This window comes from Artibeus jamaicensis, unplaced genomic scaffold (assembly GCF_021234435.1).
Source record: "Artibeus jamaicensis isolate MK-2021 breed Jamaican fruit bat unplaced genomic scaffold, CSHL_Jam_final scaffold_1689, whole genome shotgun sequence".
In the NCBI taxonomy this organism is placed as follows: Eukaryota; Metazoa; Chordata; class Mammalia; order Chiroptera; family Phyllostomidae; genus Artibeus; species Artibeus jamaicensis.
The window spans coordinates 16,030,760-16,102,848 of record NW_026522029.1 but is presented as its reverse complement, the minus strand read 5'-3'; the positions used below and the strand labels follow the sequence as shown (position 1 = coordinate 16,102,848).

At 46.3% G+C, this 72,089-nt stretch overlaps 1 protein-coding gene and 1 long non-coding RNA gene across 2 annotated transcripts in view; one reads left to right on the top strand and one right to left on the bottom strand.

Moving 5' to 3' along the window:
• Nucleotides 1–30,575: 30,575 nt before the first annotated feature.
• LOC128625998 (uncharacterized) lies at nt 30,576–47,779 on the top strand. The gene is made up of 3 exons (XR_008389873.1): nt 30,576–31,142; nt 35,913–36,112; nt 47,634–47,779. It is a non-coding gene; the product is annotated as an uncharacterized LOC128625998 (long non-coding RNA).
• A 22,318-nt stretch (nt 47,780–70,097) lies between these two features.
• LOC119039174 (piggyBac transposable element-derived protein 1-like) overlaps nt 70,098–72,089 on the bottom strand; it is an 11,018-nt gene continuing 9,026 nt past the window's right edge. The window contains 1 exon segment of the mRNA XM_053656076.1: nt 70,098–72,089. This exon segment is cut by the window's right edge and continues 17 nt beyond it. Coding sequence (XP_053512051.1) covers nt 71,544–72,089 — 546 coding nt within the window. The 3' untranslated portion in view covers nt 70,098–71,543.

Genomic DNA, 72,089 nt, shown 5'->3' with positions numbered 1-72,089 from the left:
GGTTGCCCTTTGCACATCCCCTGCTGGGAACTGGCCTGCAGGGAACTGGCCTGCAACCCAGGCATGTGCCCTGACTGGGAATCGAACCGCGATTGTCTGGTTCACCCGAGCTCAATCCACTGAGCTACACCAGCCAGGGCAAAGTCCTTCTTTTTATTTTAAACAATATTTTATTTATTTATTTTTATAGAGAGGGAATGGGAAGGAGAAAGAGTGGGAGAGAAACATCAGTGTGTGGTTGCCTCTCATATGTCCCCAACTGGGGACCTGGCCTGCAACCCAGGCATGTGCCCCGACTGGGAATTGAACCAGTGACCCTTTGCTTTACAGGCCCGTGCTTAATCCACTGAGCCACACCAGCCAGGGCGAAAGTTCTTCTTTTTAAAAGTGATGAAATGTACATCTAAATAACATTCGGTTCCACATTCCTAGATGATACACTACACCCACTTTTCCTGCGGACCTGCAATAAGGTGTCATTCCCCAAAATGACCACGAGATGGCAGCAGAGACCGACAGATGCAATGCATATCCTACTAAGGGCCCGGCTGAAAGATTCCTTCACTTTTTACCTTGAGTTACAAAGACAGGCCCCCTTTTCACTGTCCTCCCACAACAGAACTGCACAATGTCACCACCGTTTTCTTCCACTGCTCTCTGCCACCTTCACACGATTTCACCATTCCATTGTCCCACAACATTGTTCTCTTTGGAAGCAGAGTGCTCTTCCAGGTGTCTTATGCAGTCTTCCAGGTAATAGAAATTTCTCTCCATAAAGAAGAATTCAGAGAGACAAACTACATGGCCATGGGAAGGAGCAAGGTCTTCTGAGTACTGTGGAGGAATCAGGACTGTGCAGCCAGGCTGGAATCGTTTTCCCTGGTCACCTAAGACAACTGAGCTCTCTCACCTAATCCTAACCTTCTGCATCTTCTGCTCCCAAATTCCGGACTCTTTCCCTCAAGTGGAGCTTTTAGTTGGTCTGATGGGGAGCAGTACCTGTTGCCAGTAGCCTGCTGGCTTTCTGAAACCAGCTCCTACTGCAGGACTCCCTTTCGAATTCACCACAAGGGCATCATCACCTCCTTTGGGTGCAGACTGTCCTTTGGATGAGCAAGTGGTAGTTCCTTTGTTTGCCAACAACCTCTCCCATTCCACATTACTCTCAAATACCAAAGATTCGTCCTCTCCCCCACACAATCTTCATGAAAATGGAACATTTCCTTTATGTTTCAGTGGAGAACCACTTGTGGAAATCCACTCATGAAGGTCCCCCACCATCCTGCTTAACTCCAAAAGCCCAAACAGCAAAGCAATTCATGTAACCAAGCTGGTGCAAATGATTTTCGAAGCCTGAGTAGGACACTTTCAACATGTTGCCTGTCTCCCACCTGCCATGATGTGATCTGTCCTCAGTGAACATCTCCCATGGAGGGCTCTCCACTGCACCTGGCCTGCCTACCTGTGGGAGAAGTCTCCAGCATGAAACTTTGCAATAAACTTCTGACACATTCGGTCAGTCACAGCATCTTCTCCACACAAACCACAGATCTTTTCTTGCCTTACAGTTGCCCTTGTACCTTTTGTGAAAAGACTAAGCCAAAGGGGCAGAAAATGTTGCTTATGCTCATGCTTCTCTGTGAAAATAGCCGACCATACATTTACCACTTGTAGTGAGATTGTTTTATCACACACTGATAGTACACCTGTCATGATACAGTCTAACATGATGGTTTCAAATAAAGTTAAAGACAAGTCATGGTATCCACTGCAACCCCAACCCCTTATCCTAACCCTGAACCATGCCACGCACCAGACACCAGATCGGGTGTCCAAAGCCTGTCCCTGACTCCAGATGCCTGACTCTGGACATCATATTCCAGAGAATAGTCTTTCCTCCTATTTAAACCTGTAAACCCTTGAAATGTAATCATCTCATGTCTAAAACCATAAAGCAGTTTTCTGTGAAACAAATTATACTCAATCAAGCAAATTATATAATGCAATGATGACATACATAAGACCTGAAAATGGATGAGGCTGCTGCTTCCATATCAAGGCACACCCTTCCAAAGCAAAACTGATGAAACTAAATGAGTAAATGTGGTGTCCTCCTGATAAAAAAAATTCTGGGCAGCAGGAGAAGCTATTCACAGCATAAGACCACCCACAGAATTGAAGAAAATGGTTGCATGTTATACTTTCGATCAGACTCATTCTTCCACAACAAAGAACTTTATGACTCATCAATGAAGAGACACCTATATTATTTTAAATTTTTTATTTATTTATTTTTAGAGAGGGTGAGGGAGGGAAAAAGAGAGGGAGAGAAACATCAATCTGTGATTGCCTCTCACATTCCCCCTATTGGGGACCCGGCCCGCAACCCAGGCATGTGCCCTGACTGGGAATTGAACCAGAGACCCCTTTGGTTTACAAGTAGGTGCTCAACCAGTGAGCCATAACACCCAGGAAGACATCTATATTTTTTAAAAACTTGAATAGTCCCTTCTAATTAGAAGACATTCATAGAAGTGGTAAAAAAAAAATACCAGAGAAGATGTTCAATGGCTACATCACAGCACAATACCCCTTCACAGACACTACAAAGGCTATAATGAGAAAGCAAAACTGAGAAATGTTTATGATCAGAAACTAATATTGGAACAATTGACCATTTCTTTTGAAAATGTAAAATATTGCAGACCTTGTATAAAATGGCTTGACATTTCATCAAAAAAATTATCCTACTCTGTTCAAAAAGTCTACTTTGAAATACAATCTGAGAAATTGAGGACAGATGTTATAACAAACTTGTACATGATTATATATAACAGCACTGTGAATAAGAACTGAAAGGTAGAAAGTATTCAAATGTCCATCCACAGGTAAACAAATACACAAAATTTGGTTATTCTGTCACTGAAAAGGGACTGGACCCAAGGGGTCCAGTTTGCCCTGGAAAGGTCTCACGTGTGTAGGTTCTTGACCTCCTGCAGCAAAATTTCACAACAGAAAGCTAGGGAATTTTGAGAGTTTGTATATTAAATATCAAGGACAGTGAAACAAACAAAGTGCTTCAGAGAGAAGAGGCACAATCACAGCAACAAGAGTGAGCATAGGAGGAGCTGCTTCTTGAGAAACAGAAATTTAGATGCAAAGAAGGTCTTTGGAGACAGGATCAGGGGGTGAGCCTGGGACGAGCTGCGGCTGCCCACAGCTCCCCTGCCTGCAAGTCCCAGGGACCTTGGAGATAAGGAGAAACAGTGAAGATATGCAGCAAAGAAGAGAAGGGAAGGTGCACGTGAACTCAATGAACAGCTCACACTGGGTCCTTTTTTAAAGGTTTTACCTGTTTTCTAATGTTGAGGACTTTAGAGGAGGTCTTAGAAGAGTCATCTCCACAGAATACTCTGCTTCCCAGGACCAGGAGTGTCATTGATGTGCTGATGCAACAACAGGAGCACACACAGTGATCAGGGTCCTGCTCTGGTGACTTTCTCCTTCAGAAAAGTCACCAGAGAAGGGCTGGGACTGAGGTGGGTCTTCCCCTGTGTGGTCTGGAATGTGTGAACCATTTGCTCTCAAATGCCCTTGGTCAGGGAAGATAAGGGCCTCAGATTTATTACCTGGATGTAAATTGCTAGGCCTTATTTAGCTATCAAACTCACTTTTTCCATTTCACTTGCCAAGGAATTTTCCTACTTTTTCTACAAACCTATCTCAACTCCATACACTTGTGGATTCATATTGGCATTGAAATTGTCAAAATGGTCATCTGTTGACAGACACCAGACAACAGAGCCAAACTCAGGATCCTGGACACAGACCTTTGACTCCAAAACATGCACCCTGGAGTGGACCCAAACCAAAACCAGGACTGCAGGCCCAAAGCCCTAAACCCAAAGCCTTGTGCCCTCACCCAAGCCAGACCATGAGGTCCAAAGGCCAAACACCAGTTGCCAGGGACTGACATTGGACCCTTAATCCCAGATGCCATTCATCAAATCCAAAAGCTTCATCTGCACATGGACCTCACATGCAAACCCAGAACATAAATCCACATCCTAAGAGGTGCAAGACTGTAGACCCACAACCGAATACATTTTGACTCTGAAGCACAGACCCTGGACACAGGATGCGGATCTCTAACCAGGACGCCATTGTCATAATTGGGAATTGGAGACAGACACCCGGGGCCCATTGCCAGAGGCCAGAGGCAGGAGGTGAACTAGATCCTCCCATTGTAAACAACCCTGTGATTCAATAAGATAAAACCCTTGTCTCTCCAAATGCAAACTTCAAAATTTTACCAAATCCAGCAGAAATAGGCCGAAACACAGAGTGAACAAAACGATGTTGACCTTGGAGAAAGACATCCATGATCTCCCGGCTGCAACAGCTTCAGGAGTTAGCACTGTCTCACCATTCATTCCACACTTCCCGGCTTTTCTAAACTGTGAGGGATTTAAAACGAATTATTTTCCAAAAACTTTCTCAGCTCTAATACCTGTGGGATAATAAACAAAATAGCATAATCAGATCAATACAAGATACTCAACATTTAATACGTGCATGACTACAAATGAATACAGGACAATGAGGTGATATCAGGTATATAGGGCCCTTGGGAGTCTGGGGAAACAGGATCTTATACCAGTACAATGGGTGATAGGACATTTATGAAAACTGCAGCCTTCATGGAATGTTACTTTTTGTTAGAGAATCCCACAAACTACAGGACACAAGCTAAATTAATAAACTCTTCCAAATTTCATCAACATAATCATTCAGTTGAGAATAGGTTGCTTTGCTGAAATTGTTAAATCTTGTGGCAACAGCAGCAGACATGGCCTGAAGGAGCAAAACCAGCTGCCAGGGGGTTGCTCGCATCACCCACAGGGGGTGAAATGACTGAGTGTTTCTAAGTGCAAACCATCCACCTCTGCCTGCAGCTGGCAGAAGGCAGCAGAGCCCACAAGTGCAAGGCAGGTGACCTTGAAGCCACAACCAGGAGGTGAGCCACGGCCACACAGGTGGGACAATGTCGCAGTCAGGACCTCAATGCTGTACGTACATCATGTGGCTGGGATATGGCTGCATTTGAAACATCGATGCAGTTGGGAGATCAATGAGCTGGGACATCGATGAAGGAGAACAAAGGCACAGCCAAAACACTGACACAGATAGGACATCAACGAGGCCAAGACATCAACACAGAAAGGACAGCAGCCCAACTCACATATTCCCTTGGTCAAGGCATTGACTCAGACGGTACAAAAGTGCAGCTGGGACACTGAGGGAACCGGGACATCGATAAAGATAGGACAGTGGCACAGCCAAGAAATCTATGCAGGTGGAACAGTGGCACAGTGGGAACGTCGATGCAGACGGGATGTTGAAATACAGGCAGCACAGCAGCAGGACCTCGACATCAACACACACAGGACAGTGATGTGGAAGGGACACAAACACAGACAACACGGCAGCACAATTAGGACTTCAAGGCAGAGGGGACCTACACACACAATCGTGATTTTGGGGAAGCTGTGACATTACCGTGGCGAGGATGTGGACATGAGAGGGACATCAATGCTGCCATGATGCCAACACACACAGGACACTGGACCACAAAGACACGGACACAGCTGAAACATGAACACAGGTCCGGCCCACAACAGGTGCCTAGTTACCTGACATAAAGACACTGCTGTTGTACATGGGAGAGAGAAGGAAAAATGAACTACAAAGTTCATTTATATGAAAGTAATAACGTCCATGATAAGTACCATTCCATTCAACATTCGTACATCATTCACTACAGCTGACCACCTTTCCTGCCGGCCTGCACTAAGGGGTTCTTCCCAAGATGCACTTGAGACGAGAAGAGAACCACACTGAGAACATTTTGATGTGACCATAATGAACCATGAAGCAAGATTACACAAATTACAAAGAAATAAAATTATATACAGTATAATTCTGGCTCTCACTGCTCTTAATGTAGAAATCAGGAACACATGGTCGTTAACGGGTCCTTACATTTAAAAGTAATGAAACACACTTCTAAATAACACTGCAATCAACACTGGTTGATATTCCACTGGAATCAACCACTTCTCCTGCAGACCAGCACTGAGGTGTCATTCCCAGGAAAGCCCACGACACGGCAGCAGGATGCAAACTAAAAACACTTTGGAAATGACCCAACTGTACCATCCATCAGTTTTCCACAAACTTCAAAGGACTGACATGATAAAAAAATACATGTGTTGTCCTCATAGCTGCTAACACAGAAGTCAGAAACAGAAGGAGACTAGAAAGTCCTGTCATTTAAATGTAATAAAAAGACACTTCTCAAATAACATTCCATGAACCCTGAGTAGATAATTCACTATAATTATGACCTTTCCTGCTGGTCTGCATGAAGCTGTTATTCCCAAGTGACACGTGACATGGCAGCAGAGGGCCACACTTGGGACATGTTTCAAAGGGACCGCCCTCTGCTAAGGCAAGTTTTAACAAATTTCTAAGGACTGAAATGATATACAGTATGTTTCTTTCTGTCATTGCTGTTAATATAGAAATCAGGAACAAAAGGTAACCAGTAAGTCCTGATATTTAAAACCAAAAGGTTCATTTGGTTTTTAGGTACAGACACAATAAAAGAGATGAGATTCGTTTTCACCATTAATTTCACTGAAGAACGTGTTCACTGTTTTGTCCCACTGCTTTCTTCCATCTCTCAGGCATCTCCATAACTCCATCTTCCCAAAAGTTTTTTCTTTTGACCAAGTTAACATAAAGCCAGTTTCAACAAGCACCGCAGCACTGAAACTATATACTATATGTTTCTCTAAGTGCTCCTATTGCACTGAAGCTAGAATTCACTAAAACTGAGTGACGGGAAAGTCCTTATATTTGGTAGTTATGTAATACACTTCCAAATAACCACAAAAATAAAACAATTTCAATTGTTACAAAATACACTGAATGGGGATAAAGATACTACATGCCAAAACCTGACAAAAACATATTCACCCTTAAATGCACAGTATCAAAAATAAAACCTGAAAATGTACAACCTTTGTGCCCATACTTAGAACCTAAAACAGTAAGTGAAATCCAGACAAAGCAGACAGAAACATGCACATCGACATGTCTGCCAGTGTATGTACATAAACTGATGGGCTGTTCTTTTTAACTCTTAGGGTCCATTTTTGATTAAAAATTTTTCTCATTGTTTAGGTGAGTGGCAACAAAGTAAATTAAACATGCTTTTCAAGCACACTTGGAACTTTTTAAAAAATGACTATTTAGCTATACAGCAGTTTGCAACAAATGTCTCACAAACTATGCTTATTTGCTCTCTTTGTCATTAATTTTGAAACCAGTCACAAGGTAACTGAAAGTCCCTATATTTAGATGTTTTAAAATATACTTCCAAATACCTTCCAGAAATAAATCACAGTCAAAGTGGAAAATAATTAGCAGAGGAAAATAATAAAAATACTGCGTGCCAGATCAACATCTTTCTGGTTTCAAAAATGATAAAAGCTTCAAACTGTTTCTCAATCAAAGGTAATTCTTGCCCTCAATAGTACTTAGGCAACATACTGAGCCATTTTAGATTGTCCTGAGGGGAAAGCAAGTGAGGGTATTGGCAGCGAATAGAGGTACTGGATGCTAACAGGCACCTACAATGCAGAGGACAATTCCCCAGGAGAATGAATTCTCTGGCCCAAAACGTCCACGGTCCTACCTCTGAAATACTGCCATTCTTGGAACGGGAAGCATGGAAGCCAAAACTTAAAGAACAAAAAAATGCCAGCCGTCTTGCCACCATTGGGGAAAAATATCCTGGACAATAGGTCAGGAGGCAAAGGAAGATCTGTCCACTTAGGAGACCAGATCACACTGTGACTACACAGAGTAGTCATCTGAGGATCCCTGATTCTTTCCGCTGCTCATACATCACTTTAATAACTGACTCATAATGTCACTTAGAACAAAGAATCTTACTATTAGATTCCACATCTGACCATCTGAAGTTTTCTTCTTTGAAAATGTGCACATTTGCTACCTTCTGTGTTCCTCAGATCACCTACCTGGGGCACATTGCCTGTCACAAAATACTTCTGATTTCTGGAACACCGTGCTTCCAGGCCCTAAACTCATTTAAAATACTAAGAAGGATGTTACTCTTTTATTTACTCATTAATGTATTTATGACAAAAAAAGACAATTTTTCTAGCTCCTCACATTACCTCACTTCTTCTTGTTTTCTTTCAAGCTGTAACTATTTCTAGGTCACCTACAGCTACGACCATGTAATGATCATGATTGCATGAGAGCATGTTTACCTTCATAACTCATGAGAATCAATGTAAAAGTACCACAAGCAGAACTTAGTACAGTGATAGGGAAATAACATGAAAATAAATATGTAGAAATAGTCAATTAAAGATATAATTTTTTTAAAGAAAAAACTCAGTCAGCAACAACAGGTGGAAAAAAAACCCTTGGGAATAAACCTAACAACAATTTACAGGATGTGTATGAGTGAAATTGGAAATTGCTACGCAATAACAGAAACTTGAACAAACGAAAAATTTCATCTTGTTCTGGGGTTAAAAAATGGCTATCTTTGTATATCCATTTACCAAAGCTATCCACAACAGAAATATCATCTAGATAAACGTGCACAAAGCATCACCTCGTGACCACGTGGATATCGGCAGCTGGCAGTCCCTGACCTCTGGCAGCGCCTGACCTCCAGTTCCCGATAGTTGTTCATCTCTCCACCAGAACTGGCCGCCCCTCACTCCTGCCAGCCTACACTTGCCTCCCGCCCAGCCCCACCCACATCTGGGGCCCCCTCTCACCTCCAGCCCACTCGCGCCTCTGACCTTAGGCCCCACCCCCATCTGTAAGTTTGATTTTTTAATGGTCCATTTAAACAAAACCAGCCAGGACTCAGGTATATTTGTGGACGTGCAGTGTAATGAAGAAATTTACATTACTAGTGTATACTTTATAATATTCAACAGTACTCTGAAAAAGTTCAGAGAATAAAAGGACAAGACACAAACTGGGAGAAAAGAGGAATGACCTAAAACATGGGGTGAAAAAACATTGAAAATGAAAAAATGGGAAAAGACATACAGGATGGTGCAAAAGCAGTTTTACAGTTTTTCACATGGATAATAATCTCATAATTATTAAATAATAGGACAACAATAAACTTTGTTTCTTGTACTCACAACTCTAAACCTACTTTTGCCCCACCCTGTATTATGCAAACATAAACCACATGAAAATTACATACTAACATGCAGTGGACTTCAAGGTAACAAGCATGACTAGAGATGAAGGGCACTTAATATCAATGAGTTTAATTGACCAGGAAGATTCAAATTCATAAACAATGTCATAAACTTAAATTATATTGAACAGAGATATAAACAAAAATGTATACTCATAATAGATTTAACAAACCTCTCTCAGCAGAAATACAGCATTCCACTTTCAGAAACAAGAGACCACCTCTGTTGTAGACCGCTCTGCCTGGTACTAGGAATTGTATCTCAATCCCTTGTGGCTAAGAGTGAGAGAGGACCTTTGGGTATGCGAGCCGCAGGAGACAAAGCTTGTCTCTGGTAGCAAACGCTGCCTCAGTTTCCTCTCCCTGCCCCCAAAGCTTGGGCGGAAGTCAATGACGGGTAAGATCCTTTACAGTGGGGGACAACCTAAGCCAGACTCGATCTCTTGGGAGGCCTTCATGGAAGGACTCGGGGGGGGGGGGACTGCAACAAAGAGCAATGGACTCCCGCGCACCCCACCCCCACTTTGACATAACCCAAGTCCCCATGTTCTCTGGGAGAAGTGTTTCCTGGCTCTCATCCCCTTAAGCCTGAATACCTGTTGGGGAGAGGTGCAGCTCCTTGCCTTGCTAGAGTGTGTCCTGGGGAAAAATTGGCATCACAAAGATTTCCTGATAAACCTGTGAAATCTGCTCTGCTAAGAGTGCTTTCATTCATATGTTAAGGGCTTGAGCAAGAAACCCTAAACTCTGTTCCTCACAGACTCTGACTCATAGTAAGCCCTCAGATTTTTTTTGAAATGTTATCTACTGTTTGATCCTTGCTGCCCTGTATTCCTGTGTATTACAACCCAATAAAAGGCCGTGGAGGAGGGGCCTCCAGACCTTTTTCTCCTTGGAGAAACTGGCCCCTGCTGGCCATTTTCCCCTGAGAAACTGGACACTGCTCACTTCTCCTCCCCAAGCAGATCACATCATGTCTCAGTCATATTCATTCTCATCCGTGACTACTAGGGGGACTTGCGAGCAAAGTCACCCCCACAAACCACCATGTGAGTTACAAAATAATTTGAACTGAGTGATGCTAAACATACTACACACTGAAACTTAAGAACAAAATCTGCACCTTTGAACACACGGGTTAGTCACAAAACGTCCAATTGTACAAGACTTGCACCCATTTTAGGAACTAAAAACAGTAAATGAAGCCAAGACACACTGGTGGGAACATGTGTCTAGACATGTCCAGAAGGGCACACACATGAAATGATAATGATGTTATTTTATTTTATTGTATTCTATTTCTGGATGGAGGATTTGAATAAATTGTATTTTCCCCTTATTTAAGGAAGCTGCAACACACAAAGCAAATTAACCTACACACCACTCACAAGGTAACTGGACAGTGCTGACATTTAGACGCTTTGGAATGCACTTGGAAACACCACTACCCTCAAAAGCCATTGATACTGCACTACAATTAACCACCTATCCTGCTGAACTGCACTGAGGTGTCATTCCCAAAATAGCCACAAGACGGCAGCAGAGACCACCACTTGGAACTTAGGTCCCACAAATGGCTCAGCTGAAAGGTTCCTTCACTTTTTACTGTGAGATGCGATGAAAGGCACACTTTTCATTTTCCTCAAACACGGTGACTGCACAAGGTCGTCACTATTCTGTTCCACTGTCTTCTGCCACCTTTCAGGTAATTTCACCATTCCATGGTCCCTCGAAAAGACAACTTTGTTATCTTTTGGAGCAGAGAGCTCTTCCAGGTGGCTTCTGCAGTCTTCCAGGGATGGAAATTTCTCTCTAATAAGAGAAATTTAGAAAGACCTAAGTAATTGGCCACGTGAAGGTGCAAGGTCTGGTGAGCACTGTGCATGAATCAGGACTGCGCAGCCAGGCTGGAACTTTTTTTTCACTGGTCACCAAAGACAAACATGCATTCTCACTTTATCATGAAGCTTCTACTGACAAATTCCAGACTCATTCCCTCAGGCAGTGCTTTCAGTTGGTCTGACCTGGAGCAGTGCTTGTTGCAAGTCACCTGCTGGCTTTCTACAAGGAACTCCTTCTGCAGGACCCCCTCCAGAAACCACCACAAGGGTAGTAACATCACCTCTCTCGGATGAAGACCACACTTTGGAGGGGCCTGGTGTTGGTTCCTTAGCTGACCCTCAATCTCTCCCATCCCACGTTATTCTAGCACATAAATCATTCCTCACCCCTCACAATTTATTCTGGAAACACAATGTTTTCCTTACATTTCAGTAGAGAACCACATGTGGATATGTGTTCAAGATGGGTCCCCTCCTTGTACCACCTAATTTCTATGGAACCCAGACATCAGTGTGACTAACCTAACTGTGCTGGTGCAAATACTTTTCAGTGCTCGATCAGGATACTTTGAGTATGTTGCCTGTCTCCAGCGAGCCACACCACGGTCTGTCTTCAGTAAACATGTGCCCTGGACGGCTTTGCACTACAAGTGGTCTGCCAGACCCGTGGGACAACTGCACGCCAGAAATCTCTGGAGTGAAACTTGAAAATACACTTGTGACACGTTCCATCACTCAGAGCGATGCCTCCAAACACACCCCAAAAAATCTTTCTTTGCCTTACACTTCCACTTGGAACATTCTCTGGGAAGGACCAGGGATGAGAAGCTGCTACTGTCTCCGACTCTCACCGTCCCTCCTCCGAGGGGCGACTGCCTCCGGGCATTTTGCTCACCATCACGCCTCCCAGAGTCCCACGAGGGAGACGTGGGCAGGACAGGGGACAGCCCAGAGGCAGAGGGTCCGAGTCCCCCCTTGTGAGGGGTCTCGGAGCGCAGAGCAGAGCACTCATATGGCTTCGAAATGGAGTCTCCAGGCACAGTGGGTCCCGACCCCACACAGGGCCGCCTGCCAGCCCAGACCACCTTCCGTGGCAGGTTTCTTCGCCCAGGCCCTGGTCTCGTGTTCTGGATATGAGCGATCTCTCCACACGTGACCGTAACTCGGTCTCTGAAATCACGTTTCCTGACCCCTGGCACCTTCCAGGGCACCTCCAGGCACAGGCTGCAGGGGGAAGCAGCTCGCTTGGCGGAGGCCTGGCAGAAAGACGCGGCGGGGAGCAGACGCACTCCGTCTGAAGCTCCCGGCCTGGATGGAGTTTTGAAGGGAGCTCAGATGGAACAGGGTTGGCCAGTGCCCAGAAGTGTCCACAGCAGCAATTCGCTAATAAGTATCCGTTGCTTAAAATGGGCGCAGCAGGGAAAAGTGGGGGAAAAATTAGGACAAAGTGAAGTGAAGAGAGGTGAGGCGGAAATGAGAGGAACACTGTACTTTCAACACCCCAGGGAGCCCCTCTGGTGCGCACAGCTCACTGGGTGTAAGGGCTCGGTGACACCAGAGGGACTGGGGCTGGGCGCCCCCCCACCGCATGGTCCGGGACCTCCGCCCGCCGCCCCTCTGAGCCCTCGTCCCGTCCCCCTTCCAGGTGGGAAGCACGGTTTTCTTCAGGTGCAGGAAAGGCTACCACGTCCAGGGCTCCACCACGCGCACCTGCCTGGCCAACCTGACGTGGAGCGGGACCCAGACCGAGTGCATCCGTGAGTGAGCCCTTCCGCGGCCCCACCCCCGGTGCCCCCCAGGGTCTGGGGAGGGCTTCCCTTCAAGGGAGGTGATGGGAGGCTGGCCTGTTTTTTTTTTTTTGATTGATGGTTTTTTAGTTCCCTAAACTAGTGTCTCTCAAAGTTGGACTCCCTAGAACGAGCAGCATCAGCGTCCCCTGGGGGTTTAGTGGACCCGGGGGTGGGGGAGGTGGTTCTTCGCCCCCGGCCCACACTCGCCAATCAGAAACCCCGGGACAGGGCAGGCCGGGTGAGGAGGGACAGTGTCTGGCCTACCCGGCGCTCCAGGTGATTCGGGGGTCCCCGCGAGCCTGAAAAGGCCCCCTAACCCTTCACCACAGTGCAGGGCAGTGTAGTGGCATCACAGGGAGGAAGCCTCCATCCTTCTAACGCATCCCCATCTGACTGCCGGGGAGGGCCAAGTGGCTGAGGCGAGGGGTCCGGGGGTCAGCAGGAATGTTGGAAATGACCGACTGTCCCCACGGCTCCTCAGGGTCCGAGTTTATGTCCTGACTAAGCTGTGAGCATTCGGAGACGCATCCACCCTGCTGGGTGGACGGTTAGCGAGTCAGCGTCCACCCCCACCTCCTTGGCATCTCTCTCTCAGTGGTGAACATCGTAAGAGCAGAATGTTGTAAAAATTACCCCCATAGTAGATAAGATACGATATTTGTGTGTATTTATCAGTATTGGGAGATATGCATTTATTTCAAAGCTATCAACTCGACCCTCAATCACTACTCAAATTATGTATGTGGGTGTTAACACACACACACAGACACACGCTTGTGCTCACACCTGTGCGTGGGCAGCCTCCTGATACCGGGTCTGCATGGCACTGGCGTTTGCCGAAGTCCAGACTATGACGATGCTTCCAACAGCTGCGTTCACAATTGTAACGTCATAAACTTGTTCCGTAACAGTCTGCCCAGCCCTGACTTGGGGCGTGTGTGTCAGTGGATAAACTTCAGGAAGGACGTGAAGTTACTCGACATCTGAACGTTGAAATCTGGCTGATTCCTAAATTATATCTGGAAAGGGAACGAGACTCTCTAGTAACTCAATCACTAGACACGCACCACGTGTTCGCCAAAATTAATTATTCATTTAACTGAGTAGTCGATGCACTTATTGGCCTTGAGACCAAAATCAAGGCACATTTCTACCCATGTGCCAGTCTGTGTTCGTTCAGTTTGTAGGACTGGCCGTCTGAGGAAATCCGACGTGTTACTGATCTCACTGGAATGTCCCAAACAGTCTGTTATTTCAAAGCTGTGATTTCTATTCTAAATATGCATACACACGGGTGGGCCAACGTCGGCTGGGAGAAATTCATATGGGAAGTAATACAATAACTATGAAATAATAGTTCAGGAATAAGTTCTGTGTTTTGCATACTCATAACTGTAAGCTACTTTTGCGTGTGTGCGTATATACGGGGATAGAGGGAGAGAGAGCAGCAGAGAGGAGGGAGGGAGGGGACAGACACCAGCTCTCCCTGGTGCTGAAAGGTGCAGAGGGAGGGGGGATGGGTACTGGTGATAATTCAGTTGATACTGTGTTCACACTTCCGAAATACAGACTAACTGTAAAGCCTTTCCAGAGTGTCGCCCTCTTTCTTCATGTCTTCATGGGTTAAGTGCACAGTAAACCGGGTTTCTGCGTCCCCTAACGGGATGAATGCTGTTGCAGCTCACGCCTGCCGACAGCCGGAGACGCCGGCCCACGCGGACGTCCGGGCCATCGACCTGCCCACCTTCGGATACACCTTGGTGTACACCTGCCACCCCGGGTTCTTCCTGGCCGGGGGGTCCGAGCACCGCACCTGCAAAGCGGACATGAAGTGGACGGGGAAGTCGCCTGTCTGTAAAAGTAAGTCGCCCACGGGCCTGCCTCGCAGAGCCGAGAGGAGGCCCGCCACCCACCAGGCTGGGGTGCCGGCGGGAGACCCCCACACGAACAGCTTTGTGGGCGCCCGACTTTGTCCGTGCTTCCTGTGTGTGTGCACGTGTGTGCACGTGTGTGCGGTACGTGTCTGGCACTGTGGAGGCGTGGGCGAAGGAGAGATGCAGGCGCTACCGTGTGCTAGTCATGTTTTAACCCAGAGAGAAAAGCTGTCTGGTTGAAGAAAACCAGTATGCGTTCAAAGAAAACAGCATACATTTTGGAAAAACTTATCTTTTAATGAAAACGGACAAGTATCGCCACGTATGGGTGCACAGTGAATTAAACTGTCGTTTTTAAGACCACAAACTGTGAGGTGGTGGAATCAAAGCTTACGTGTCCTTGACACTGGTTCTGGTTTTTAAAATTGCAAAAACAATGAACAGGAACATGATGCGTCCATGACTCCCAAATTTGTGCACTTACGAACGAGAGGAGTAATTCCGGCCCAGACTTGGTGGTGGCCACTCTCCCAGGCCCCTTCCCCAAACTTAGATTCTGCACACACACTGGGCACGGAACCCCATCAGTAAAGGTCGTGTGTGTGTACGATCGACCCCACGACTTTAGCTTTGGTTCCTGGAGCTCATTCATAGTTCCATTCTTCACCCTTATGTTCATTGCCCTCGCCCTTCTCCAACCAGAAATCAAAGTAAATAGACTGAAAAAAATTATAATCTGTACTTTGATACAGAACTAGAAAAGCTAAGAAATCATGAGTTAAGTTTAACTCGATAGACCAAATTAAATGTTCTGCAAGAGACACGATTTGGCATTATTCAGTATTAACTTATAAGAGCATTGACCTGGGCAGGGACTTGTCGAGTTATGGGAAGTTCTGGAATCTGAGTTAGTTCATCACCTTTCGGTCGGGGGCAGTATGTCCCTTGTAGGAGTCAGAAACGGACCTCAGAAACCCTGCTTTGCAAGGCTCTCTGTTGTAGACACTGAGTGGAAGGAGACGCGTAGGGTGGACTCACTGATGCTTCCCCTGGAAGCTTTTCCCACCATCGCAAGGGATGTCTTCCGGGCATTCAGGGGTTAGAATGGATGGGGATGAGATGTGCCTCTCCTGGACACTTGAGGAATCTGGAGAAGGGAAAACTGCTTCAATCTGACATTTTTTTCAAACTGATTCCAAAATACCTGTTTTTGAAAATGACAATTTTTCTTTTTACTTGTAGGTAAAGGAGTGAGAGAAGTTAATGAGACAGTTACTAAAACGCCAGGTTTGTATACCAGACCAGCTACAGATTTCAATTAAGGGCCGTGATTGGTCCTCTACTCTGGGCAGCGAGACAAATTTGGGTGTGCAAGTCTCCGACCCCACTAGTCCCCAACCGAGTGGGCATGTCGGTGACCGAGATCGCCAAGGCCACGCAGCAAATTCCTAGCGCTTTCTCGACCGCGGTTGGTTAACGCAATAGCGGTACTTAGGAGGGGGAGCTCCCGGCGTGATCTCACACTGTGCCACCGAAGGTGCCGCGGGCACTGGGTGGCAGCTGGGGGCCAGAGTTGCCGACAGAAAGTGATATAATGGAGAGCCTTATAAAGAGGGTTAAGGTCCTCTCCTCCCCCCGAGGAAGCAGACCTGGGTGAGGCCTTTGACCCCAAGTCGAGCAGCTCAAACACGAGCCCGCTCTCACCACAGGTCCCCAAGCTGCAGGCAGCCTCTGCCCCCGAGACATGAACTAGCACGGCTTGCTGCGTGTGGCGCCTGGCTAAACGCACGATGGAGCAAATCAAAAAGACACAGCCCTGCCTCTCAAGGAAGCTATTTGTTATCACTCCCAATCAGCCACCCTGACTTACACATGGCATTAACTCCAGACAGCGTTTAAATGATACAGTGCTCCCCAGGTCATCACTTAAGTCAAGCTTTTTTCAAACAGCAATAGAAAATCTTGGTAAATGTACAAGGCCACTTCCCTGGATTTCCCACACTTGGGTTTTAACACTGGTTTCTTGGGCTTAAGGATCTATTATCACGTCAACTGTGCAGGGTGTGAAAAATGCTCTTGCTGGGTCACACTTGAAAATCCTCAGAGGAGGCCAAAGGTCACTGTGTGGTTACAGGAATTGCTACAAGTGCATCACGGAAACCCAAATTCCCAGGCTCTTCCGTGTAGCTGTTATTTACAAGTTGAACGCTGAGTGAAATCAGCACTCGCTCCCCAGGCTGCACTGTCCCCCTCGGAAGGAAGGAAGGAAGTGTCGGTGGTGGTGGTGGTGGTGGCTGAGGCGTGTGTCCCCCTCCTGTTTGCTTACGTTCTGTTTGAGAGACCGAAACAGTGTATCCACTCTGTGTGCTTTCTGAGGCGCACGCGTGGCCACTGGTAGACCCCATCTCCTCTTGGGAGGGGCGTGCGTGCGTGTTAAATACGGCTCTGATCAGTGTGGCACGCTCTGACACGCCCGCTCTCTGGTGGCCGCACCACTGCACACTACCAGCTGACAGTCCGATGACAAGGACCCAGAATGACCCATCAGCTCCTCACGGTCACGTGCGAACAAGAACGGGCCACTTCCTAGGCCCCCACCAAGAGTCCCTTCAGTGAAGCCCCCGCAAGCACATTAGAAGCCCCACCCAGTGGGTAAATTCTGAGTAGGGGAAATCAAGCCGCCTCGACAGTATTTTAGAGGCTGCTCATCTTGGTAAGGGAAGCCGCGAGGGGCTTGCCGGTGAAGACCCGGCGGCCATGAGGCTGGCAGACGGCGGCCGCGTTTAACGTCAGTTCTCAACCAGCAAACGCATGGGACCCCGGCGTTGATATCTCCGTGTTACTCTTATTTCATTTCTTGAATTGTTGTGATTCGGGAGTCGGGTCCACTCAGAACAGCAGGGAGTGACGACGTTCCCTCCGTCTTCGACTCCCCCGCTGCCAGGCTGTGTCCTGCGGGTCAGCCTGTCGGGGAAGGCAGGGAATCGGCCAAGCGGACCGTTTGGACGAGGGGCCGTGGCTGCAGGTGTGTCCCGGCATCAGCTGCTCTAAGTGGGTCTGCAAAAAAGTGCTTTTTGGGAGAAACAAATCTTTCATTCCACCCCGCCAGTCGAGCAGCCTGTTTCCTCCGATGCCACTTGTGGGGGCTCCTGTCCCTCTGTCCCACGTGGGCCCTGCCCGGGGCCCATCCGAGGGACAAGCAGTGAGGCCCCTTCCCCGGTGCACCCCCGGCCAAGGCCGTGAGACGGGCGGCGGTTCAGGCGCGTGGGCCGGCAGAGGTGTGGGAAATGGGTTTAATTTTCAGTCAGTGAACAACCAGAGAGAACGTCTCGGCAGTCTCTGTGAGTCGTCCTGTCCCAGGTGGACTTTAATGTCTTACACAGACTGCCTGCCGTTTCTTTCTGAATTCACCCACACCCGCGACGTGGGCCACCCTTCCATCCGTCTGTCTTCCCTGTGGTGGGGCGTCTCCATGGGGACAGGGCAGGGGGAGACGGTTTGGCCCGCGGAACGCAGCAGGCTGTCTCTGTGAGCGGCGTGGCCAGCCCACACGGGGCCGGGCCGAGCGGGTTGCGTGGGGGCGGGACGTTCCTGACACAGGACCCACGTCTGTCCCCCGAGCCTCTGTCTTTCAAAGCGAGTGTCACTGACGCGTCAGCAGCGATTTTCTGGGGCCGTTTGCCACGCGTCTTATTAAGCACAACCCAGCCTAACCTGGTGTCGGTGGTCCCGGCCCCACATATGCTCCAGCCACACAGGTCTGCTTTGCATCTGCACTCTGTCTCCCCCAAACTGACAAACGTGTGTCTGCCCCTCGAGGGAGCCCCCGGGGGTGCACTTGAGCTCCACACGCCGTGAGGGGCCTGCGTGCGGTCCGTCACCGTCGTCCTCGTCACTGTGCTCGTGTCTGGCGTCTCCCCGAGCGAGTCCGTCTTCTCTGTTGTGAAAGACCCACGTAGCTCGGTGCCACGTGGGCTGATCTGTGCCTGTGTCTCCTCCCTCGCAGTTCCTTCCGACGTGGTTTTCGTCAGCTCCGTGTGGCAGGGCCATTACGAGTATTTGGGGAAGACACAGCTGGCGACGCTGACGGTGGACGGCTTCAACGCCACCAGCAGCAAGGTGAACGCCACCTTCCGTGCCGCCGGCCAGGTGGAGCTGAAGCTGACAGGTAGGCCCGGGTTGTCCTAAGCGGGGGACCTGGGCGGGCAGCCGCTCTGACGGTCCCCTGTGCCCCGGCGTGGGGTTCACCCTGCCCCAGAGCCTGTCCCGCCACGCCACGTCACCTCGGGCCCGGGCCGGGCGCTTTCCTCCTTTTGCGGCTCACAGACCAGCACAGAAAAGTGCACCAACTTGCTCAAGGTTATGTGCATAGCATATTGAGTCAAAGATGGGGGATTTAGTCCAGAGAGGCAGGTCTCTCAGAGGTATTCTTTGATAAGTGAGTTTTTTTCTTTTTAACCCAAATCTTTAAAAAAATTTTTTTATTGATTATGCTGTTACAGTTGTTCTATTCCCCCCCTTCATTCCCCTCCACTCTACCCCCCTGTCCCCACCATTACCCCCCCTTTAGTTTATGACCATGTGTCTCAAGTTCTTTAGATTCTATATTTCCCATGCTATTCTTGCCCCCCCATCTATTTTCTATCTACCGTCTATGCTACTTATTTTCTGTACCTTCTCCCCCCTTCTCCTCCTCCCATTCCCCTGTTGCTAACCCTCCTTGAGATCTTCATTTCTATGTTTCCACTCCTGATTTAGCTGTCCTTTTAGTTTGCTTTTATTTTAGGTGTGGTTGTTCATAACTGTGAGTTTGTTGTCCTTTCACTGTTCATGTTTCTTTAACTTCTTTTTCTTAGATGAGTCCCTTTAACATTTCATATAATAAGGGCTTGGTGATGATGAACTCCTTGAATTTGATCTTATCTGAGAAGCACCTTATCTGTCCTTCCATTCTAAATGAAAGTTTTGCTGGATAGAGCAATCTTGGTTGTAGGTCTTTGGATTTCATGACTTGGAATACCTCTTTCTAGCCCCTTCTTGCCTGTAAGGTCTCTTTTGAGAAATCCGCTGACAGTCTGATGGGGACTCCTTTGTAGGTGACTGTCCCCTTAGCTCTTGCTGCTTCTAGGATTCTCTCCTTCATTTTAATTTTGGCTAATGTAATTATGAAGTGCCTTGGTGTGTTCCTTCTTGGGTCCAACTTCTTTGGGACTCTCTGAGCTTCCTGGATTTCCTGGAAGTCTATTTCCTTTGCCAGATTGGGGAAATTCTCCTTTATTATTTGTTCAAATAAGTTTTCCACTGGTGGCTGTGCCTTTCCCCCTTCTGGTACTCCTATAATTTGGATGTTGGAGCGTTTAAAGATGTCCTGGAGGTTCCTAAGACTCTCCTCATTTCTTTGAATTCTTGCTTCTTGACTCTTTTCTGTTTGGCCATTATTTGCTTTCTTCTGGTCCACTCCATTGATTTGACTCCCAGTTTCCTTTTCATTGCTATTGGTTTCCTGTGCAATTCCATTCATTTCAATTAGTTTCGCCTTCATATATTTGTCTAATTTGTGGCTATAATCAACTAGATCTGTGAGGATCCTGATCACCAGTGTTTTAAACTGTGTGTCTGAGAGTTTTGCTATTTCTTCATCGCTTAGATTTATAGGCTCTGGGGCTTTGAGATCTTCTTGCGCCATTTTTGGTCTGTTCTGGCCCTTTAAGTGTGAGGAGTGGAGTCTTGGACTCCCAGGTCGCTGGGTTGTGACGCTGTATGTGGGGGCGGGGTCAGAGCGGGGAAATGGCGGCCCCCTCTGCTGTTTCCCTGCCTCTGGGTGAGGAGCAACGCCTCAGGTGGTTCACCAGGGCGGGGCCACTCAGAGTCGCTGGGTTATGACGCTGTATGTGGAGGTGGGGTCAGAGCGGGGAAATGGCGGCGCCCTCCCTGCCGCTAGCCGCGGGGACAGGCTGGGTCCCGGTCCAATCGCCCACTCCCTCGCTCGTCTATCTGCGCACCAATGCGCGACCACAGTCAACGTGCAGCCCTGCTCCCTCGCTGTTTCCCCGCCTTGCTCGCTTGGTGGTTCGCTCGGTCGCTCACTAGGTCCAACCCTGCACCTGGATTCTGCGCGCCTGAGTCCGTCTGACCAAGTTTTCCTGCGCTACCCGCTCCACCAGCTGCTGGTTTCGCCCCTTACTGGTCAGACTGAAGAATTTGTTGTTAACAGACTTCTGAAAAGTTCAGTTTTCTGTGTTCTGGCTGTGTTTTCTGTTGCTAATATTTAGTTGTCTCTAAACTTGGTTGTGTGAGAAGGCACGGCACATCCACCTATGCCTCCATCTTGGCGGAAGTCTCTTAACCTAAATCTTAACTCTAACCCTAGATATTCTCTCTTTTTTAAATGTGTTTGCTCCTGGTTTTGTGGTGTTTTAGTTTTTGAGGGTTTTCTGGGGGATTGTCCCCCTGTCAATAAAATGACAGCTTAGACTTGCCGGCCAGAGGTCGTCCCCTCCACCTGCAGTGCACAGAGTGGGTCGGAGTTTGAGAGGTTCCAGGGGACGTAGCCCCCGAGGGTGGTAGGGGACCCTTGGCCACAGGCAGGCCCTCGGGCGTCCTTGTCATCTGGGACTTCGGTGGTGGCTCCCCACGGTCCCTGTGCCCAGGGCAGCTGGGAGGTGAGAGCGCTGCTTCTCTCATTTCCGTGGGAGATTGCGCTGCTGTGCACTCCAAGACAGCGGCGCTGCCCCTCGTCCTGCCTTCTCCACATAGAGGAGACGGGCTCACCAGTGTGTGTTTCGGTGCCTTCGTCCCCTCCTGCGGGCAGGGTACTCGAGGCATTGCCGACAGGTCCCGTGCGTGCCGACCACCGCACCTCTGAGTGAGGAGAGTGGGGGACAGTCCCTCCGCCTCCCGAGGAGCTGGGCAGTGTGACTGTGGAGTCACCTCACACCTGAGAGCATCCGGGCCACCGGGGCGTGTCCGTCACCCCCTGGCCCCCACACTGCTCTCTCCACCCTAATGGGTGAATCGCCCCTTTGTGCACAGCTGTCTGTGGGGCTACGGCTGTGGGGTGGGGGCCAGACTCCCGGCCCCTTGTCAGCACATTGTAAACAAAAAAATGTTGGATTTCAAACATGAATATAATTGAAAGCATCTTAGTTTAGTTTTGTTTTGTTTTCCATGGGATAAATAGGTGGAAACGTTTCACCAGAGTGAAGCGGACGATGCCCAGTCGAGAGAGACAAGGACTTTTGTTAGAGGTGATTTTGAGGAAAGAGGTACCAGAGCTCAAATTTGAAAACATAATAACAATCTTTCTTCTCTGTGGTATTACCACCTCCAGGCCGTATTCCCAGCCAATGGCTGCACGCCCGTGCCGGTGGGCCCATGAGTCCCAGTCATGCAGGGGCACCGCTCTGGTCTCTTCGCAGGCATGTACAGGAAGAAGGAGGCCCACCTGCTTCTGAGAGCCGTTTGCACGCACGGCCCGGCAGACGTCTTTGTGGGCAAGCTGGATGACGGCACCTGGGGCCTGGACGGCTACGTAAGTGCCTGGGCGACGGCTGAGCTCCGCCGGATGGGCCCCGGGGTGCGGGCAGCAGGGGGCGTCCATGAGTCGAGGGGGAATGGCCGGTGCTTGGAGGGATGCTGTGGTCCCCCTGCAAAGTGACCTGGCTCTGGTACCCCTCATCTGAGCACAGAAGAAACCGAGACCCCAAATGAGATGCCTACGGGCCGAGGCAAATGGGCTGTCCCTGCCGGGTCACAGCCAGGTGTGGACTCAGGTCCCAAGGCTGCTGACAGCCACTCTGAATGTCCCAGACTGCCACTCCCGGATGAGCAGGGACAGTTAGGACGCCCCCTTGAATGGGCTTCTCTGCACCCTGAGCATGTGTTTGCTCTGTGATTCGTCCCCCGACCCAGGGGCACAGCCTTACATGACGCATGTCAGCCACGGCGGTGACACAGGGTGTTTTGCATAACTCAGGTTGTATGTGGTTTCCTATCTTCATCCCTTTCATAGAAGGCAGCTCATCCACACGCATGTTGTAAATTTACAAGCCACTTTTGAGGCCAAAATGAGTCAGAATTTACGTTAGTTATATGTTCCATCTGTATATTTCGCCCTTTAACTACATAGTTTCACCCTAAGGAATGGCGAACAGAAAACATTAGCCTGTGCTCTCTGAGCAGGGAAGGTCCAGTGATCTTAGGGAAGGAGGGGCGAGCACTCGGCCCTCATTCCGCACCCTCTCCACCCCCCTCCCACGGCAGGTCTCCTCGGGACTCGAATGGGGAGGGTTCACTTTTCAAGGTGACATCCACGGCAAGGACTTCAGAAAGTTCAAGCTGGAGAGGCAAGGTGAGCGGCTACTTCCGAAGGGAGGGAGGGGCGGGCAGGCCGGCCTTTGAGCAACAGTGCAGGGAAGTGACCAGGAGGCCAGGGCGCCAGAAGGGACGCAGTCGAAAACAGCGGGGGAGGCAAACAGGTTTCGAAACTCGATGGGGAAAAAAAGAGACAAAGTGGCCAGACAGAGCTGGAAAGACACAGGCGGTGCGCCCGGTGTGGCATTGCTGCCTCACTGTGGGGGGGGGGGGTGTGGAAGTGAGGGGGAGGAAGAAAAGCCAGAGAACTCAGCGAACTCTCTCACCCGAAAATTACACGTAAGCACGACTAGAAGTCACCAAAGAGCAACGAAAAGAGCGTCAACTTCAAAAATGTATATGATGGACTCAGAGATAGGTCATCGTTAGTTATCAGAATTCCCCAGTGTTTCAAAAATGATTTTGGGGGGAGAGCAGACTCCCCGTGGGAGTCCGTCCCGGTGGGAGTCCCGGAGGGTGTCACGAGTAGGTACGCACAGCCCGGCAGCACCCTCTCACCCCACAGTTCCACCCCAGTGTGTTGCAGACGGTGTCACAACTTTCGTTTTCCTAGCCGGGTGTGTCTCAGGCAGGACCGGTTTTAATAGCTGACATCCGAAATAATCTCTCCATTCCACAGAGCGATCATAGAGGAACTGCTGAAAGAAACAACTTGATGCTGTGTTGTAGATCACACAGAAATAATGATTTCACTGAGCGCATTTTGTGACAGTGACGAGGCTACGTATTGGTGTGGGCAGACGTCCCTGCATCTGTGAGAAAGAGCCCACTGGAGACAGACAGACAGGCAGGTGGACACACCCTCCTCCTTTCTTGGTCTCTCTGTCACTGCTTGGGCTTTACCTGGATCGTGTAGAAGGAACGCACTCAGTAGCCTTGGACTCGGGGTGAGGGACGGCATCCGTGTCTTCCTCGGGCGTCCCGCCATTCTGAGGGAACGAAGCCACTCACCGAAATCCACGTGTCACGTTCGTTTCTAGGAAACGCCCACAACAGGCCAGTCTATAGGCAGAAGGTAGATCCGTGTCTGCCTGGACGTGGGGCAGGAAGGGTGAGGGATGCCTGCGCGGGGACCCCGGGTTTATTCCAGGGGAGGGCACAGTGTCCCGAAAGTGGATCATGGGCGTGGCCGCAGCCCTGGAAACACGAGGACAAACAGCGAGCTCGCAGACCTGGGCTGGCCTGTGTGCTGTGAACGGGGAGCTCGCTGGCCTGTGCGCGCCTTTCGATGGCGCTGCCTGCAAGTGGAGGGGCCCAGGCCGTGGCAGGCGAACCGCCGTAGGCCCTAAGTGAGAAGGTGCAGGTGAGACAGTGAGAGCAGCCAGAGCAGCGGCAGAGGGTCACACTGATATGGAGACCTGGGGGGTGGCAGAGGGAGGGGGAGGCGAGGGGAGCAGGTGGCAGTTCCTCATCGCATGGGGGCCAGGATGGTTTTGTCACGGCCCCTATGAAACAACACTGAGAGGAAGCCGGACCACCGCCTCGGAGGGCAGTTGGGTGAGGAACAGGGACGCAGAGGGTATGTACTCAGCTAGACTCCGTCCCGAGTGGTCAGACCCTGCTGACGGGCAGCCGTGGCCAAGGGACTGCTGCACCATTAGCGAAGGACGCTGGGAACACCCCGATGGCCATCGGCAGTGGGTTGGCTGGACAAACTCCGGCTCGTTTCATGAACACCACAGAGCACTGCGTTGAACCTGACCTCCGGTGGAAGAACCTAAAGTGCCCAGTTCAGGTGAAAAGGCCGAATCTAAAACCCATGAGTCATCCTCCTGGTTGTTAGAAAGGTAATAAAAGAGACACAATCATGTGTGTGAAGAGTTCTTTCCACAAGGTCACTACCAACACCCCAAAGCTATGGCACGCGAGGGCCCAGGGGACCTTCGTTTCCATCGACCTTTTGACTATTTATTTCCGTACCTTTTTATGCCATTTTAATTAATACCGTGTGCATGTATCGCCCTTTAAATTGCTAAAACAAGGTAAATAACTGAAAGTAACTAGGAGCTTCAGACGGCCTCGTAATTTCTGGGAAAGGTTAGCTGCGTGATTCACGCACCCTCCTTCCTTGTTAGGGGGTGAAGTCCCTGGTGATGCATAGATTCTCCAGGACTTTGCTGATCGGGAGGCTGACACCTATTATGTCCAGCAGTATGCAGTCTTGCTGCAGAAAACACCTCGGTGAATTTAAGCAGAACACAAATTTGGGAAGCGAGGGAGGAGACGCCCAGGATTGCAGAACCTGGAGCAGGCGTCGGGCAGCTTCCTGGGAGCCAGGGGGCGCTCACGTGCCAGGCGCACGGCACTATTTTTTTACATCACAAACGTGCACGTGGTGTACGTGCTGGTCTAGGTGCAGCGCAGGCCCCGGGTTGGGGAGGAAAGCCGCCCAGGCTGGCCTCCCACGTGGCGGCACTCCCGTCCCCGTGCGCGCCCTGGTTTGAGGCAGTGGAGACGTCCAGCACGTGGGCCTTCCAACAAAGCTGTGAGGTGGGTGCCCTTGGCGCCGTGTGTCCAGGACCCTTCCCAACCCTGCCGACGCCAGTGGTGGCCGGGACTCCCCACAGCTGCTTGTCCCGTCCTCAGCTGGCACCGCCACCAGGGGCATCCGTGTTGTCCCAGCAGCCACAGGGATCAGGGCTACGCCTGCGTCAGTCCCTGCAAGTTCGGGGTGGGAGCGTCCGCGTGGCCACTCACGTGCCAGCGCCGGTCTCAGAGATTTAGAGAACAGGCGCCCGGCCCGCAGGCGTGAGCGCGTCTGGAAATCCGCGGCCACGTCCGAGGCCCGCGCGGCTCCGAGGCATCAGGGTAAAGCAGGCGCGCAGTAGAGCCTCAGGTGGCAGGAGTCGCACCCTGCTGCCTCCGGTAAAGCCGGGGACCAGTATTATTTGCACCTTTTTTATGTGGAAATTCAAGAATTTTTTATTTAAGAAGCTATTTTCGTAGCTGAAACACTTCGTAGAAAGAGAAAACAAGGCTCCCCTGGCAGTTCAGCGGTCCCTGCGTCCTGGCGCTGCGCCTCCGAAAGCAGCCGGCGCTCGCGCCCAGGGTATCGGGAAACGTACGCGGAGTCCGACCCCGCGAGGCCCATTGCCCTCGGCACCCGGGAGCCAGCGCTACACTTAGGTCGCGCTGACCGTTCCCTGACGGGTCAGGTTCTGCGCCTCCGTCAGGGAGACGCACGTTGCTGTTTCTCCGGAGGAGTATCGGCGGGTCCTGCTGGGACTAACTGCTGCTTCCTGGAGGATTTACACTCACGCATAAAACATGTCTGCGTGTTCGCTGGCGCAGGCCTGATCGACCCTTTTGTCTTCCAGACCTGCTGAGCGCCGACCAGGACTCTGGGCACCGCCCCGGGGCACCAGCAGCGGCTCCGTGGTGGCGGCCACCCTCGTCCCCTTCTTCGCTCTGATCCTGTCAGGGTTCGCCTTCTACCTCTACAAACACAGGTACGAGCGCGCAGAGCGCGTGGGTCGGAGGGCTGCGCGCCCTCCCTCTCACACGCACGTGAACGTGGCGTAGCTGCACGGTGTGCGGCCTGGCCCGCAGGCCTCACCCGTGGGGCTGTGGTTGTCCGTTGCCCTCTGACCTTCCCCGTGAGCCCCTCCGAAAACCAGCCGCGGGGGAACCCGAAGCGGGGTTGCAGGTAGCCAGCTCTGTCTCCGGCTCCAGCGAGGGAGCTGGATTTCCGTTCCGGGCGCCCGGGTCAGCTACTGGGGCGTTTCCAGGGCTCCGCGAAATGCGACTTAAAAAGTGTCCATTCACTTCTCCCCTTAACAGATACAAAGAAAGTCCTTACTAGGTGCGCAGCAGTGCCACACGCTCCTCCGGTGAGAAAGTGGTGCAAGTATCGGCCCACTGGCATGGGTCTCCCAACAGGAAGATGGCAAAAGTTCAAAAAAAAAAAAAAAACTTAAATGGAATTGATTCTTTCCTTGCCATTGGCATGGAGGCCAAAAAAAAAAAAAAGCAAAACTAAATTTTGAAGAAATAACAGATTCACTTACATTTCCTCTCTGTGGAAAAATGCGTCACCTGGAGGCATTTGGCCCACACCAAGGTTCTTAAATTCCTTGGACTCTAACTAGCATTCCTACAGGTAATGAAAATAATTACGATCCTATACATAAGGTTTAGGTATGTTAAATGTGCCTTCTGTTTATATATGTGTTGCAGATATTTCTACATATCCGGGCAAGCAAAAAACAAAAATACAGAAAATACTAGTGTGTGGAGGTTTGGAGGCTATTTTTAATGACTAATGGAAAAGGTTTCACTGTGTGTCTTCAGGCTTTTCTTGAAACATAAAATGGGAAGGATGTCACTTCACAACCATGTTCTGGTAGCTGCTTGCAAGCGAGCCCTCGATTTTCTGTGGTTGGTGCGCTCTTGCTATAAAGATGGGGGCCGGGGGGTCTGAGATGGTCTCCCCACAATCGAAGACTGACGCTTCTGTGTCAAGGAGTGTTTTAGAGAGAAGAAACCCTACGCACATGAGTCTGACGAGCCTTATTCTCACATTTCCGTTTGGAACTAGATGAAAATTTAATAAATGTAGAACTAGGTCCCACCACCGTCTGCAGAAAAATCCGTCACTTCTTCCAATCCCTCATTGGAAGAAAAATCCATCATTGGCTTCTCATTACGTCAGTCACAAATGTCTCTTCCTTCACAAGATTCTCTAAGAAATGTAATACCCTCATGGAGACACAGGCCTGCAGGGGGGATTTATAATCCTGCAAGTGTGTTTCTGCTTCGGTGGCGTCCACATTAACCCCAAGGACTTGATGTAGCTCAGGAAATTCTTTTTCTCTCCTTTTGGCTTTTTGCCTGTGGATGGGGGGCTTCCCTCCAGGGTCTCCTGGATGGGCGGCAGCACAGACATTTACATGAGTCATAAAATGTTTTCAGCCTGTCCTTTATCCTTTATTTTCTTCTCTTATCCTTTAAAAGCATACATACGCTCAGGGAACTGTATCTACTCACACGTCAGTTAAACATTCCATTGTTTAATGGGCAGGGCAAGTCACGGATTTTACCGTGTTTGGGGGGGGGTCCCTGTGTCCCGAGGCATGAACAGCTGTGATTGTCACGATTCGTGAACAGCTGACCCAGGAGGAGTGGTCACATGCAGAGCAGCGACGTCAAACCTGGCGGATTTCTTAGTGGCTTGCCTTAAAGTCAGTGGGAGTTTTGTTCCACCTTCAAACCAAAATCTGGCCTTTATTTTTATGATAAAAAATGTTAAGTTCTTTCTGCAAAGGTTTTTAAAGATTTTATTTATTTTTTATACTTATTTATTTTTAGAGATAGGGGAAGGGAGGGAGAAAGAGAGGGAGAGAAACATTGATGTGTGGTTGCCTCTTGTGCGCCCCCTACTGGGGACCTGGCCCAAAACCCAGGCACCTGCCCTGACTGGGAATGGAACTGGTGACCCTTGGGTTTGCAGACCTGTGCTCAATCCTACTGAGCCACACCAGCCCAGGCAGATTTTATTTATTTTTTCAGAGAGAGGGGAAGGGGAGGGAGAAAACTTCGATTGGTTGCCTCTCCCACACCCATGACCCAGCCTCCAACCCAGGCAGGTGCCCTGCCTCGGAACTGAACCAGTAGCCTTTCGGTTCACAGGCTGGTGCTCGATCCACTGAGCCACCCCAGCCAGGGCACTTGCTGTAAACTTTCTCAACACTGGAAAATGACCCCCAAAAGTCCCCTCTAAAGGAGCATTTCAAACACCAGCCTTGAAGAAGGCCCAGAAGCAGCTCTGGCTCCTCCGGCCCTCGCAGCCGGGAGCGGCTGCCTTTCTTCCGCCCGAGTCTGGGCGCTGAAAACCAAGCGCTTCACGTGTGCCAGGCGGGGGCCCAGCAAGCGAACGTCCTGCGGTTAAATGGAGTGAAGCCCTAATTCTTCAGAGAGTCAGCTTATTGTGAAATGTAAAGCAACCAATAAAAATAAGCCCCACGGTTGCTTCAAAGTAACAACATGTTAGGAGGCGGGGTCTCTGGGCATCAGCAAATGTGTCCGGCTGCTGTGGGTCAAAGACCCACTAGGCAGCACCCACGGTTCCAGAAAGGCACAGCGTTCAGATGGCCTCTCCACAGGTTTGCCCGTTTTCACCTCATGGATGACGCAGCAGAAGTTCAGAGAAGTTAGTTCATCTGCCCAAGAATGCACAGCCAGGCAGTGCTTGTATTAGAAGTCAGTTTGCTCTTTTCTCAACATTCTTTTTTTACCAAAAAAAAGCATATATTTTTTACGTGATGAAATTCATCAATGTTTTTCTTCTGCAGTTAAAATTTTTCTCTCCTTCTGTCAACATTTCTTGCCGCGGTCCAGCCGCAGCGGGTCAGGGGGTCCCACAGGTGAGGGTAGGCGTCGGCGCTGGGTAACAGACGACAACACGCCTCAAAGGACAGTGAAGCTCTGTTCCGTTTATTGAAAGTACAAGCAGGTTTTTATAGTTTTCATTTCAGGTAGTGATTAATATTTGCAGTATAACATGATTATTTGAGCAGAAAAAATCAATACAAAGGCAATCAGTAAAAGTACAAAAGTTCCCAGAGATTCAGTTAAAAATTATTTTAACTAGGAGAGCCATTAATCAGACAGTTAAAAATATCTTATTGTATATTAAAGTTTCTCAGAATTTGGTATAGGGCATAAGGATACACTAGACTGAGTAGAGAAAATAGGAGATTTATTATAAAGCCCTCGTGATGTCTAACTTAGCTATCTACCTTCTTTTTGCTTAAAATGTTTTTTCAGTGTACCATAAATTCTGACTCCCTAGTGACTATTCAGTTTGTAATAACTAACTAGCTTTTCTTATTACTTTGCCTGTTTAGTTGATATATATTCCTATTCAAGGTAAAGGAGGGGCTGTTCCTATGTAGCAGGGGGCTTTCAAGGGTACTTCTTTTAAGTTTCTCTAGGGTTCTTTTATAGACATGTTTTGTACTTTAATTCCTTCTAAGAAAGTAGTGAGATTATCTCATGATTTCCTAGAGTATTCTATCTTATCTTGGGTGTTTTTCTAATGATTGTTATTAAGCTTGAATTCTCAGATTGTTCTGATTGTTTCCTTGTGCCTATATTCCCTGACGTTCTAGTATGATATTATTATTCTGTTCATTGAGCTGGGAAAGGTCCAGGCACACTATCTGAATCACTGCCAGGGTATTCATAATGATTAAAGCAAAAAGGTCATGATCTCCAAAGCAAGCACAATCACAATAGGTATTGCAGTGCCTTCCATGCCACGTCCACCAGGTTGGAAACTGCTTCCTTGAAGTCTTACACCCCCTCTCAGGACCTTGTCACGGAGAGAGGGATCCAACAGTGGACCCGGCAGTGGACGTGGCAATTTCTGTGTTTCATGTGGTTAGCAGTTAGCGCAGTTAAGAATCGTAGGGGAAAAAAAACCCTCCGTACCCGCAGGTGGGACAGTTCGGGAATTGCGCCTGCGTTGCGCCTGCGCGGTCAGCAGTGAAGCTGGGATGGGGAGCGCCGCTAGAGTCCCTGGCCTTTGTCCCGCACGCTGACCTGCTCGCAGCTGAGCCTCCCCCTCGCGTGACTGTCGGTCCACCTGCACGACGGGTTGGGGCCTGAGTCCAGGAGTCTGTCTCCCGCCTCGGCCCCTCAAACCCTGGAGTTTTGCTCCCCTCCCCGCCCCGTCCCCCGGCCCCTGGCAAGGGCCTGCTCTGCGTCTCTGAGGGTGAGAGCGATTCCGCACGTCGGGTGGCCAAGGAAGAGCAGAGACGGAGTCGGACACCTGGCCCCTGAGAAGGGAGCTCGGACGCCCCCTATTCCCTGCAGGGGGTCTGCAGATTCCAGTGTTTCTGCACACACTCCAGGTGCTAGTGCAGCGCGGACGGTTTTCTCTTGAGAGGCCCCGGGCCTCCAGCTGCTTCGCCAGAGACACCAGGGGCCGGGACTCCAGGTGAGTGCGCTGCAGGCCTGGGGAGGGACTCGGGCCTCCCTTTCTCGGCTCCACGGGCACCTGCCCACGGAGAGGCGAGGGTCTGAAGCATTAACAGAGGTTGTTTTCCCAAGACTGCAAAGGGTTACCGTTTTTGAAAATGTCGAAGAAATGGAAACAAGCCATTTTATCTTGTTTGTTACTCAGTGGCAAAGGTGTGCGCAGAACAGGCGCCCCCTGGTGCCCATTCGGGGGAATTTCAGCGGGCCCCTCTCGGGATCAGCTGGGAGAGCAGGTCTCAGTGTTCTCCCCAGGGACCCACGGACGGGAAGCCGCGGAGGAGCTAGGTCCTCACGGTGGCAATGTTTCGCAATCCATGTGTATCGAACCAGCCGGTTGTCTCCTCAAGCCCGCGCAAGGTTACAGGCCAGTTGTATCTCCACGGAGCTAACTGTTCCCTCGAGTGAGCAACTCCCGGGAGAGCGCAGCCCGGGAGCAGGTGAAGGCGGTGGTGGGGAGAAATGCAACACACGGTGGTGCGTGGGCGGCACCGAGTTGCAGGATTGGGAGAAGACCTGGGAAGTTCAGCGTGAACCCGGAGCTCAGGGTTAGGTCTGGGGAAGAAGCATCCCCCAGACCTCAGCGAAAGGCTCCCGGGGGGGTGACTGGGCATAAGGGGAGGAAAGGGAAGGGCTGGTGCCAGAGCCTGGTTCTGCCACGGGGGCCTGAGAGGACGAGGAGGGACGCGAGAGGAAGGGGCTTGCGCTACGCCTCGCACGATTCTCCATCCTGGCCTTTGCCGGCCCTGTGAATCCGCCCTGTGCCGATTCACACAGTGGGATCCGCGCCCCCAGACTGGATAGACAGCCCGCGCAGGGGCCTGCTGTCTGGTCGCGGTACCGACCTCAAACCTGACTGGGTCATCCCCACAGGAAAATTGGGAACGCTGGTTTCGGGCCGGGTCTCTCTGTTGTCTTAGTTCTCAGAAACCAGCAGAAGAATACCAGGGAGGGACGCTTCATAAATAGTCTCTCACCCTTAGGTGAGGAAGGGCCTGGGTCCGTTTAAAGACCTTATTATTTCTCCCGGATCGGCATGACTTTCTCCTCCATTGTTCCTGGAAGTTCAAGTGCATCGGAAAAGCCTCGCTAAACTTGGATCATTTTTTCTGCTTGATAAGCTATATGCTGAAAGATTAAAGAGAGTATCAGGAACAGAAAATAGGGTTCAAAAAGATATTCAAATATAGCTCTTAGAAGCAGAAATTGGACCAGCCAGTGATATAAAAAAATAATCCGGATTAAGGTTTGTTCTCCACCAGGTGTTGGTGTTTCTTATCCTAGAAAAAACGCCCAGACTGGCCCCAACTAACCCTGCGCAGCTTCAGCACCAGCTCGGCGTATCGAACGCATTCACCCTCCAGGTATTAGCAGAGCACCTGCTGGCAGTCAAAGGTCAGAGTAGAGCCAGAGCGCTCAAAACAAACAGAGTGGGGTGCAGGCTCCCAAGAAAGCCATAGATCAAGCAGAGAGGCAGGTGCGTAAAGAAAGACACAGCTGCAGCTGAGAACAACAGAAATGCCTTTCTGTGTCCGCACACAGGGTCCTCAGGGGGGGACTGTCCCAGGGGCTGCCAGCTATGGCAGGGGCACTTCTTTCATCGTGGCCCTCGTGCCTTTGATTCCTCCGTAGATGAGTCACACTCACATCAATATGCAAATTCTACTCCCTCGGTGGCTCCCTCCAGCAACTTTTTGGCTTCTGAACCCTGAAAAATATAGACCCTGGGTATTTGGGGCATCCCTAGAGCTCACATGACACATGCTTCCAAGGTTGTCCATTTCATGTATTCTGGGATGTTTCTCAGCTTCTCTGGAAACTTGTTTTTTATTTTTTTAATTTATTTTTTTAAGATTTTATTTATTTATCTTTAGAGGGGAAGGGAAGGAGAGAGGGAGAGAAACATCAATGTGTGGTTGCTTTTCATGCGTCCCCTGCTGGGAACTGGCCTGCAGGGAACCGGCCTGCAACCCCGGTATGTGCCCTGACTGGGAATTGAACCGCAATTGTCTGGTTCACAGGCCCACGCTCAATCCACTGAGCTACACCAGCCAGGGCTTTAATTTATTTTTTAATTGATTATGCCATTACAGTTGTTCTGTTCCCCCCTTCATTCCCCTCCACCCTACCGCCCATCCCCACCATTACCCCCTCTTTAGTTTATGACCATGTGTCTCAAGTTCTTTAGATTCTATATTTCCCATGCTATTCTTGCCCCCCATCTATTTTCTATCTACTGTCTATGCTACTTATTTTCTGTACCTTCTCCCCCCTTCTCCTCCTCCCACTCCCCTGTTGCTAACCCTCCTTGAGATCTTCATTTCTATGTTTCCACTCCTGATCTAGCTGTCCTTTTAGTTTGCTTTTGTTTTAGGTGTGGTTGTTCATAACTGTGAGTTTGTTGTCCTTTCACTGTTCATGTTTCTTTAACTTCTTTTTCTTCGATGAGTCCCTTTAACATTTCATATAATAAGGGCTTGGTGATGATGAACTCCTTGAATTTGATCTTATCTGAGAAGCACCTTATCTGTCCTTCCATTCTAAATGAAAGTTTTGCTGGATAGAGCAATCTTGGTTGTAGGTCTTTGGATTTCATGACTTGGAATACCTCTTTCCAGCCCCTTCTTGCCTGTAAGGTCTCTTTTGAGAAACCTGCTGACAGTCTGATGGGGACTCCTTTGTAGGTGACTGTCCCCTTAGCTCTTGCTGCTTCTAGGATTCTCTCCTTCATTTGAATCTTGGCTAATGTAATTATGATGTGCCTTGGTGTGTTTCTTCTTGGGTCCAACTTCTCTGGGACTCTCTGAGCTTCCTGGATTTCCTGGAAGTCTATTTCCTTTGCCAGATTGGGGAAATTCTCCTTTATTATTTGTTCAAATAAGTTTTCCACTGGTGGCTGTTCCTTTCCCCCTTCTGGTACTCCTATAATTTGGATGTTGGAGCATTTAAAGATGTCCTGGAGGTTCCTAAGACTCTCCTCATTTTTTGAATTCTTGCTTCTTGACTCTTTTCTGTTTGGCCATTATTTGCTTTCTTCTGGTCCACTCCATTGATTTGAGTCCCAGTTTCCTTTTCATTGCTATTGGTTTCCTGTGCAATTCCATTCATTTCAATTAGTTTCGCCTTCATATGTTTGTCTAATTTGTGGCTATAATCAACTAGTTCTGTGAGGATCCTGATCACCAGTGTTTTAAACTGTGTGTCTGAGAGTTTTGCTATTTCTTCATCACTTAGATTTATAGGCTCTGGAGCTTTGAGGTCTTGTGCCATTTTTGGTCTGTTTGCGCCCATTAAGTATGAGGAGTGGAGCCTTGGACTCCCAGGTCGCTGGGTTGTGACGCTGTATGTGGGGGCGGGGTCAGAGCAGGGAAATGGCGGCCCCCTCTGCTGTTTCTCACAGCTGGGTGAAGAGCAGAGCCTTAGGTGTTCACCGGGGCAGGGCCACTTAGGTCGCTGGATTATGATGCAGTAAGGCTGAAGGATTTGTTGTTATCAGACTTCCAAAAAGTTCAATTTTCTGTGTTCTGGCTGTGTTTTCTGTTGCTATTATTTAGTTGTCTCTAAACTTGGTTGTGTGAGGAAGCACGGCATCTCCACCTATGCCTCCATCTTGGTGGAAGTCGAAACTTGTTTTTTATTTATGGCTCATCTAGAGAGAAATGCTCTCCCTGGGCTTGCCTTTTCCCTCATGACTGCAGACTGGCTGCCTTTGCTCCAGCCATCACAGCCACGTCAAAGGCCGACAAGCCCAATGTGTCGAGTAGGAGAGGACTGGCAATGGCCACACTTTTGTATTAAGAAAGCCCCAAATTTCATAGCAGCTGCACGTGAACTCAATGAACAGCTCACACTGGGTCCTTTTTTAAAGGTTTTACCTGTTTTCTAATGTTGAGGACTTTAGAGGAGGTCTTAGAAGAGTCATCGCCACAGAATACTCTGCTTCCCAGGACCAGGAGTGTCATTGATGTGCTGATGCAACAAAATGAGCACACAGAGTGATCAGGGTCCTGCTCTGGTGACTTTCTCCTTCAGAAAAGTCACCAGAGAAGGGCTGGGATTGAGGTGGGTCTTCCCCTGTGTGGTCTGGAATGTGTGAACCATTTGCTCTCAAATGTCCTTGATCAGGGAAGATAAAGTCCTCAGATTTATTACCTGGCTGTAAATTGCTAGGCCTTATTTAGCTATCAAACTCACTTTTTCCATTCCACTTGCCAAGGAATTTTCCTATTTTTTTTTACAAACCTACCTCAACTCCATACATTTGTAGATTCATATTGGTATTGAATTTGTCAAAATGGTCTTCATTCCACACTGCCAGCTTTTCAAAACTGTGGGGAATTAAAAAGAGATTATTTTCCACAAACCTTGTTGACTCTAACACCTGTGTGATAATTAAAATAACATAAGATATAATCTTGTATCATAAGATCGATACAAGATACTCAAAATTTAATACCTGCATGAGTACAAATGAATACCAGACAATGAGGTCATATCAGCTGTACAGGACCTTTGGGAGTCTGGGGAAACAGGGTCTTATAGAGGTAAGATGGGTGATAGAGACAGAAAATTTATGAAAAGTGCAACCTTCATGGGATGTTACTTTTTGATAGGCAATCCTACAAACTATAGGATGCAAGCTAAACTAATAAACTTTTCTGAATTTCATTAACATAATCATTCAGTTGAAAATAGGTTGCTCTGCTAAAATTGTTAAATCTTGTGGCAACAGCAGTGGACACAGCCTGGGAGAGAGACCAGCTGCCAGGAGGACCTTGCATCGCCCACAGGGGGTCAAAGGTCTGAGCATCTCTGTCCAGTGTAGTGTGGACTGTCTTCCTCTGCCTGCAGCCAGTGGAGTGCAGCAGAGCCCACGAGTACAAGGCAGGTGACCGTGAAGCCACAACCAGGAGGCGAGCCACAGCTGCACAGGTGGGACAATAAGATTTGTCATCTCAAGTGACACATGACATGGCAGCACAGAGCCACACTTGGGACATTTTCAAAGGAACCATCCTGTGCTAGGGCAAGTTTTAACAAACTTCAAAGGACTGAAATTATATACAGTATGTTTCTTTCTGTCATTACTGTTAACATAGAAATTAGGAACAAAAGTTAACTAGTTAATCCTTATATATAAAACTTACTAAATACATGTCTAAATTACATTGCAATCAACATTCATTGATATTCTGCTACAGTCACCACTTTTCCCACTCACCTGCCACTAACATGTTATTCCCAAAAGGCCCACGAGATGGCAGCAGAGATGCACACTTGGAATGCTACCACTTCCTTAGCCAAAAGTTTCATTAGATTTTTAGGTAAAGACACGATGAAACAGACGTGTTTCGTTTTCACCAATAATTTTACTGAACAACGTATTCATCATTTTGGCCCACTGCTTTCTGTAGTCTTTCAGGCACTTTCATAATTCCATCTTCCCAAAAGTTTTTATCTTTTGGGAAAACCAATAAAAAGCCAGTTTCAACAAGCAACGCAGCATTGAAATTATATACGTTTCTCTAAGTGCTATTATTGCACTTAAGCTACAATTAATTATAAATGGGTGACTGGAAAGGCCTTATATTTGGTAATTATGTAATACATTTCCAAATAACAACAAAAATACAACAACTTGAATTATAAAATAAACAAAATGGGGATAAAGATACCACATACTAAAACTTATGAAAAACACCTTCACCCTTAAATGCATAGTCTCAAAAATGAAAGCTGAAAATTTACAACCTTTGTGCCCATACTTATAACCTAAAATAGTAAGTGAAATGCAGACAAAGTAGACAGAAACATTCACGTCAACATATCTACAAGTGTATATACATAAAATAATGGCTATTCTTTTTAACTCTTAGGTAGAAGTTTGAATAAGTGTTTTCTCATTGTTTAAGTAAGCAGCCACAAAGTAAGTTAAAATGCTTTTCACCCACACTTGGAACTTTTTAAAAAAAGGACTACATTTAGCTATAAAGCAGGCTTCAACAAATGTCTCACAAGCTCTCTTTTGCTTGTGAGAGCAATGTTTATTGCTCTCTTTGCCATTAATCTGAAAACCAGTCACAAGGTAACTAGAAAGTCCCTATATTTAGATGTTTTAAAATACACTTCCAAATGCCTTCCAGAAATAAATCACAAAGTGGAAAATAATTAGCAGAGAAAAATAATAAAAATACTGTATGCCAGACCAACATCTTTCTGGTTTCAAAAATGATAAAAGCTTCAAACTGTTTCTCAACCAAAGGTGATTTTTGCCCCCAATAGTACTTAGGCAATGTACTGAGCCATTTTAGATTGTCCTGAGGGAAAAGGAAGTGAGGCTGTTGGCAGGGAATAGAGGTACTGGATGCTAATAAGCACCTACAATGCAGAGGACAATCACCCAGGAGAATGAATTCTCTGGCCCAAAACGTCCCGAGGCTGAGAATAAAAACCCCTACTCTGTATCATGAAGACTGCATTAGAATACAAACAGCATGTCCCTTTGCATCCTACATCTGAAATACTGCCAACTTGGAACAGGAAGCATGGAAGCTAAAACTTAAAGAACAAAAAAAATGCCAGCCATCTTGCCACCATTGGGGAAAAGTATTCCGGGATAGGTCAGGAGGCAAAGGAAGATCTGTCCACTTAGGAGACCAGATCACACTGTGACTACACAGAGTAGTCATCTGAGGATCCTGCTTCTTTCCATTGCTCACACATCACTTTAAGAACTGATTCATGGTGTCACTTAGAACACAGCCTTACTGTGTTAGATTCCAGATTTCACCATCTAAAGTTTCCTCTTTGAAAGTTTGGACATTTCTTACATTCTCTGTTCCTCAGATGACCTACCTGGGGCACAATGCCCATCACAAAATACTTCTAATTTCTAGAACACCGTGCTTCCAGGCCCTAAACTCATTTAAAATGCTAAGAAGGATGTTACTATTTTATTTACTCATTAATATATTCATGACTAACAAAGACAATTTTTCTAGCTCCTCACATTACCTCACTTCTTCCTGTTTTCATTCAAGTTTTAACTATTTCTAGGTCACCTACAGCTACAACCATGTAATGATCATGATTGCATGACAGCATGTTTACCTTCATAACTCATGAGAATCAACAGAAAAGTACCACAACAGAATTTAGTGCAGTGATGGGAAAATAACACGCAACAATAAATATGTAGAAATGCCAAGTTAAATATATAATTTTTTTAAAAAGACTCAGTAAAAACAAAGCAGGTAAGAAAAAAACAACCTGGGAATAAACTTAACAACAATGTACAGGATCTATATGAACAAAATTGAAAATTGCTATGCAATAACAAAAACTTTAACAAATGAAAAATGTCATCTTCTTGTGGGGCTAAAAAGTAGCTCTTTGTATATCTATTTACCAAAGTTATCTATAACTGAAATATAATCTACATATATAAGGAAAAGTGGTCTCACAGGAGGTAGTCAGCTAAATTGGACCTGACATACATACCCCAGAAAGTCTGGCCCCCCTTTGATGCTTCCCACAGGGTGGCTGTATCTGCCCCCCACAGCCCCATCACCTCAGATCCCCCACACAGCTCACCTCCTGCCCTTGGACTGCATTGCTTGCAACACGTTAGGCTGTGAGCATCACCTCATGAGCTCGGAGACCAGGAGCCGGCGGCGCCTAACCCCCAGCCCGCATACTGGTTCATCTCTCCACCAGAACTGGCCGCCCCTCACTCCTGCCAGCCTAACTATGCCTCCCGCCCAGCCCCACCCACATCTGCGGCCTGGCGACCTCTCACCTCCAGCCCACTGCAGCCTCTGACCTAAGACCCCGCCCCCATCTGTAAGTTTGATTTTTAGTGGCCCATTTAAACAAAACCAGCCAGGACTCAGGTATACTTATGGACACGCAATGTAATGAAGAAATACATTAATAGTGTATACTTTATAAAATGAAACAATACTCTGAAAAAGTTCAGAGAATAAAAGGACAAGACACAAACTGGGAGAAAATAGGAATGACCTAAAACATGGGGTGAAAAAACATCGAAAGTTAAAAAGTGGGAAAAGACACACAGTATGCTACAAAAGCAGCTTTCTGGTTGTTCACATGAATAATAATCTCATAATTATTAAATAATAACACAACATTGAGCACGGGCCTGTGAACCAAAAGACTGAGGTTCGATTCCCCGTCAGGGCACATGCCTGGGCTGCTGGCCAGTTCCCAGCAGGGGCCAGTTCCCAGTAGGGGATGCACCAGAAGCAACCATACACTGATATTTCTCTCTTTCTCTCCTTCCCTTCCCTTCTAGATAAATAAATTAAAATAACAATAATTATTAAATAATAACACAACAATCAATTTTGTTTCTTGTACTCACCCTGTCTAATGCAAACATAAACCACATGAAAATTACATACTAACATGCAATGGACTTCAAGGTAACAAGCATGGCTAGAGATGAAGGGCACTTAATATCAATGAGTTTAATTTACCAGGAAGATCCAAATTCATAATGCCATGAACTTAAATTCTATAGAACAGAGACAAATAAAAATGTATAGTCATAATAGATTTAACAAACCTCTCTCAGAAGAAATACAGCATTCCACTTTCAGAAACAAGACACCACCTCAAAAAATTAAGGATATGAGAAACACCATGAGCAGCAAATTGGATTCAACATTCACAGATAACCGACTTATACACAGCTTTTCCTGCTGGCCTGCCCTAAGGTGTTATTCCCAAAAATGACCACGAGATGGCAGAAGAGATTCACATTGAAACATTTTTTAAACTGATCATATTGTAAGGAACTTGAAAAAAATTCAAAGGATTAAAATTACACGAAATTTCTGGCTCTTGTTGTAGATAATATAGAAATCAGTTCTAAAGGTCACCAGAAAATTCTTACATTTGGAAGTTATGAAATGCACTTCTAATTAATCTTCCAAATCACAATTGGAGTTTTAAAATACTTTGAATCAAATATTATTAAAATACTTTAAAACCCTATGGGAAAATGTAGGCATTAATCTGCACATTAGGGGGAAACAGCTGAAAATTCACATGTTTTGCATCCAAACTACAAACCCAGAAAAATAAATTAAATCCTGGAAAGTAGAAGAATGGAAATAGGCAAGGAGAGATGTCTGGAAGGGGATATATTTAAAAGAATAGCAGCTATTACCTGTTTGGGTGAGATTTTGAATTCATTTTTATTTTTCTGTATGATTCTAGTAAGCTGCCACCATCAAAATCCATTCTCAGTTTGGGTAATAAAACAGTACAAGAGGAAAACATGGCATAATTTAAGAACAGTGATAACCTAGACCGCTGCGGAATCAACACCAGAGGCCTTTTCTCTGCTCTCCCAGCCCGATCTCACTCAGAGGGGCGCCTTTTCCAAAGTGGCTTCTTTGTGTGCAAATGCAGCTGAGCAGAGAGGAAATGACAGGACCAGACCTGAATCAGCAGAGCAATGCTGGGCAGCACAGCCTGAGGAGGAACTGGCCCTGGGGCTGCCTCACTTCAGGGCCCCCTCACAGCCAAGACACTTCACAACTAAGCAGCAGCACCACTGGGCTGACCCACACAGGGGCTGCTTCATGATTCACCTGGAACAACACTGAGCTTCCTAACAGCCATGCTGCACTCACACCCATTAGTACCAAAACGGAGCTATTTGCACTAAATACAGTTTCCTTCTCCCCCACACCCCAACTCTGGAACTCCTGCTGGCTTTGACTTGGAGCCAATGACCATCAGTTCACAGACACCAGATGCCACAGACAGACTCAGAACCAGACACAGGCCCTAGAGTCCAGAACCTGGGCCCCAGAGCAGACCCAGAACCAAAAGCTGAACCCCAGACCCCAGCCGCAATTCCAAAACTGTCCCCATGACCCAGGCCAGACCATCGCCCCTGAATGCCAGACCCCAGACGCCAGGGACTGATGGCAAATGCTGAACGCCAGATTCCACACATCAGAGCTAAGAGCCAGAGCTGCACATGGACCCCACACACCCACCCAGGATATGAAGCTGCACCCAAACAGACTCCAGATCCCAGACACACAGACACAGATTCAACCTCAGATCACAGACCCAGGAGACAGAACCCAGATCTGGAACCAGGACCCCACAGCCAGACCCCAGAGCTGAAGCTGGACAATGGAGCCCATTTGCCAAATGCAGGAGTGGAACCAAGTCCTCACAATGTAAACAGATCCAGGAGCCGATAAAGAACATTCCTGACTCTCTAAGCCCGAGCAGCTGGCCTCAGAAATAGCTTTTCATATCAATGTAAATGTACAAGGGAAAAAAAGAACTCCCGGCACTACTAAATTATACCAAGCCCTGCAGAAATAGACCAAAAAGGCTGACAGAGCAAAAAAAAAATAATAATGCTTACTCTTGCCAGGAAAAGTCCATGATCTCTCAGAGGCTGCACTTTCCAGAAGTTAGTGTCCCAGCCTCCCAGCCACAAATGTCAGAAGGCCAGCTCACAAAACTTGTGGGGGAACAAAAAAGTATTCTTGTTGTACCTTCTAAGTTCTAACAGCTGGAATAACAATCAAATTCACAAAATCTGATTAATGGGAGGAATTCAAAGTCTACTACATGGGCAAGGGGAATTCATATTAAAGTGATTACCAAACATAATGAGGTAATATGGAGTATATGGAGTATTTTGGAAAATGGAAGAACAGAGTCTGAGATTTCAAAGGTGAAGTGGGGAACAAGCAGGTATTTAGGAAAAAAGCAGCATATCTGCCAGGCTAATTTCTGTTGGGCAACTCCCACAACTTTAAGACACAAGGAGTACAGTAAGAGGGCCAACAAGCTCTTGCTAGGAGTCTCACTGTCTGAAGCTGAGGTGACTGGGCTGAAGCTCTCTTCCGAAACCAAACTGCGGCAGCTAAATCTCTTAGGAAGAAATGAGATGACAATTTTAAGTAATTTCTCAGTCTTCCCTTTCTGAACACCCAGTTTAACATCAATGTGCCAAGTGCAAAATGCTGGCCCTGTCATGACTGCCCCTGATACTTCACATAGAAGTTGTATATCTACCACCTACATTAGTACATTGTTCCATATTTCACTGACATAATCATTCAGTTTTGAGAATGGGTTACTTTAAATTGTTAAATCTTACTTAAGTAAATGGTGACATGCATGTACTCCCCAAATTCACCCCATATTAAATACCCGACTGCTTGCTTATGTGGTGGGGAAACAACCTTTTCTGGAACCTCAAGAATCTTTGGGCTGCTCTAATAATTCAACAGGTATAACACAGATTAGTAAGTGAAATGACCAAATGTCAGACAGACACAGCCAGGACAACCTCACTCACAGGAGAGAGTCAGAAACCCCACACAGACAAGAGCACAAATGAGGCAGCGATGATGTGAGGGGGCGTGGCCATTTTCTATGACAAAGATCTCTCCTTAGATCTGTGGGAACATATTTGAGGTGTAATAAAAGATGTTGGAACAGCTGAATGAGAAAAATGTTGGGCCCCCTACATTACATCCTCCACCAAAATCAATTCTTGAATTGATTTCAGTAGCCACTCAGAACTAACATAAAACACTGAGAGCATCTAAAACATACTGAGAGATCTAAAGTGAAAGGATGGGAAAAATATACTATATGAACATGAACCAAATGAAAACTATATAACATACAGTAGACTTGAAGGCAAAAAATGAACCACTACTACAAATAAAGATGAGTACTTCTCATCAGTAAGTTCAATGTACCAGTCAGTTCCAAATTTTTATTCAGTTAATAACATAAACTCGAAACTATATGGAATAAAGCTGCCAATTAAAAATCATAATAGGAGATTTAACCAACCTCTATCATTCAGGTTATATTTCAGAACCAATAAGCCCACAAAAATAGTAAAAATATTTTTTAAATAACATGAGAGGCAAATGGCATTCATTGTGCATAAGTACTTCACTGCACCCCAAAACTGCAAACTACAGATGCTTTCCAAGCTGCCTGAGAATTTTTTTTAAAACTGACCATATTGTGATATAAAGCAAGTTCCAGCAAACTTTAAAGAACTGAAATTTATACACACACACACATGTGTATCTATAAACATGTATATATTTATTGCGCTCACTGACATTAATCAAGAAATCAGTAACAACACGTACCTAGTAGTACTTATATTTACAAATTATGAAATACACTTCTAAATAACCACCAAAAAATAAATCACAATTGGAGTTAGGAAACAATTTGCATGGAATGATAGAAAAAACACTTCTTACCAAGGACAGATCACTCAGGTTCCAAAGATGATCACAGCTTCAAGCTCAGTGGTTTTCTACCTCAGGTGGACTTTTCCCCCAAGGGGACATTTGGCACATTGTATGGAGACCTTTCAGATTGTCCTTGGGGTGGGGTTAAGTTGGGAGTTGCTGGCATGCACTGAACAGAGGGGAGGATTACTAATAAGCACCTACAACGTGGAGAAAAATCCCTCAGGAGAAAATATTATCCATAGCAATGAGAAACCCTACTCTCTATGGAGCAGGATGGAGAGTCCGTTAGAATACAAACAGCATGTGACTTTGCACCCTAGATCTGAAATCACACCTCTCTCTGGACAGGCAACCTGGAGGCTGAGAGGTAAACAACAACAACAAGACATAAATGAAATTGTCAGTCATCTTGCAAAGTATAGGGAGGAATGTCCCTGGCTAAGAAGACACCCAGGGAAACTCAGAACCCAAGGAAGATCTGACACCTTAAGAGACTGCACCACACTGTGACAAACCACAGCACGGAGGGTCACTGTCTCCTTGCATTGACCATAAATCACTCTTCAATACTTGTTTCTTAAAATTACTTAGAATCTACAATCTTACCCTTTTACATTCCAGAATTCTCCCTTGTGAAAATGTGGACATTTGCCACATTGTAAGTTCCTCGGGTAACCTACAAGGGGCACAGTTTTACTTACAAAGTACTTCTGATTTCTAGAACACCACTGCTCCAGGCCCTGAACTCATTTACAATGCTAAGAAGCATGTTACTATTTTATCTAATTATTAATGAACTTATAACTAGCACATTTTTAACTCTTCATATATTCATGTTTTATTCCAAGCTCTATTTTTCATGCCTTATACAGCTAAACTAATGTAATTTTATTATTGCATGACATCTTATTTATCTTGACAACTCATGAATATCAAATTAAAGGTATTATAAATAATACAATTTAGTAAATTGTCTGGTAAATAACATGCATAAGTAAGTATCTTTTATATATTCCAAGAATAATTAAAGATATAATTAAAAAACCAATGGTGAACCCCAAATCCGGTGTCTGGTCCAGGTGATGTGCTCATAAAAAGTGGTTCCAGGGAACTGGTCACTGACATTGGAACCTGAGATTTGTACCTCGAAACAGTCTTTTAAAAAAAAAATCAAAAGTCACTGATATTCCACTGTAATCAACGACTTTTCCTGCTGACCTGCACTAAGATGATATTCCCCAAACATCCCACGAGATGGCAGCAGAGATGCACACTTGGGACATGTATTAGTGGCTTGGCCAAAAGGTTCCTTTGATTTTTATGTATAAAATGATAGTGTTTTATTTTTTTAACCTCTTGGGTTAAAATTCATTTTATTTATTTTATTTTTTTAAAGATTTTAAATTTATTTATTTATCTTTAGAGGGGAAGGGAAGGAGAGAGAGAGAGAGAAATATCAATATATGGTTGCCTCCTGTCTGCCCCCTGACGGGAACTGGCCTGCATCCCAGGCATATGCCCTGACTGGGAATCGAACCACAATACTCTGGTTCCCAGGTCCACACTCAATCCACTGAGCTATGCCAGCCAGGGCAAAAATCATTTTAAACAGATCTTACTTTCCTCATTGTTTAAGGAAGATGCAACAAACAAAGCACATTACAAATGTGCTTTTCACACTTAGATCTTCTACAATTTTCAAGCACACTTGGATCTTCTAAAAACCTGACTCTGTTACATTATACAGCTAGTTCCAACAAATGGCACATAACACACATTTATTGCTTCCTTTGCCCTAATCTGGAAACCAGGTAACTGGGCAGTGCTTAAACTTGGACATTTTTAAACACACTTCTAAATACCATTGCCATCAACAGTCATTGACATTCCACCAGAACCGACCACTTTTCTTGTTGACCAGCACTAAACCATTATTTCCAAAATGAACAAGAGATGGCAGAAGACAACCAAGCTTGGAACTGGTTTTTTGTTTCGTTTTGTTTTGTTTTCATTGACTATATTGTACTATGGAGCAAGTTTTTTTTTAAAGTCAGATTCTTTGAGGTTCTGGCCAAGGTGGAGGCATAGCTAGAAAATCTTCACTTCCTCGCACAACCAAAAGGAGGATAACAACCAATCTAAAATCAATAAACAACCAGAACTGCCCGAAAAGCAAACTGCATTCTGACAACCAAAGAACTAACGAAACAGTCAACCAGACCAACTGGACCGGTGCGCCCAAACAAAAAAAAATATGGCCCAAATGAAAGAACAGAGCAAAACTCCAGAAAAGGAGCTAAGTGATGAGATAGCCAACTCATCTGTGGCAGAGTTCAAAGCCTTGGTAATCAAAATGCTCACAGAACTGATGGAGTTTGGTCACAAAATGAAAGAACGAATGAAGACTACCAAAAGTGAAATAAAGGGAAATATTCAGGGAACCAACAGTGAAATGAAGGAAATCAGGAATCAAAATAACTATTTGGAACTTCCAAAATGAACCACCATGTGAGTTACAAAATAATTTGAACTGAAAGATGCTAAACATACTACACACTGAAACTTAAGAATAAAATCTGTATCTTTGAACACATGGGTTAGTCACAAAACCTCCAATTTGTACAAGAGTTGCACCCATTTTAGGAACTGAAAAGAGTAAATGAAGCCAAGACACACTGGAGGGAATATGAGCATAGACATGTCCAGAAGGGCACGCACATGAAATGACAGTAATGTTATTTTATTCTGTTCTATTTTATTTTATTGTATTCTATTTCTGGATGGAGGATTTTGAATAAATTGTATTTTCCCCTTATTTAAGGAAGCTGCAACAGACAAAGCAATTAGCCTGCACACCACTCACAAGGTAACTGGACAGTGCTGACATTTAGACGCTTTGGAATGCACTTGGAAACACCACTACCCTCAAAAGCCATTGATATTGCACTACAATTTACCTTTCCTGCTGAACTGCACTGAGGTGTCATTCCCCAAAATAGCCACAAGATGGCAGCAGAGACAGACACTTGGAACTTAGGACCCACAAATGGCTCAGCTGAAAGGTTCCTTCACTTTTAACTGTGAGATGCGATGACAGGCACACTTTCCATTTTCCCTCAAACACGGTGGGTGACTGCACAAGGTCGTCACCGTTCTGTTTCACTGCCTTCTGCCACCTTTCAGGTAATTTCACCATTCCACGGTCCCACGACTCTGTTATCTTTTGGAGCAGAGAGCACTTCCAGGTGGCTTCTGCAGTTTTCCAGAGAATGGAAATTTCTCTCCAATAAGAGAAGTACAGACAGACCGAAGTAATTGGCCATGTGAAGGTGCAAGGTCTGGTGAGCACTGCGGATGAATCGGGACTGCTCAGCCAGGCTGGAACCTTTTTTCACTGGTCACCAAAGAGAAACATGCATTCTCACCTTATCATGAAGCTTCTGCTGACAAATTCCAGACTCATTCCCTCAGGCGGTGCTTTCAGTTGGTCTGACCTGGAGCAGTGCTTGTTGCAAGTCACCTGCCGGCTTTCTACAAGGAACTCCTTCTCCAGGACCCCCTCCAGAAACCACCAGAAGGGTAACATCACCTCTTTCAGATGAAGACCAACTTATGGAGGGGCCTGGTGTTGGTTCTTTGCTGACCCTGAATCTCTCCAATTCCACATTATTCTAACACATCAACCATTCATCACCCCTCACAATTTGTTTTGGAAATGGAATGTTTTTCTTACATTTCAGTAGAGAACCACACGTGGATATGTGGTCAAGATGGCTCCCTCCTTCTACCCACTTAACTTCTGTGGAAACCAAACATCAGGGAGACTAACCTAACTGTGCTGGTGCAAATGATTTTCAATGCTTGGTTAGGATACTTTGAGTTTGTTGCCTGTCTCCCACCTGCCATTTGGTGTGTCTTCAGTAAACATCTGCCATGGATGACTCTCCACTTCCACTGGTCTGCCGGACCCATGGGGCAACTGCACACCAGAAATCTCCGGAATGAAACTTGAAAATACACTTGTGACACGTTCCATCACTCACAGCAATGTCTCCGAACACACTCCAAAAAATCTTTCTTTGCCTTACACTTCCACTTGGACCTTTCTTGAAATGATAAAGTCTAAGGGGCTGAAAACGTTGCTTATGTTCTTCCATCTTCAGGGTGAAAATGGCCACACAGACACATTCTCCAGTTGTGACGAGATTTCTTTAATGCAAGCTGGTATGACAGCTGTCACGATGCATTCTAACAAAACGGTTCCAAATGACGTAAAGGCAAGTATGTGAGACCAGAGCCAGGTGATGGGGTGGGGTGTGGCGGTGGGAGAGGGTGGGGGGCTGAACTGACATTTTTACCAGCCCCATTTAAAGCAAGTTTCAACCAGCATCGCAGCCTCGAAATACTATACAAAATGTTTTTGCCCTCATAGCACTGAAGCAGTATTCACTGAGAATAGATGACTAGAAAGTTCTGTTCTTTGGGACTTCTGAAATAAACTCCTAAAGAACCTCTGAAATAAACTGCCATTGGAATTACAAAGTAACTGGACCTGAGTGCTGGTAAAGATGCTCCATACCAAAACTTGAGAAAAAAATCTTCACCTTTGAATGCACAGCTTAGAAACAGACCCTGGAAATGCATATGTTTTGCACCCGTGTGAGGAACCTAAAATAGTAGACGAAGTCCAGGGAAAGGGAAGAAACGAGACTGTAGACATGTCCCAAAGGGCAGGTACAGACAATGATGGCGCTGGTATTTTACTTTGCTTTTTTGTGTCTCTTGTAGCAGCATTATATATAAATTTTACCTCCACATTGTTTTAGGAAGCTGCAACAGACAAAGCAAATTACAAACGACTTTCAGGCACACTTGGCACTTGTAAACACCTCCCTGTATTATGCTACAAAGCCACTTCCAAGAAACGTCCCATAAACACGCTTATTCCTCCCTTGGCCATTACTCTGGAGACTAGTAACAAGGTAACTGTATAGTCCTGACATTTAAATGTTTTCCAATGCACTTGTAAATACCACTGCCATCAAAAGTCATTGATATTTCACTGGAATCAACCACTTTTCCTGCTGACCTAAACTAACATGTCATTCCCCAAAACGACCACAAGATGGCAGCAAAGACCGACGCTTAGAACATATTGTACTGTGGGCTTGGCCACAAGGTTCCTTCACTTTTTCCAGTAAGATGCAATGACAGGCACATTTTTTCATTGTCCTCAATAATGTGAGTAGTCTGTGGTTTCATCATTTACTTCCATTGTCCTCTGCTATCACTCGGCCCACTTCACCATTCCATCTGCCCACAACATTGTTATCTTTTGGAGCACAGAACTCTTCCAGGTGCCTTTTGCAGTCTTCCAGGGACCGGAAATTTTCTCCACTAAGAGAATTTAAGAAAGGCTGCTGAAATACCTGGCAGTCTGAGGATACAACGTCTTGTGTGTACTGTGGATGAATCAGGACTGCCGTGGCAGGCTGGAACCGTTTTCCCCTGGTCACCAAAGAGAAACCTGTTCTCTCCCTTTTCCTGATGGATGATTGACGACACATCTTCTGCTGACAAATTCAGGACTCTTTCCCTGGGGCAGTGAGTTCCACTGGTCCAATGGGGAGCAGTACTTTGGAAGTAAACACTTGGTATACGGCAAGGAGCTCCTAGTACAGGACTCCCTAGTGATCCCACCATGTCCACAGCATCACCTTCTTTGGGTGCAGACCACACTTCGGAGTGGCTGCTGGCCCTGATGAAGGGCACTCCCTTCATGTTCCCACGATCTCTCCCGTTCCACATTAGTGTCAAATATCAACGATTCATCCCCCTGTCCACAATGTCTTGGAAACATAACATTTTTCTCACATATGAGCAGACAATTTGATGTCGAAATGTGGTCAGGCAGGGATCCTTCCTCCTCCCCCCTTAACTTCTGTGAACCCAAACATCAAAGCAATTAATGTAACCACACTGGTGGAAATAATTTTTGATGCTTGCTAAAGGGGTTTTGAGTATGTCGCCTGTCTCCTGCATGGCATAATGTGGTCTCTCCTTGATGAACGTCTGGACTGGATGGCTATCGACTGTGACTGGTCCATCTGACGTGTGGGGAACCCTCACACAAGAAATCTCCAACGAGAAATTTTACAAACCACTTCTGACACGTTCAAGCTGCCATAATACCTTCTTCTACGTGGCACAAATCTGGTATTCCATTCAACTGACATTTAACTCTCTTGATATGCCACAGTGTGATATACTGAAAATATGACTTCTATTCATCCATCTTCAATATAAAAATGGCACACACTCAACACTTCTGAGGAGTTTTTTTTTAATGCACACTGATAGGACATCTGTCATGATACAATGTAACCAAAGGGTTTCAAATAAAGTTAAAGACAAATATGTGAACCAGAGTCCACATGATGGGAGAGTGAAGGTGGAGGTGGTGAGGGAATGAACTGACTTTTTAGCCAACCTGGTGTGAAAGGAGGCTTCAACAAGCATTGCAGTGTGGAAATCATACACACTGTGTTTTTTGCTCTCATACCACTGAAGCTAGAATTCACTGAAGGTGGGTGACCAGAAAGTTCTGTTGTTTGGTATTCATGAAACAGACACCTAAATAATCTCCAAAGTGCACCACTCTTTGAGATACAAAATAACTGTAACTGAAATATGCTCAACATACTATGTGACACAACTTAAGAAAGAAATTTTCACCCAGAAATACACATGTTAGAAACAGAAACTGGAAATGTACCAGTTTCTGTACCCATGAAGAAACTAAAATACTGAAAGATCCAGGCAGAAAAAGAAAGAAAAAGAGCCCCAAGACATGTCCCTAAACCCACATGCACAAAACGGCGACACTTTCATTTTCTTTATGTATTTTATTTTTATTTTAAACCATGGTAGAGAATACTGAATAAACTTTACTTTTATCACTGTTTAGGAGGCTGGAAGAGACAAACTACAAAATATTTCCAAGCATGCCTGCAACTCGTCACAGACTGACTGTATTATGCCACAAAGGCAGTTCCAAGAAACATCACTTAAAATGCATTCTTTGCTCCCTTTACCCTTAACCCGCAAACCAGTCACAAGGTAATTGGACAGTGCTGATATTTAGACATTTTCTAATGGTTTTGTAAATACCACTGCCATCAAAAGAGCCATTGATATTCCACTGGAATCAACTACTTTTCCTGCTGACCTAAACGGGGGTGTCATTCTCCGAAATGACCACGAGGTGGCAGAAGACACCGACAGTTGGAAACTCACTGTTACTATTGGCTTCACAAAAAGGTTCCTTTGCTTTTTACTGGTACAATGAACTTCAAACAGTCAAGTCAGTCTAGGCAAAGCTGAGGAAACAAGCCCATCAACATGACTGTAGGGGCACACACATGAAATGACGGTGCTTCTGTTTTACTTTACTTTCTTTTAACTCTTGGTGGAGAATTTCAAATAAATTTTACCTCTGCGTGGTTTAAGAAAGCTGCAACAAAGCAAATTACAATTTTCAAGCACGCCTGGAAATTGTAGAACCTGACTCTATCACACTACACAACCAGATCCAAGAAATGTCACATAAAACATGCTAATTGCTCTCCTGGCTGTTAATCTGGAAACCAGTGACAAGGTAGATGGACAGCCCTGACATTTAGACATTTTCAAATGCACTTGTAAAAACCCCTGCCATCAAGCCCTGGCTGTTGTGGCTCAGTGGATTGAGCGCTGGCCTGAAAACCAGAAGGTCACTGGTTCGATTCCCAGTCAGGACACATGCCTGGGTTTGGGCCAGGTCCCCAGTTGGGGGCATGTGAGAGGCAACCGATCAATGTTTCTCTCCCATACACTGATGTGTCTGTCCCTCTGTTTCCCCCTCCCGTCTTCTCTCTCTTAAAAAAAAGTAAACAATAAATAAAATCTATAAAAATACACTTTTAGAAATTTAAATTTAAATAACCCTGCCATCAAAAGTCATTGATATTCCACTGGAATCAACCACTTTTACTACTGACCTGTACTGAGGCGTCATTCCCCAAAATGACCAGGAGATGGCAGCAGAAACTGACACTTGGAACACATCGAACTTGGCAGAAAGGTTACTTCACTTTTTACCATCAGGTGCCATGACAGGCACGCTTTTCATTCTCCCCCAGCGATGTGACTGGACAACATAGTCACCACTTTGTTCCACTGCCCTCTGCAACTTTTCAGGCAACTTCACCATTCCATCAATCCCACAACATTGTTCTCTTTCAGGGCAAAGAACTCTTCCAAGTGCCTTCTGCAGTCTTCCAGGGAATGGAAATTTCTCTCCATTAAGACAAGTTTGGAAAGACTGAACTAAATGGCCTTGCACCTTCTGCGTCTTCTGCTGACAAATTCTGAACGCTTTCCCACGGGCGGCTTTCAGTGGCTCTGATGGGAGGAACCCGCTGGGTTTCTGCAAGGAGTTCCCACTGCACAACACCCTCGGGAATCCACCACATCCTCAAGATCACCTCCTTTGGATAAAGACAAGCCTTTGGAGGAGCTGCTGGTGGTGGTCCCTTTCCTTCCCTCAACTCTCCCATTCCACATTATTCTACCATATCAACAGTTCATCCCCCCTCGGAATTTGTCTTTGAAGCACAATGTTTTCCTTAGGTTTCAGTAAAGAACTGCCTCAAGAAATGCAGTCAAAAGGGGTCTCCCAGAACCCCATTTCACTGCTTGGAACCCTACAGCAATGCAATTAACATCACTGTGGTGGTACAAATAATTCTTGATACTTGATTTCCATCTTCTGAGTAAGCCGCCTGTCTCCTGTGTGCCATAATGTGGTCTGTCCTCAGTGAACATCTCCCCTCCATGGCTCTCCACTGTACCTGGTCTGCTGACTCATGTGCCAACTGTGCGCAAGAAATCTCCAGCATGAAACTTCACAAACACTTCTGACACATTCCATCACTCACAGCAATGTCTCCACATACACCATGAACATTTTGTTGCCTTGCAGTTGTGCTTGTACCTTTCTTGAAGTGACAAAGCCAAAGGGGCCGAAGATGTTGCTTATGTTCCTGCATCTTCAATAGGAAAAGGGACACACACACATGTGCCACTTGTGATGAGGTTTTTTATCTTCCAAAAACTTTAAGACACAAGTAGTAAGGTAAGAGGGTCAACAAGCTCTTGCTAGGAGTAGTACTGTCTAGAGCTGTGATGAAGCTCTCTTCCTAAACCCAGTTTTGGCAACTACATCTCTCAGGAATAAATGAGATGACAATCCTCAGTAAGTCCCTCAGTCTTCCTTTTCCTAACAGCCAGTTTAAAGTCAACGTGCCAAAGGCAAAATGCTGGTCCTCTTCATTACCGCCTCTGAAACTTTACATAGAACTTCTGTATCAACAAGCTAAATGAGTACATTGCTCCATGTCTTATTCAGATAATCATTCACTTTTGAAAATAAGTTACTTCAGTTAAATTATTAAATCTTACTTAAGTAAATGGTGACAAACATGTACTCCCCACATCCACCTCCTATAAATATTTGACTGTTTGCTTATGTGGTGGAGAAACAAACCTTCCTCTAACCTCAAGAATCTTTGGGCTGCTCTAATAATGCAACAGGTATAAAACAGATTACCAAATGAAAACAACTAAGTTTGAGAAGTCCATAGGCATGAGAACCTCACTCACATGAAAGACTCAGGAACCTCACGTGCAGAAGAGCGTCAGGGATAGAATGGAAACGTTCACACACAAAATGTACTGAGGCTGTGATGGTGTGAGGTGCCATGGGGCTTCAAAGTGACCTTGCAAAAAAGGATAGGAGCAGATGCTGTTTCCAAGGTGTCCACAAGGTGGCGACAAAAGAGCATTTTCTGCAGGCCTCAACTCAGATGCTATTCCAAAGACTGCAGAGTGTGAAAAAGGGTCCCACTCCCAGAGACCAGGGGTCCTGCCAAGTCAGCCCTGGGTCTTCTGACTGCTGGGAGAAGTAATATTACCTAAGAGAGGATAGATCCTCGTGGGATGAGCTCTGGGTCCTCACCAGAGACCATAAGAGGTCGTGTCAAGACACCTCTGGGTCTTATAAACAAAGGGAGGGGCCTCACCTGAGACCCCTAGGGGCCCTGGCCCTGGCCCTAGCCCTGACCCTAACCCTAACCCTAGCCCTAGCCCTAACCCTAACCCTAGTCCTGGCCCTGTCCCTAACCCTAGCCATAGCCCTAACCCTAGCGCTAGCCCTAACACTAACCCTAGCCCTAGCCCTGGCCCTGGCCCTAGCCCTTGCCCTAGCCCTGACCCTGACCCTGACCCTGACCCTAGGGGACACATGAGAAGCAACCATACATGGATATTTCTCTCTTTCTCTCCTTCCCTTCTTTTCTAAAGATAAGTAAATAAAATTAAAAAATATATAAATAAAATTATTTTAAAGTACAATAAAATAAAAAATTAAAAAACCTAACCTATTTCTTAGCCCTAACCCTACCACTAACCCTAAAATCTAACACTAATTCTATAGCTAAACCCTATACCTACCGCTAACCTTAGCTGTAACCCTAAACTTAACCCTAAACTGAACCCTGGCCCTACATGTAGCCCTAGTGCTATTCATAACCCTACCTTAACCCTAAGCTGAACCACAGCCTTAAATCTATCCCTAGACCTAAACCTAGCCATAGCCCTAGCCCTAGCCCTAACCGTAATCCTAACTGTAACTCAAATCCTAGCCTTAACTGTAACCCTAACGGGAGCTCTAACCCTAACACTATCTCAAACCCTAACAGTAGCCCTAAACCTAAACCTAAACCTCACCTAACCATAGATCTACACCTAGCGCTAGATTTGGCCCTACAACTAGCCTAAAACCTAGCCTTAACCCTAGACCGAGCCCTAAATATAACCCAAATTCTACCCAAAATCTAACCGTTACTCTATCCCTAAATCTAACCATAACCTTAAACTGAACCCCAGCCTGCCCCTAATTGTAACCCTACCCATAGCCGTAACCCATACCCCAGCACTAAGCCTAGCCCTACCCCTAACTCTACACTTAAACATGGTCCTCGATCGAATCCTAACACTAACCCTAATCCTTAATACTAACCCTAAACCCAATCCCTCACCCTCACAGGAAACCTAGACCTAGCTCTAAACTGAACGCTAACCCTAACCCTCATCTTAACATTAGGCCAATCCCTAGCCCTAGACCTAGTCATCATCCTAACCCTGACCCTAGCCAAAGTGCTGTCTTTACCCATAAACCTAACCTAACTCTAAACCTTGCCATAACTCTAGCTCTACCACCAGCCCTAGTCCTAACCCTAACTTTAACACCAACCCTAACCCAAGTCTTAGCACATACCCTAAACTTAAACCCAGCATTGGTCCAAATGGTAACCCTAACATTAAAAACTAATACAAAAACTAACACTAAAACTAACCACAACGATAACCATAAACCTAGACCGTTGGTAGTCCTGGCCATAACCCTACAACTAACCCTAAATCTAAACCTAGGCCTAGTCCTAACCCTAACCCAAAACCTATACTACTGATTGCCCTAGCTGTAACCCTAACCAAAACCATAACTCCCTCACTAGACCTAGCTCTAATGTTACCACTCACCCTAGCCATCCCTAGCCCTAACCCAAACATTAACCCTAAATGTGGGGGTGACTTCTCTGCGAGTCCCTCTGAGTGCCACGGACGAAAGTGAATGTGGCCGAGACATGATGTGATCTGCTTAACAGGGGGAGAAGTGAGCTGTGGCCAGTTTCTCAGGGGAGACAAAGGCCAGCAGCGGCCAGTTTCTCCGAGGACAAAAAGGCCCCAAGTGCCTTCCTCCATAACCTTTTATTGGGTTGTACTACACAGGAATTCAGGGCGGCAAGGATCAACATAACATTTCAAACATATCTGAGGGCTTCAGAGTCTGAGTCAGTGTCTATCAGGAAGAGAGTTGCAGAAACTTTGGGAGACATACTCATTTCCTCTCGCACCCTTATCATATGAATCAAAGCACTCTTAGCAGAGCAGATTTCACAGATTTATCAGCAAGTGTTTGTGATGCCAGATTTCCCCCCAGAACACGCTCTAGCAAGGCAAAGAGCTGCACCTCTCCCCATCAGGTATTCATGCTGAAGGGGATTAGAGACAAACAGCGCTTCTCCCAGAGAACATGGGGACTCGGCTATGTAAAAGCCAGAGGGTGAGAGTCCATTGCTCTTTGTTGCAGCCCCCGAGTCCTTCCATGAAGGCCTCCCAAGTGATGGAGTCTGGCTTAGGTTGCCCCACCACTGACAGTGGTCTTAGCCGTCACTGACTTCCGACCAAGCTTTGGGGACATGGAGAGTAAACTGAGGCAACATTTGCTACCAGAGACAAGCTTGCCTGCTGCGGCTCCCATTCCAGAGGTTGTCTCTCACCCTCAGCCACAAGGGATCGAGATACAATTCCTCAAACTAGGCAGAGCGGTCTACAACACCTAAGTTTCACCAAAACCCTAACCCTAACTCTAACTGTAACCCTAACTCTATCTGTAGCCCTAATTGGAACCCTAAACCTAACCCTAGCCCTATCGCTAACTCTAACCCTAACCTGAACCCTAGCCTTAGCACTATCCTTAACCCTGAACCTAAATGGAACCCTAGCTCTAACCCTAGCCCTAAACTGAACCCTAGTACTAGCCCCAAGGATAGCCTTAACCCTAACCTTAATCTTAACACAAACCCAGACCTATCCATAGCCCTAACCCTAACAGTAGCCCTAACCCTGTCAGTAACCCTAACCCTGGCCCTCTCCAAGCCACAGACCTACCCCCTCGAGCTAGCCTTAACCCTAACCGTACCCCTAGCCCTGACCCTAACATGAATCATAAACTTACTCCAAACCCTAAACTTAACCATAGCCAAAATCTAACCCTAAACCAAGCCATAACCTTAAACAAAATTCTGACCCTAACACTAGCCCTCCCCTTAAGTCTAACCCAAGCCCTATTCTTAACCCTAACCCAAACCTTAACACGAACTATAAATCAAAAGTCTAACACTAAATGTCACCCTAACTTTAACCCAAATGCCACACCTAATCTTAACTCTGATCCTAGCCCCAACCATAGCCGTAATCCAAGCCCTAACACTTATCCTAACTCATATCTTGACCCTAACTGTATCCTAACCTTAAGCCTAGTCATAGCCTTAACTCTAACCATAACCCTACCCTAGCCCTAACCCTAACCCTAACATTAACCCTAAATCTACCCTCACCCTAAACCAAACCCATCCACTAATCTTAACCATAACCCTAAAACTAGCCCTATCCCTAGCTTTAGACATAACCCCTACCCTAACCCTGTACTTCACCCTAGCCCTAAAACTAGTCCTCACCTTAACCCTAACCTGAGCCCTATCCTAATATCAAACCTTAACCCAAATCTTAACCCTAACTAGAAAGCCTAACCATAACCCTAACCCTAACCCTAGCTGTACTCAATCTTAACACTAACCCTAGCCCTAAGTTTAATACTAACCATAAACCTAACTGTAATGTAACACTAAACCTAATACTTACGGTTCCCTAACCATAAACCTAATACTGACCTAACCCTAGTCCTAACCCTAACACTAACCCTAAATTTAAAGCAAATCCTAGCCACAGCCCTAGCCCTAGGCCCTAAACCCTAAGCCCTAGCCCTAGTCCTTAGTCCTAGCCCCTAGTCCCTGGCTCCTAGCCCCTAAATTCTAAGCCCAAACCTCTAAGCCCTAAACCCTAGCCATTGTCCTAATCCCTATCCCAAGCCCCAGCACCAAACCTCTGCCAGACTCCTGACCCTTGAATCCTGATTCTGGCTCCAGCCCCTAGCCCTTAGCCTCTCCCCTTCGCCGACCCCAACCGGGCCCATAACCTATTCCTCACAGAAATACAACTTCTTTGAAGCAAGTCTGCCTGTTTGAGTGTCAGCTGCTGTGTCCTTTCTTTTGCCCCATGGTCTCCCCTGTGCCATGTTTGTGTAATGTGTTTAGTGTTCATGTGCCTCTTTGTGTTTGAACGACGCTTTTCTTACCTTCCCAAAGACAGTCCCATGTAGAGATGCTGTCACGAATGCTGCTTGAGGTGTTCTTCCCGGTCCACTACCTTCCCAAAGAGAGTCTCACGTAGAGGTGCTGCTGTCATGAATGCTCCTTGAGGGGTTCTTCCTGGTGCACTACTGTCGAACTCACCGATGAACATAAACATCCTGGTGCCAAGGATTTTCAGCGAGGGATTTGGGTACTTTGACTATGTCATCTGTTTCCCGTGTGACCTCATGTAATATGTCTAATCTTCATCTACCTATTTGTGTTGGAACGACGCTTTCCTTACCTTCCTGAAGACAGTCCCAGGTAGCAATGATATCATGAATGCTGCTTGAGGTGTTCTTCCCATTCCACTGCTATCGAACCCAGCGATGAACAGAAACATCCTGGTGCCAATGATTGTCAGCAAGGGTTTGGGTATGTTGAGTATGTCATCTGTTTTCTGCGTGGCCTCATGGGGTTGGTCCTCAGGCGACATCTGGACTGGATGGCATCGGCAGCATCTAGTTCCTCCGATGCGTTCAGAACCCTGACAAATCTCCATCGACCTATAAGGAAATTAGGACACATTAGATCCATCACAGCACCTTCTACATGCTCCACATCTTTTCTTTGGCTTCTCTGACATGTTCGCCCTTCTGCCATTGACAAACCCTAGCATGACAAACACTTGGCTTCATCCACCTTCATGGTCAAAACAGCCATACAAACACACAACAGTTTTCATAAGTTTTCTTTATTATCCAATACAGACAAAACCAACATGAAGACATGGCCAAAAGAGCAACCAAGTGAAATAATAGCAGTTCTATTTTTTTATTTTACTTATTTTACTTCTTTTTTACCCGTGGGTTTCCAATGACATAAAGGCAAGTATGCATGACCAAAGTGATTGGATACGGTTGGTGTTAGTGGTGGGGGAGGGTGGGGAACCAAACTGAATTTTTTACCTGCTCAATTTTAATGCAAGGTTCAACCATCCGCACAGCCTTGAAATCTTACACAATATGTTTTTTTGCTCTCACACCACTTAAGCTGCCATTCACAGCGAATCGATGACTGCAAAGTTCCATTGTTTGGGACTTGTGACGTAGACCCCTACGGAACCTCCTAAATGAACCGCCAGTACAATGACAAAATAACTCGACATCACACATGGGAAAAACGCTTCACCCCAAAACTTGAGAAAGAAAGTTACACCCTTGACTGCACGTATTGTAAAGCAGAATCTGCAAATAGATTCCGCTACAAGGAATCTAAAAGGGTAAGCCAAGTCCAGGCAAATCCAAGCAACAAGGCTATAGACATATTTGGAAGGGCATGAGCATAAAATAATACGGCTGATGATTTGCTTTGCTTTTTTTGGTAACTCTTGGTGCACCATTATGTATAAATTTTACCTCCTCATTCTTTAAGGAAGCTGAAGCAGACCAAACAAAGACAAATGACTTTCAAGCACGCCCAGAACTTGTCAAAGCCTGATTCTAGTAGGCTGCAAAGCCACTTCAAAAAAGGATCACATACTACATGTTCCCTGATCCCTTTGTCCTTGACCTGCAAACCAGTCACAAGGCAACTTGACAGTGCTGCCATTTGGACGTTTTCAAAGACCCTTATAATTACTAATGCAAGGAAAGCCCACTGATATTCCATTGGAATCAACCACTTTTCCTGCACACCTACACTACGGTGTCATTCCCCAAACTGGCCACCAGATGACAGCAGAGACCGCCAGATGGACCACATATCCCACTAAGAGCCGGGCTAAAAGGTTCCTTGGCTTTATAGGGTAAGATGCAATGAGGGGCACAGTTTTCCTCCCCATCCCCCAGCCCCCCGCCCCTGACAATGTGACTGCAAAACACCGTCGCTGTTTTCTTCCACTGGCCTCTGCCACCTTTCGGGTCACTTCACCATTCCATCCTCCCACAACATTGTTATCTTTCAGAGCACAGAAATCTTTCGGGGGCCTTCTGCAGTCCTCCGGAGAATGGAAATTTCTCTCCGCCAAGAAAGTGGGAAAGACCAAACTCAGAAGCCACGCGAAGGTGCAAAGTCTGGTAAGTACTGCAGATGAACCGCGACGGTGCAGCTAAGCTGAAATCATTTTTCCATGGTCAGAAAAAGAAACACGCACTCTCACCTTGTCCTGAAGCTCACGCGTCTTCTGACAGATTCCAGGCTCTTTTGCTTGGATGAGGCTTTCAATTGGTCCAAAGGGGAGCAGTACATGTTACCAGTAACTTGCTGGCTTCCTCAGGAGCTCCCACTGCAGGATTCCCTCCCAAATCCACCACAGGGGACCATGACCTACGATGGATGAAGACTTCCCTTTGAAGGGGTTGCTAGTGGTGATTTCTTTCTTTGCTCGTCATCTCTCCTGTTCCACATTGTTCTCAAATAGAAATGATTCACTCCCCCCACAACAAATTGGCCTTGACAACGGAAAGTTACCCTTACCTTTCACTAGAGAATCACTTGTGGTCATGTGATCAGGAGGGGTCCCCTACCACCCCACTGTACTTCTGTGGAACCCCCAGTGTCAAAGCGATTCATGGAACTATGCTGATGCAAATGATTTTCGATGCTACATTAGAACAATTTCAGTACGTCGCCTCTCTCCCATGTGCCATAACATGGTCTATGGTCAGGGAAGGCCTGCCCCGGATGACTCTCCACCCCAAATGATCTGCCTACCGGTGGGGCAACTGGGTGTGAAAAATCCCCAGCATGAAACTTGTGATCCACTTTGGACACGTTCCATTACTCACAGCAATGTCTCCACACCACAAACCTTTTCTTACCTTACTGTTGCACCTGTACCTTTCTTCAAATGACAAAGCCAAAACAGCCGGAAACGTTGCTCATGTTCACCAGTCTTCAGTGGGGAAAGGGCCACACACACAATCCCCAGTGGTGATGAGGTTTTCTTATTGGAGGCTGATAGGATGGCGGCCATGACACAGTCTAACAAAACAGTTTCAAATGATGTTAAAAGCAAGTATAAGTAGCTGGAGCGAGGTGATGGGAGGGGCAAAAGTGCAAGTGAGGTTGGGGACCAAACCAGCTTCTTGACCACACAGACTTTTTGGCCGACCTGATTTAAGACGAGGTTCAACAAGCAGCGCTGCATCGAAACCCTATGCACTATGTTTGGCTCTCACGGCCCTTCAGCTAGCACTCACAGAGAACAGAGAACGTTCTGTTGTTCGGGAATTCTGAAATACACTCCGACAGAAGCTCCAAAATGAATCACCGTTACGATTTTAAAATACCATGACCAGAACAATGCTCAACATGCTACAGCCCAAAACTTGAGAAAGAGATCTTCACCCTTCAATGCACGCATTATAAAAAGAAGCTGGAAATGTACAAGTTTTGCACCCATACGAGCAATCTAAAAAGGTAAATATAGTCTAGGCAAATTGAAGAAAGGACCCCGAAGAAATGACCCTATAGAAATGTCCACGAGGGCAATACATACAATCATAGGGCTGGTATTTTACTTTGCCTTTCTTTTGTATCTCTTGGTGCAGCATTATGGATAAATGTTACCTCCACATAACACGAGGAATCTACAGCAGACAAAGCCACGACAAATCATGTTCAAACACACCTGCGACTTTGCAAAACCTGACTCTACTACACTACAAACCCAGTGCCAACAAAGGTCACACAAACCATGTTCATCACTCCTTTTCCCTGAACTTACACACCAATCACAAAGCAACTGGACAGTGCTGAGATTTAGATGCTCCCAAATGCACTTGTAAATACCACTGCCTTGAAAAGTCACTGGAATCAACCACTTTTCCTGCTGACCTGCACCAAGGTGTCATCCCCCAGATCACCACAAGATGGGAAAAGAGACCGACAAAGGGAAGGCATATACCATTAATGGTTTTCTGCAAGGTTCATTGGCTTTTTACCTTCAGATATAATCGCAGGCACACTTTTCATTTTCCCTCAAACATACTGACTTCACAAAGTTGTCCCCATTTTCTCCCACTGCCCTCTACCACCTTTCAGGTAATCTCACAATTCCATGGTCCCACAGCTTTGTTGTCTTTCATAGCAGAGAACTCTTCCCAGTACCTTCTGCAGTCTTCCAGGGAATAAAAATTTCTCTCCATAAAGAAAAATTCACAGAGACCAACTAAAGGGCCAAGGAAGAGGCAAAGTTTGTGAGTACTGTGGGGGAATCAGAACTGTGGAGCCAGGCTGGAACCGTTTTCCCTGGTCACCAAAGAGAACTGTGATCTCTCACCTAATCCTAACTTTCCGCACCTTCTGCTGACAAATTCTGGACTCTTTCCCTCAGATGGAGGCTTTAGTTGGTCTGACGGGGAGCAGTGCCTGCTGCCAGTAACCTGCTGGCTTTCCAAAACCAGCTCGTACTGCAGGACTCCCTGCCAAATTCACCACAAGGGCACCATCACCTCCTTTGGATGAAGACCGCCCTTTACAGGGGCAAGTACTGGTTCCTTTCTTTCCCCTCAATCTCTTCCATTCCACATTATTCTCAAATAGCAAAGATTAATCCTTCCCACACACACATTTTTATGGAAATTGAATGCTTTCCTTACATTTCACTGGAGAACAACTTGTGAAAATCTACTCGTGAAGGGTCCCCCATCATCGCACTGAACTCCCGTGGACCCCAAATAACAAAGCGATTAACGTAACCAAGCTGCTTCAGATGATTTTCAAAGCCTGATTACGTTGAACACATTGAACACATTGCCTGTCTCCCGCCTACAATGACGGGATCTGTCCTCAGGGAACTTACACTGTTGAGGGCTCTCCACTGCACCTGGCCTGCCTGCCTGCAGGAGAAATCTCCAGCATGAAACTTCACAATCCACTTCGGACACGTTCCGTCAGTCACAGCATCTTCTCCACACACACCACACATCTCTTCTTGCCTTACCCTTGCACTTGTATCTTGCTTGAAATGACAAAACCAAAAAGACCAAAAATGTTACTGATGTTCATGCATCTTCACTGTGAAAATGGCCAACCATACACTCACCACTTGCGGTGAGATTTGTTTATCACATGCTGGTAGGACACTCGTCATGATACAATCCAATGACGGTTTCAAAAGAAGTTAAAGTCATGGTGTCCACCACAACCACAACCCCTAACCCTAACCCTGAACTGTGCCATACACCAGACACCACACCGGGTGTCCAAAGCCTGTCCCTGACTCCAGATGCCTGGCTCTGGACATCATACCACAGAGAACAGTGCGTCCTCCTACTTAAATCTATGAACCCTTGAAATGTAATCATTTCAAGTCTACAACTATAAAGCAGGTTTCTGTTTTAAAAAAGTTACATTACATCAAACAAATGATGCAATGATGATGCACATTAGACATGAGATACATGAGGCTGCTGCTGGCATAACAAGGCACATGATTTGAAAGTGAAATTGATGAAAGTAAATGAGTAAATGTGATGTCCTCCTGAGTAAAAAATTCTAGGTAGCAGGAGAAGCTATCTGCAGAGTAAGAACACCCATGGAATTGAAGTAAATGGTTCCACATTATACTGACGATCAGACTGTCTTCCACAACAAAGAACTTTGTCACTCATCGATGAAGAGACACCTATATTATTTTAAACATTTTACTTATTTATTTTTAGAGAGGGGCCGGGAGAAACAGGGGGGAGAAAACATCAATGTGTACTTGCCTCTCACACGCCCCCTACTGGAAGCCTAGCCTGCATGCAACCCACGCATGTGCCCTGACTAGGAATCAAACTGGTGACCCTTTGGTTCACAGGCGGGCACTCAATCCACTGAGCCACACCAGCCAGACAGACATTAATGTTTTTAAAGAGCTTCAATACTCCCTTCTAAACAGAAGACACTCATATGAGTAGCAAAAAAAGAAAAAATGTTCAATGGCTAAATCATAGCGCAATACCCCTTCCACAGCTACAAAGGCTATAATGCAAAAGTGAAACTGAGAAATGTTTATACTCACAAACAAAAAGAACAATGACCATTTCCTTTGTAAATGTAAAATATTGCGGACCTCTTATGGACTGGTTTGGCATTTCCTCAAAACAAATACCCTACTGTGTTCAGTAACTCTACTTCAAAATATACACCCGGGAAAGTGAAGACAGCTGTTCTAACAAACATGATTATCCCTGTTTATTTTAACAATGCAGGATTATTTATAACAGCACTGTTAACAATGGAAGGGTGGACAATATTCAAATGTCCATCCACAGATAAATGAATAAAGACAATTTGGTTTTTCTGTCATTGAATAGGTATTGGACCCAAGGTGGGTTTGCCCTGGCAAGGAATCATGTATGTACATTCTTAACTTCCTACAGTAAAAATTTCACAACACAAAGCTAGAGAATTTTGAGAGTTTCTATATTAAATCTAAAGACACTGAAACAAAGAAAGGGCTTCACAGAGAAGAGGCACAATCACAGCAACAAGAGTGAGAATAGGCAGAGCTGCTTCTTGGCAAACAGAAAAGTTAGACACAAAAAAAAAGTCCTTGGAGACAAGATCAGGAGGTGAGCCCCAACGAACTGCCGAATGCTCCCCTGGCTGCAAGTCTCAGGGACCTTTAGAGATGAGGAGAAACAAAGCGAAGATACATAGCAAAGAAGAGAAGGGAAGGTGCATGGGTGCGCAATGAACATTGCATAGTGAGTCCTTTGTCTTTAGGGTTTGACCTGTTTTCTAACGTTGAGGACTTTAGAGGGGGTCTTAGAAGAGTCATCTGCACACAATACTCAGCTTTCCAGGGCTGCCCTTCATGTGATGATGCAACATAGCGAGCACACAGAGTGATCGGGGTCCTTCTCTGGTGAATTTCTGCTTCAGAAAAGTCACCAGAGAAGGGCTGGGACTGAGGTGGGTCTTCCCCTACATAGTCTGGAATGTCTGAACCATTTGCTCTCCAATGCCCTGGGTCAGGGAAGGTAAGCTCCTCAGATTTATCCCCTGGCTATGAATTGCTAGGCCTTATTTAGCTATCAAGCTCAGTTTTCCCATTCCACTACCAAGAAATTTTCCTACATTTTTAATTAACTTGTCTCAGCTCCATACACTTGGGGACTCATATTGGCATTGAATTTCACACAATGATCATCTGCTGATGGACACCAGACACCAGAGCCAAACTCAGGATCCTGGACACAGACCTTTGATTCCAAAAGCTAGACACTGGAGCGGACCCAAACCAGAAAATGGACTCCAGGCCCAAAGCCGCAAACCCAAAGCCGTAGGCCCTCACCCAAGCCAGACCGTGAGGTCCAAACGCCAAAGACGAGATGCCAGGGATTGACATAGAACCCTTGTAGTGCCAGATTCCATACACCAAAGCCTAAATGTTCATCTGCACGTGAACCTCACGTGTGAACCCAGGACACAAAGCCACATCCTAAGAGGTACAAGACATGCAATGGAATACATTTGGACCCTGAAGCACAGGCCCTGGATACAGAACACAGATCGGTAACCAGGATGCTGATCTCTAACCAGGATGCCATGGCCAGAATTTGGGTTGGAACCAGACGTCAGGCACCTGCTGCCAGAGGCCAGTGGCAGGAGATGAACCAGATCCTCCCATTATAAACATCCCTGTGATTCAGCAAGATGAAACCCTTGTCTCTCCAAATGCAAAGTTCAATATTTTACCAAACCAACAGGAATAGGCTGAATCACAGAGTGAACAAAAACAATGTTGACCTTGGAGAACAGACGTCCATGATCTCTCACCTACAACAGCTTCAGGACTTCATTCCACACTTTTGCCTTTTCCAAACTGTGAGGGGTTTAAAACGGATTATTTTCCATAAACCTTGTCAGCTCTAACACCTGTGGGATAATAAACAAAATACCAAACTCAGATCAATACAACACAGTCAACATTTAATACGTGCATGAGTACAAATGAATACCAGACAATGAGGTCATATCAGCTATACAGGGCCTTTGGGAGTCTGGGGAAACAGGGTCTTATACCAGCACAATGGGTAATAGGACATTTATTAAAAGTGCAGCATTCGTGGAATATTATTTTTTGTTAGGCACTCACAAAAACCACAGGACACAAGCTAAATTAATAAACTCTTCCAAATTTCACCAACATAATCATTCAGTTGAGAATGGGTTGCTTTGCTGAAATCGTTGAATGTTGTGGCAACAGCAGCAGACATGGCCTGAGGGAGCAACCAGCTGCCAGGAGGGCCTTGCAGCGCCCTCAGGGGGTGAAACGACTGGGTGTTTCTGAGTGCAAACCATCCACCTCTGCCTGCAGCTGGCAGAAGGCAGCGGAGCCCACAAGTGCAAGGCAGGTGAGCATGAAGCCACAACCAGGAGGTGAGCCACGGCCACACAGGTGGGACAGTGTCGCAGTCAGGACCTCAATGCTGCCCATACATCAGGTGGCTGGGATATAGCAGCATTTGAAACACTGATGCAGTTGGGACATCAATGAGCCGGGACATCAATGAAGGAGGACAAGGGCACAGGCAGGACACTGACACTGACAGGACATCAACACGAACAACACATATACACAGAAATGACAGTGGCACAGCTCACGTATTGACTCAGTTGAGACATCGATACAGACAGTACAGAGGTACAGCTGGGACACCAAGGGAACTGGGACATGGACAAAGGTAGGAAAGTGGCACAGCCAAGAAATCTATGCGGATGGGACAGTGGCACAGTGGGGACATCAAGGCAGATGGGATGTTGAAATACAGGCAACACAGCAGCAGGACCTCGACATCAACACACACAGGACAGTGATGTGGAAGGGACACAAACACAGACAACACGGCAGCATGGCCAGGACATCAAGGCAGAGGGGACCTAGACATGATCACGGTTTCGGTGAGCCTGGGACATTATCGTGGTGGGGACATGAACACTGAAGGGATATCGATGCTGCCAGGATGCCAACACACATGGGACATTGGACCACAAACACATGGACACAGCTGAAACATGAACACAGGTATGACCCACAAAGGACGTCCAGTTACCTGACATAAAGATACCACTCTTGTACATGGGGAGAAAAGGAAAAATGAACTACAAAGTAGGTTTATATGAGAGTAATAACGTTCATGACTAAGTACCATTCCATTCAACATTCGTACATCATTCACTACAGCTGACCACGTTTCCTGCCGGCCTGCACTAAGGGGTTCTTCCCAAGATGCACTTGAGATGGGAAGAGAACCACACTCAGAACATTTTGATAACTGACCATAATGAGCCATGAAGCAAGATTACACAAATTACAAAGAAATAAAATTATATACAGTATAATTCTGGCTCTCACTGCTCTTAATGTAGAAATCAGGAACACATGGTCATTCACAGGTCCTTACATTTAAAAGTAATGAAACACACTTCTAAATAACACTGCAATCAACAGTGGTTGATATTCCACTGGAATCAACCACTTTTCCTGCAGACCAGCACTGAGGTGTCATTCCCAGGAAAGCCCACGACACGGCAGCAGGATGCAAACTAAAAACACTTTGGAAATGACCCTACTGTACCATCCATCAGTTTTCAACAAACTTCAAAGGACTGAAATTATATACAGTATGTTTCTTTCTGTCATTCCTGTTAATGTAGAAATCGGGAACAAAAGGTAAATAGTTAGTCCTGATAGATAAAAGTTGCTAAATACACGTCTAAATTACATTGCAATCAACATCCATTCGTATTCTGCTAGTCACTTTTCCCGCTCACCTGCCACTGACATGTTACTCCCAGAAGGCCCACGAGATGGCAGCAGAGAGGCACACATGGAACACTACTATTTACTTGACCAAAAGGTTCATTTGATTTTTAAGTAAAGACACAATGAAACAGACGTTTTTCATTTTCACCAGTAATTTCATCAAACAACGTATTCATCGTTTTCTCCCACTGCTTCTGTAGTCTTTCAGGCATCTTCATAATTCCATCTTCCCAAAGGTTTTCATCTTTTGGTGAAGCCAATTAAAAAACAGTTTCAAAAATCAACGCAGCATTGAATGTATGTGCGTTTCTCTAAGTACTCCTATTGCACTGAAGCTAGAATTCACTAAAACTAAGTGACTGGAATGTCCTTATATTTGGTAGTTAGGTAATACACTTCTAAATAACCTCAAAAATAAAGCCATTTGAATTACAAAATAAACTCAGTGTAGATAAAGATACTTCATATCAAAACCTATGAAAAACATCTTCACCCTTAAATGCACAGTATCAAAATAAAAGCTGAAGCCTGGCTGGTGTAGCTCAGTGGACTGAGCTCAGGCCTGTGAAACAGACAATCATGGTTCGATTCCCAGTCGAGGCACATGCCTGGGTTGCAGGCCAGTTCCCAGTGGGGGACACATGAGCGGGAACCATATATTGTTATTCCTCTCCCTCTCTCCTTCCCCTCTAAAAACAAATGAATAAAATATTTTAAAATAAACAAACAAGGACTTCCGCCAAGATGGAGGCATAGGTGGAGAAGCCGTGCTTTCTCCCACAACCAAGTTGAAAGACAACAAAATATTAGCAATAGAAAACACAGTCAGAGACTTCCGCCAAGATAGAGGCATAGGTGGATGTGCCGTGCCTTCTCACACAACCAAGTTTAGAGACAACTAAATATTAGCAACAGAAAACACAACCAGAACACGGAAAATTGAACTTTTTGGAAGTCTGTTAACAAATTCTTCAGCCTGACCGGTAAGGGGCGAAACCAGCGGCTGGTGAAGTGGGGTTGCACAGGAGGTCTCCGTCAGACGGACTCAGGCGCGGAATCCAGACGCGCGGAATCCAGGCCGCAGAATCCAGGCGCAGGGTTGGACCTAGTGAGCGACCGAGCGAGCGACCAGGCGAGCGACCGTGGGGGAGACAGTGGGGGAGCAGTGCTGCGTGTTGACTGTGGTCGCGCATTTGTGTGCGGGCAGACAGGCGAGGGAGTGGGCGGTTGGACCGGGGCCCAGCGGGTCCCGCAGCAAGCCGCAGTGGAGGGCACCGCCATTTCCCCGCTCTGACCCCGCCTCCACATACAGCGTCATAACCCAGTGACCAGAGTGGCCCGGCCCAGGTGAACCACCTAAGGCGCTGATCCTCACCCACCTGTGAGAAACAGCAGAGGGGGTCGCCATTTCTGACCACGCTCTGACCACGCCCCCACATACAGCGTCAGAATGTCACAACCCAGCGACCTGGGAGTCCAAGGCGCCGCTTCTCACACTTAAAGGGCCAGAACAGACCAAAAATGGCTCAAGAAGATCTCAAAGCCCCAGAGCCCATAGATCTAAGCGATGAAGAAATAGCAAAACTCTCAGATGCACAGTTTAAAACACTGGTCATCAGGATCCTCACAGAACTGGTTGATTATAGCCACAAATTAGACAAATATATGAAGGGGAAACTAATTGAAATGAATGGAATTGCACAGGACACCAATAGCAATGAAAAGGAAACTGGGACTCAAATCAATGGAGTGGACCAGAAGAAAGCAAATAATGGCCAAACAGAAAAGAGTCAAGAAGCAAGAATTCAAAGAAATGAGGAGAGTCTTAGGAACCTCCAGGACATCTTTAAACGCTCCAACATCCGAATTATAGGGGTACCAGAAGAGGGAAAGGCACAGCCACCAGTGGAAAACTTATTTGAACAAATAATAAAGGAGAATTGCCCCAATCTGGCAAAGGAAATAGACTTCCAGGAAGTCCAGGAAGCTCAGAGAGTCCCAAAGAAGTTGGACCCAAGAAGGAACACACCAAGGCACATCATGATTACATTAGCCAAAATTAAAATGAAGGAGAGAATCCTAGAAGCAGCAAGAGCTAAGGGGACAGTCACCTACAAAGGAGTCCCCATCAGACTGTCAGCGGATTTCTCAAAAGAGACCTTACAGGCAAGAAGGGGCTGGACAGAGGTATTCCAAGTCATGAAATCCAAAGACCTACAACCAAGATTGCTCTATCCAGCAAAACTTTCATTTAGGATGGAAGGACAGATAAGGTGCTTCTTAGATAAGATCAAATTCAAGGAGTTCATCATCACCAAGCCCTTATTATATGAAATGTTAAAGGGACTTATCTAAGAAAAAGAAGTTAAAGAAACATGAACAGTGAAAGAACAACAAACTCACAGTTATGAACAACCACACCTAAAACGAAAGCAAACTAAAAGAACAGCTAGATCAGGAGTGGAAACATAGAAATGAAGATCTCAAGGAGGGTTAGCAACAGGGGAGTGGGAGGAGGAGATGGGGGGAGAAGGTACAGAAAATAAGTAGCATAGACAGTAGATAGAAAATAGATGGGGGGGGCAAGAATAGCATGGGAAATATAGAACCTAAAGGACTTGAGACACATGGACATAAACTAAAGGGGGGTAATGGTGGGGATGGGGGGCAGGGTGGAGGGGAATGAAGGGGGGAATAGAACAACTGTAACAGCATAATTAATTCAAAAAAAATAAATTAAAAAAAAAAGAATTCACTCAAACACTTTAAATAAGCATATAGTTTATTAGTGTAAAACAAATAATTTACTCTAAGTACCAAGGCTTGGAAGCTGAGAGAAAAACAGGCATTTGGATATACATACAAAAGCTTTGGGTTAAACAGGAAAGAATACATCACAATGCAAATTAATTATGAAAAGTGACTGGAAACCCTTGCTATACAGTAATTCCAGAGTCTCAGAATGATATTGTAAATAGGGAGGTGGCTGCTGGTACCGGAAATCAAGTGAGAAATATGAGATGAAATGACAAAAGCATATTTTTATAATAAATAAGTGATACACTGACAAAGTTAGTGTAGGAAGTAGTTACAGACATAGTTTTGTAGAAGTAGCTGCATTTGAAATATATATAATACTTCTCGCATACTGCTGACTAGAAAGTTTTCTCACCTGAAGTCACAAGACTGAAATTCTGACTAACATGAAGAAGAAAAGGATGGTCTACAAAAGATGTTTACAGGAAAGTGATAGCCGAGGGGTCACCTGAACAGTTGCAGTGCTCAGTGCTCATCGTGACTAATGGAGGAGACAGCACCAAACGCCGCTTTGAAAATCAACACGTAAGAAGGCCAAGATGGTCCCACACTAATGGGTTTTGAAGCCTGAGCAATAATTAGTTAAATATCCGCTGACCTGGAGCGTTAGTCTCGATGCACTGTCTACCAGGGTGTCCAACGTTTTGGCATCTCTGGGCCACACGTTAAATACGCAGCACCACATACTCTCAAAAAATCTCATGATGTTTTAAGTACATTGACAATTCTGTGCTGGGCTGCATGTGGTCTGGGGGCTGCAGGTGGGGGTGGGGTTTCGGGCAGGACGGTGCAGCTGTCAAGAGCACCTGGTTGCCCAAAAGAAATAAATAGAAGGTGAGAACCAAGATGCTGAGCATTACCTAATTTATCTGTATTTTATTCTCACTTCATGACTGATTTTTATACCACCTGAATTATGATATTATCTCCTCAAAGAGTAGCAAATGAATATCATGAAAACATTTACAAAAGAATAAAAGTCCATGGTTGGCATATGGACCCGCGGGCAGGATGCGCAGGAACGGCTCCAGCACCAGCAGCTCCCACCTCTGCTCTTTGCTGTGGGTCTCGGGCCGCAGCCACAGCCCCGCTTGGTTTAGAGCACCCTTATCTCATGGCTTCTGTCTCGATTTTCAGCTATGGATTCAGTGCCTTTCCGTGCTTCCTATGGCATTGCCTGCATGTAAAAAAATGACACCCTCCAGAGGAGATTACTGCAAAAGGGCAGGACTCCATTCCTTCAACGTGCAAGATAATTCAACAAGTAAATATGTTCGCACACGTCTGACACCAGAATTAGACGCAGAAGAAGGTACCACTGGAGTTCAACATTTTAAAAGGTGCATTACTTGTCGTAACAGTCTTTGAAAATCGGTATCAATGTTTCAAATATTAGTTACATAATTACATCACCTACATCAGATTTGCTTTAGGAAAGTACAGACCGCTGTGTGCTTGCGATCCTTCTGTCTTACTGCTGTCCACCCAGCGCCTCCTTCATCTGCCTTGCCCCGACAGACCAGCGCGCCGGGCCCCAAGTAGACGCGTGCAACTCGTCTCCGGAAGTCCGAGGGGTCCGGGGCGGCGCCTGGGTTACAGGCTTGGTGTAGCTGCCAGGCGTTGTTCATGGCTCCATCAACCACGGAGCTCACCGAAACTGAGTACCATTTCTTGCTTTTTATTCTCACCCTGTACTGCGAAATGATCTGATCCATGTTAGCTGCACCTTCCCTGCATTCATCATACAATTTCACTACGGACGGGCGGCTTATCTGAGAGATCTGGTCGTCCACGGAGCAGCTGACCTCACCGACCGGCTCCATGCCAACAGCCCTGGAGCACAGGCTGGAAACGCCATCGCCGTGCCAATGGCACAAGATTATCTCGTCGTTTTCTTCCACTCGGAAATCGAAATACCCCTTCTTCGTTGTTTTCATACGCGCTGCATTCATAAGGGGGCATTT